This window comes from Musca vetustissima, unplaced genomic scaffold, assembly GCF_032173495.1.
Source record: "Musca vetustissima isolate MV318-11 ecotype Yass unplaced genomic scaffold, APGP_CSIRO_Mvet_v1 utg117377, whole genome shotgun sequence".
NCBI classification, from domain to species: Eukaryota; Metazoa; Arthropoda; class Insecta; order Diptera; family Muscidae; genus Musca; species Musca vetustissima.
Window position 1 is genome coordinate 1 of NW_026884711.1, and position 58,234 is coordinate 58,234.

Genomic DNA, 58,234 nt, shown 5'->3' on the forward strand with positions numbered 1-58,234 from the left:
CAAAACACTGAACACCAACAGACCATCTTTAAATCGTTTTTGAAGATATTTTGCAAAAAGAAACGGGAAAGTAAATAAATAATAAAGAAAGCTGTAGAAATGTTATGTATTTTTTAGACCAGAGGGAAAACACCACCTGTATCGAATAAACAGTTTGGAGCAAAAACCAACGAATATCAAACGATGGCAACAACAACATAATGGCTGTAGCTTAAACTGACATACGGACACTTAGTTCAACCAAGATTATGGCGGATTTATAGAAAATTTTGACATATAGATTCATTAAAAAAAACAGAACGCCTTATTTATTTATAGATGAAAATAAATATATGGCATCACTGTTCTTGCTGATTCACATAAGAAATGCTTTTAAATATGTTATATTATTTTGAACTGTTAATTATTTCTTGCAATTTGCAATAAAGAGGTGCTCCTAAACTTTATATTGTAATCTATAATATATATAAAATTATCTTTGTCACAGTGTTCGTAAAAATACTCCACAGGGACTATGGTAATTACAAACCAAACCAATTCTAAATAATCTCAATAAACTACAATTGTCCAGATTGAAATATCTAATTTTTAACTTATAAGATGACCTTATGTAATATGTTAATATTGACAAGACCATCCGCGCGGTTCATGTTGCCACTTTCCATTTATAAAACACAGGATGTTATTTTTAAACCCTTCACCACACTGTGGTACAGGGTATTATGTATGTATGTAACAGGCAAAAGGAAACGAGATAGACACATGGTTCCTTTTGAGAATATGCATAGAATCACTTTCTGAGTCGATTTATGCATGTCCGTCCGTCCGCCAGTCTGTCCGTCCATGTATTTTTGTGAACAAAGTACAGGTCGCATTTATGATCCGAATTGGATCAAATTTGGCATAGGTCACTTATTTGGCCCAAGGACGAACTCTATTGAAATTGGGGAAAATCGGTTCAGATTTAGATATAGCTCCCATATATATTTTCGTCCAATTTAATGTAATTGGTGCACCAAATCCCAAATTTGGCATAGCGTAATGAATTAGGTCTAGAATGATGTGTGTTAAGTTTCCTGAAAATCGGTTCAGATTTAGATGTAGCTCCCATATATACGTTCGTCCGATTTAATGTAAATGGTCCACCAAAGTCCTTATATATCTTTCGATTTGCATGAAATTTGCACAGCGTAATGATTTAGGTCTTGAACGATGTGTGTTATGATTCCTGAAAATCGGTTCAGATTTAGATATAGCTCCCATATATATGTTCGTCCGATTTAATGTAAATGTTGCACCAAAGTCCCTATATATCTTTCGATTTGCAGGAAATTTGGCACAGCGTAATGAATTAGGTCTAGAATGACGTGTGCTAAGTTTCCTGAAAATCTATTCAGATTTAGATATAGTTCTCATATATATTTTCGCCCGATTTATTGTAAATGGTGTAACAAAGTCCCTTGACATCTTTCCGTTTGCACGAAATTTGGCACAGCGTAATGGATTAGGTCTAGAATGATGTGTGTTAAGTTTCCTGAAAATCGGTTCAGATTTAGATATATCTTCTTTTTCTGACCGGTTGCAGAATGACATGTTTTTGGATTCAATTTCATTTTACTGGTCCTTTAAAAATGCGACGTCTGTTAGGATTCATCTGTTGAATATACCCAAAGTGGTGAAGGCTATTATATAGTCGGCCCCGTCCAACTTTACTTTTTTCCTTACTGTTTTTTTTGTCGTATTTTTATTTTATTGTCAGATTGTGAAAACAAATAATTAAAATATTTCTAAAGAAAAACTAATAATTGTTTGTGGGAGATATACAAATTATATAACTAAAATCGCCATCATGAGAAGAAATTATAGCGAATGGAATTCGAGAAAAGTATGCTTGGATAATCATCGGAAATCTAAATCCTGGCAATGCTGACAAAATTCGATGGTAAATATCTCAAACCCAATATGCTGCTAAAATGGAATCGTTATATCAATGTTGAGAAGGGACTCAGTATAGTCAATATGGGTAAGTCCTTCTGAATAGTTTCAACAATAAAAATCAGTAAATACCAATTTTGTTATGTACTAGTACAAATCAAGTATAACAAATGTCATCACAAACGGTTTTAGTTGTATGTTGACATGAAATCGGACGACATTAATTATGTGATCTTTGCAGATATATAAACCGAATTTAATCAATTCAGATCATGGTATATGTCATTCCGCTGTCTATCTGTTTATTCCTGTCCACCGGACATAATTATATTTTTATACCCTTCACCACACTGTGGTACCGGGTATTATGTCTTTGTGCATATGTTTGTAACAGGCAAAAGGAAACGAGAATATGCATAGAATTAATTTCTGAGTCGATTTATGCATGTTCGTCCGTCCGTCCGTCCGTAGATGTTAAATTGGAAACAAAGTACAGGTCGCATTAATGATCCGATTTGGATGAAATTTGGCACAAGTCACTTATTTGGCCCAAGGCCCATTGAAATTGGGAAAAATCGGTTCAGAGCTAGATATAGCTCCCATATATATTTTCGTGCGATTTAAGGTAAATTAGACACCAAAGTCCCTCTATATCTAAATAAGTTGAAGAATGATGTGTGCCAAGTTTCAAGAAAATAGGTTCAGATTTAGATATAGCTCCCATATATAGTTTCGTCCGACTTAAGGTAAATGATGCACCAAAGTCCCTATATATCATTCGATTTGCACGAAATTTGCATAGAGTATCAAATTAGGTGAAGAATGAAGTGTGCCAAGTTTCGAGAAAATCGGTTCAGATTTAGATATAGCTCCCATATATAGTTTCGTCCGACTTAAGGTAAATGATGCACCAAAGTCCCTATATATCATTCGATTTGCACGAAATTCGGCATAGAGTGCTGAATTAGGTCAAGTATGACATGTGCCAAGTTTCGAGAAAATCGGTTCAGATTTAGATATAGCTCCCGTATATAGTTTCGTCCGATATAAAGTAAATGATGCACCAAAGTCCCTATATATCATTCGATTTGCACGAAATTTGGCATAGAGTACTGAATTAGGTAAAGTATGACGTGTGCCAAGTTTCGAGATAAACGGGTCAGATTTATATATAGCTCCAATATATATTTTGGTCCGATTTAAGGTAAATGGGGCACCAAAGTCCCTCTATATCTTTAGATTTGTACGAAATTTGGCATAGAGTATCGAATTAGGTGAAGAATGATATGTGCCATATGTCGAGAAAATAGATTCAGATTTAGATATAGCTCCCATATATAGTTTCGTCCGACTTAAGGTAAATGATGCACCAAAGTCCCTATATATCATTCGATTTGCACGAAATTCGGCATAGAGTGCTGAATTAGATCAAGTGCGACATGTGCCAAGTTTCGAGAAAATCGGTTCAGATTTAGATATAGCTCCTGTATATAGGTTCGTCCGATTTAAGGTAAGTGTGTCTCCAAAGTCCCTATATATCTTTCGATTTGCACGAAGTTTGGCATAGCGTAATGAATTAGGTCTAAAATGATGTGTGTTGAGTTTCCTGAAAATCGGCCCAGATTTAGATATAGCTCCCATATATATTTCCGTCCGATTTAATGTAAATGGTGCGCCAAAGACCCTATATATCTTTCGATTTGCACGTCATAACGTAATGAATTAGGTCTAGAATGATATATATATATAGTATTTTTTCTTTAAATTGATTTACATAATTTTGTCTCATTGTAAGAAACAACCCTATATGCCCAAAGTGGTGAAGGATATCATATAGTCGGCCCCATCCGACTTTCCTTACTGGTTTATAAAATATCTTTATGAGTATATTAAATAATAAAATATTGCAAATATTTGTCTCATTACGAAAAATCGATTGTTTTCCACAATATATATGAAATAGAGAAGTTTTAGAGTGATGCTGGAATAGTTTGCCAACTCATTAATTTTGTTTTTTCGTTTGTAACTCATCGAAATAATCATTTTCGACCCTATAAAGTATATATTCTTGATCAGCGTAAAATTCTCTTGCAATTTAGCCATGTCTGCTCGTCTGTCTGTTGTAATCACTGTAGCCTCTAAACGAATTGAGATAGATCGCCAAATTTTGCATAGAGTCGTCCTTGGTCTGCAGGCAGGTCAATTTCGAAGATAGGCTATATCGGTCCCTCATTAAGCATAACCCTTCATATACAAACGGCCCGGCCACACTAACGCTTTTCACCTGTTTTTTTTTCAAATGAAATGTGAGTATTGAGAGCAAATCAAATTAAAACCAGTAAGGAAAGTAGTAAAGTCGGACTGGGCCGACTATATGATACCCTTCACCACCTTGAGCATATTATACATATGTATCCTAAAAGACGTCGCCTTTTCGAAGGAAAATTGACATGAAATGGAACGAACTTAAATATGTGATATTTATCTACAAACCAAACCGAACCGACTTCTGTAACCTATGCTAAATCTTGTAAATCGATTATAAGTAAAAAACAAATTTAATCTCAATTAGGAGGTGTATGTAAATCTAAACCGATTTTCACGTAACTTTGCACACATCATTCTATACTTAATACAGTACGCTATACAAAAATCGAATAATATATGGGGACTATCGTGAACCATTTACATAAAATCGGACGAAAATGTATCTAAATCTGTACCGATTTTCACGAAACTTTGCACACATTATTCGAGACTTAATTTAGTAAGCTATGCCATTATATGTGCAAAACAAAAGATTTACAGCGACTTTGGTGTACCATTCACCTAAAATCCGGCGAAACTATATATGGGAGCTATATCTAAATCTGAACCGATTTTCACGAAAGTTAGCACACGTCATTCTAGACTTCATTTAGTACGCTATGCCAAAATTCGTATGGCTGTGGCTAGGACAATGATGGGTTCCACAACAGTATGATCCTCATTTGATGTACACAAAACCATGCCCTCAGACAATATACCACGCATTTTGGAAGGCTTCAAATTGCACAAGACAGCTACCAAACGTTGATCGAATTCTTCAACGGTAACAAATTTAACTAAGCCACTGATGATGGTACGTGGTTGTTCCTCAGCCAAATCAATTTTCAAGACATATAAAGTATCAGCATCAGGATGACGTTCAACTTCAATAACTTTACCCACACGAATGTCCAAACGCATAGGCGGCATTACCACCTTTAGTTTTAGTAGGTGGAGGGTATGCGGCAGCACTCAATTTCTGAAGTTCTGGTGATTCAAATTCCTTGCGAATTAGTTCCAACAATTTGTTGATATATTTTTCAACGGTAGCCTTAAGATCAGCTGGATGCAATTTATTATCGGCAAAGTATTGCTCCAAGTCGGCATAATTATTGAATGTAATATCACCACCATTCTCTTCGGAACGATTGATTTCGAAGCCTTCACCTTCTTTGAACAAAGAGAACAAAACATGTTTCACAAATGATAACAGACCATTGTCGGTGATATTGCCAGGTTCACAGAAAGCCTTCTTCAACTTCTTCTTAACATTAGCGGGTGAATCGAGTAAATCGATTTTAGAAACTTCTTCGGACGATGACATTTTGCCACCAGCCAAACCGAGTACCATAGGATTCATGAAATGTATACGTTTTTTATAACCCAACTGGGGCAAGTATTTTTCTGAGAATGTAAAGATTTTCCGTTGATCGACACCACCGAATTGAGCATCAACCTTAAAGTATTCTTCATCCAAAGCCTGAAGACCGGGATAAAGGAGACCCGACAACAATGGATATTCGATTTGTTTGACAACTACAGCACCGGCTTTTTTAGCATCGTGTTGAGACACCACCGATGATAGTCTGTACACATCAATGGTATATTCTTTCGAAAGTTGATAGTCGGTTCCCTTAACGAACTTTAGTTTTTCCAAAGGCACTCCAATAGAGGACAACATAGCCTTGATAACAGCTTCATAGTACTTTGTACGCAATTCTAACAAAGTCCATGGAGCCTTCATGTTATCCAAGTAGGCATGCAAATCGGCAAAAAGAATTGTGACTTCACATCCTGCTTTTAAGAAGTCGGCAATCTTTGACATCGGCACAAAATACATGGGGTTTACCGGTAGTGGCTGTGCCCCAGTATACCTTCAAGTCGCGTTCCTTCAATATCGTATTGAGTCTATCTTTACCCAAGACTTCTTGAAGATTACGGGTAATCAGATTTTTCTTTTCCTCTGGACTTAGTGTCGTCATTTTGATCAAATCAAAGCAAAAAATGCCAGGAGTCCCAAAACAAAATCTATGGAAACCGAACCGAGGCAACTTTCGAAAACGTGGACAAATATTCGACGAGTGTTATGACAGCAAAAAGAAGGTGTGGGAAAAACTATCTGTGGACTTTAAAAACAACAATGACGGTTTAGCTGTATGGAAGGATAATTTCCTTTTGACTCCCGAGGGAGAAAATTTATCAAGCAAATTAGCCAATTGTTGCATTAACTAATGTGATTTCCCTTTGTTATGATCAACTCCCAATGGCATTGGCATTTACTTTATGTTCTTATTCATTTTGACTTTTGATTTTTTACAATTTTATACAATATCGTTTTAAGCTTAACAGTTACATAAAACCCCCCAGCTTTAGCTCTTTTATCTGGCACATTTCTAACATTTTAAGCAATGTTTAGCATCTTTTTAAACAAAATCTATAATTTTCTTTACTATTATTAGAACTACCGCCACAATGTTTGTACGATTGATACACAATTTTTGAAGAATTATCCTCCCCGTGTTGCCACGAAAAGATAAAATCGGAATATTCCATCACCAAAACGCCAACAAATTTTTAAAATTCCGAAAGCAAATATGGACCTATATAGACAATTTTCTGAGAAAAAAATTTACAAACAGCTGAACATTCAGTTGGAATGGCTAAATTCTTCAAAAAAAAATTAATTGTAACGTTGAATGGGATATTAAAAATCATTTCAGTCCGAAACATCATCTCGGGAGTAATGCCGATGTATGGATAAATCGACATAGATTTTTATTCGGATGTTCTGAATGTTCAACATAATCTTGGTTTAGACACAGTCTACGTTGTCAATATTAACTATACACAATAAATTACGGCTACAATTGTACCCGTCCAAATTGGGGTTATATCACACTTAAGCAAACCTGTTCCATTTAATATTTCAATTTGTTGATTCAACTTAAATACCCATCAAATTAGGCCAATTTTTTTTTTTTAATAAGACCCTTTTAGGCAGATGGCATAATTTCTAACGGCACTTTTCATATTTAAAACCATTTAGCCCTCATAATAATTATCGTCATTCTGACATTCATTCATCCAGAACATTTATTCATTCATTCATTGTCCAAAGTCAAGTCATGGACACATGCTTATGTTGGTTACTGTGTGTGTGTGTCCGATGGTTTCCATACAAAAAACGATTTCAATGCTGGGGATGATGATGAGGAGGTTTGCCTGGCCTTTTAGTTGTCGACTGCCGCCGCTGTTGATGATGTCCATGTCCATGTCGATGATGGAGATGACTGTGACGACAACGATGATAATGATGAAAAATGTTAATTGAAGCAAAATGCACACACAAAGATCAAAATCAACATGCCGCCACTAAAAAGGCAACAGTGCAACAACAAACGACGAAAAACCAACTATCAACAACACAAACAAGCAGCAACAGCATCAGCGCCATGACGCAAAGATATGAGGACGCAAACTACGGCGATTTCTTACTGACAACGTTACTGACATTGCGTTAATTATTTTATCGGCAGTGCTCAGGAGAAAAAAACAAAGGCTTGATGTTTAGGTAGGCAATTTTTTAACGGCGGTTGGTGTAACGTAGCTCAGGGTATTTGGAATTAAAGAAGAGAACAAAAAACGCTATTTAGAAAAATGCAACATGTAATGATGACTTAAATACTTACAACAAACAATGGTAGCAGAGGCTTGCCACAAAGATGATGAAAAGTAAACAATTGGAGGTTGTTCCTTCCACTTAAGGGACGAATGAATAAACGATAATGTTAACAGCTGCATATCACAGCTTTGCAGTAGATTGATGATCATCAATATATTGACCACAATGTGAATATGTGATGTGAATATTGTAATGAGTTGTGGCATGTGATCGATAGGAATGCATCGACTATAGTTTGTAGTAGGTGGACAATCGTATATTAAATAATAAAAAATATAGACAAGGTAATACATCTTGAAAATTCCCTGAAATAACAACAAGTAAAAATGATGTTAAGCTCTGCCAGATCGAACTTCCTATACTATCCATCATGAGTTGGGCATTCAAAATACGGAGAATTTAGCGGGACTTTACAGAAAATGTTCAATATATGTAAATGTTATGACAAAGCTCGCACATAGTTGTCCTGGACCATTTTAAGTACGGTACAAGCCGCATTTTCCAACCTAAGTGTATGTTATTTTAATTTTCAAAGTATAAGATAATTCCGGACTAAATATTTTATTTCCGCCGTTATGAACCTATTGTCACGAAATTTTGCATGTAGGTTATAGCCTAGACAGGCGACAGCCTTAATTTGAATTAACAGCCTTAATTCAAATTAACTTGTACATTATCCTCATTTTTATGTGTTGTTAATGCACGAAATCGAACTGAATTTATATTGAATTAGGCAATTTCAATATGGCAATGCCGTCGAAAATTGTTTCTTGTCAAAATTATTTATATTTATGACAATAAAAATAAGAAATGAAGTCAAATTTCAACCATTTTTTAAATTGGGAGCTGTTTTCTTAAGATTATAGTAGCTATTCCTCCTTTATGTCATGTATATGTTTCCTAAAGATGTAATCCCGAAAATAACGAAACAAATGTAAAAAATTTTCATCCTACACACAGACAAACAATTGTTTTGAAGCAAAAAACTGTTTCGTAAATGCAGAAACTCTCGTCTGTCAGGGGTAAATATTAATTCAAATTAAAAAAATTTTAATGCAAATTAAGGCTGTCGTCTGTCTATGGTATTAGGTTCTGTTGCAAGACGATGATTCCGATTAGGGGATCAATTTAACCTATAATATTATTTTCATTTTGTTGTGTCTTCGTTCACAAAATTATGACGCGATGATTAGGGATTTGTAAACCTGAGTGTCTGTAATTTGGTATTTGATTTTCTAAGAGTATAAACAACATCATCATCGCTGGAGTAATGCCGATGTATGGATAAATCGACATAGATTTTTATTCTGATGTTCTGAATGTTCAACATAATCTTGGTTTAGGCACAGTCTACGTTGTCAATATTAACTATACCAATAAATTACGGCTACAATTGTACCCTTCCAACAACCTACTGAAATAGTCCCAACCTACTGAAATAGTCCCTATGTAAAGGCAGCATCACACTACATATTGACCCGGGCGAACATAAGGAATTTTTCTATACCCTCAACCACAAGAATGGAGTGTATATTAATGGGTCGATTACGAATGGTAACCATAGTTTAGTGGCGCTGCCTGTTGCCAAATTTGAATTATGGATGGCAATTGTTGTCAACTTCAGTTGCTTCAAATATAATTTTTGGGCAACCATTTATTTCTGGTCGCTGTTTAGTCGTTTTTAGCAATAAGAACTGAAATTTGTAGGCTTCCCATAAAGTTTAAAATTACTACAGAATCTTCTTTTGGGCCCATGATATGTACATGTGTGCCATCTATACATCCCACAACACCCGGGAACTTCGTTTTCGAATAAAAAAATGTTTATTCTTCCCTTTTTCCTCCTTTATTAATTTGGAAACAAACCAAATTCTACACAGTTTTTCCTCTATTAGCCGGACAAATTCGGTCAAAACCACTGACATTGTCGGTTAAGCCATGCCAAATTTGGAGTCATTGCTGAATGTATGCCTTAAGGGGACCCCCCATTCTCGGGGTCTTTTTGACTTAATTCGAATGTACACTCATTCAAGAATTTCCCTACAAATTTTCAAGTGAAAATCTCAAGAACTCTTGAAGATATAGCCGATTTATTTTGTCAGCATCAATTGACGGCTGAAGGGTTTCTCAAACTTTAAACGCGTTTTCTCTAAACGAATGGCGGGCACGATAACTCAAAAACTAATAACCCAATCGATTCCAAATTTTTACACGTTTCTTTGTGAGTGTATAGCTATCGTATGAACTAGGATAAAGCCAATCGGCGAAGAACTTCCTTATTTTTTAACTTGCTTTTTGGTCAAAAATCGGTGATTTTCCCAAAAATTTTTTAAAGGTTCATTTTAAGGTTAATTTTAATTTTAGAGCGTAGTCAATAATCCTAGTTCATACGAGAGCCAGACATGTACTCTTTCTAACACCGTTGGAATTTTCGGATTCTGAGGTTCTAGTGAGGAGTTATGATACCCGCCATCAAAAATAAGGACTTTTCTTTAATTACAAAAAACAACAACAAAACAATAATAAACTTTTTTTTGTAAATTATTTTTCTTCTCTTTTACATCTTCAAATATATATATATACACTGCGTATCATAACTATAGACGCACCCTTAATTCAATTGCTATTTTAGTTGACGAGTAAAATGGACCCATTAAGTTATTGTTCACAATAAAACGATCAAAAACACATATTATTCAACAAAAATAATTAATTTATTCTTTATGGTTTCGCCGAATTCTGCACTTTCAAAATTGCTGGTGTTGCATAACTACAGACGCACTTTTACAAAATTAGAAAAATTTATTTTTTAAAACTTAAATAAAATAAAATAACTTCATAAATAATGAATAGGGCCTCCCTTATTTTGAATAAGTTCAAAAATTTTATCCATCACACTGTTGATCAAAATTATTCGCAAGTCTTCATCGATTGACCGCCATTCATCCATAATCACTTCATGGAAATAAAATAATGTTTGGTATTGGGGGTTTTCTGCATAGACACGACGAGTCAAGATTCCACACATGTTCTCGATCGGATTCTGGTCGGAAATTTTAATATTTTTCGATTTTAACCATACTTGAGTATGGCGACTTTTATGAACTGGTGCGTTGTCCCGCTGAAAAACGAGTCCTTGATTGTTGCTGCTTTCCCGAAATGACAATAATTTGTCTTCCAAGACTTGAACGTACTCGATTGAATTCATCCGACAACATGGACATGTCAAATAAAGCATTCCGTGGCTATAAAATGCTCCCAAGGTGGCGGTTACCGAAATATCCTTATTTCTTAATACGATATTTCGTTGGCGGTTCCTTAATGGCCTTGGGAGCATTTTATAGCCACGGAATGCTTTATTTGACATACAATGCAAAAGTGACCACCAACATCACACGATATTGGTAGCCACCATGCATCTCACCCCTCCCAACAATTACTCCACAAGCCTGCTAGTCCGAGAATGGTCCCCCACAGACTAAACTCTGCTCGTTTTCGTAGCCGAAACTACTACCATTTGAACTTATAACTGCAGGCTCTCCACAATGGAATGACCACAAAGAGAGGCTAAAATGAGCAGTTAATAATAATTTATATTTCTCTAATGATAAACATCTAATATTAATATTTAATATTTCTCTAATGATAAACATCTACTCTAGTTCTGGATTGGATTTTTCTCTTAAATGCCTTCTAAGAGATGCCACGCCTTGTACATCATTTTCATCATCAACAAATAGTTCCACTGAGCTTATCACTTAAAATTAGTTTTTCTGAAATATTCTATTCAATTTTTTGTTTGTTTACAATATTTCTAGTTGCAGAAGTGTCTAAACAGTATTATCGACGGCAACTGAGAGAAGTTGATTTTCATAATGTTAAGTTTTATTTCAGTGGCGTTGCCAGTTGAAATCGCAACTCGCAACACGAGTGGCCAAAACTGAAGCAACTAAAGTTCCACAGAAAATTAATGCCGTTCAATTTTTTTTTTTCAAAAATAAATATATCGTGTATTTTTTCAGTTTTAAATCGGGTACTTCATTCACTTAAAACATTTAAAAGCTAATTCAGTACGCTGTGCCAAATTGCATCCTAATTGAAAGAAAACAGAAAATATATATGGGAGCTATATCTAAATCTGAACCAATTTTCACAAAACTTAACAAGCATTATTGTCGACTTAATTCAGTACGCAATACTAAATTTCGTGTAAATCGTACGCCATATAGGGACTTTGGTACACAATTTACATCAAATAAGATGAAGATATATATGGGAGCTATATCTTAATCTGAACCGATTTTTCCCAATTTCAATAGGGTTCATCCTTGGACCAAATAGATGAAGTGTGCCAAATTTTATCAAAATCGGATCATAAATGCGAACTGTACTTTGTTCACAGACAGACGGACGGACATACATAAACCGATTTAGAAAGTGATTCTATCCATAATCTCAAAAGGAACCATGTGTCTATCTCGTTTCCTTTTGCCTGTTACAACATTATTCCCAAAATTTTTATACAAATAGGTGTTAATTAAATTTTCTCCATAGCAGGCCATCTCTAACATAATTTCCAGCAGGTTCATATATTTCCTTTGTAGCATCTCTTTGTTTCATTTCCAAATTTCCTTTGCGCGTACTCACAAGACTTCGTAGTTTTTCACGTATCTTCTGTTTATGAAATACTAACAATTCTCCAATGAATACCAAAACCACAACCACCAACATTATTCCCAGAAATATAAAAATATACAGCAAATCATCGACTTTCATTGCTTCGAATTCTTTCTTTCTGCTCAAATCGGATAACACCAGCTTTTTAGCTTTGATCAGCTCTAAAAATCCATGTTCCATCCATACATTCATTAAACCCGATTGCCAGATTTCCAACATAAGGTTATACATCGCTTCAATGAATAGAGAATTTTCATGAATCGGAAAGACCATTGGAATATTGTTGTAAAAACAAAAACTGGAACTTTGTTTAAACAATGGCGTGGTAAACATTTTCTGCTGCTCAGTGATAATTGTCCATTTTGTCGTGGGTACCACATAACCGTAGTGGGTATTAAACGATTCACGGTACTCTAAATATTTTTGATAATTCGGTTCCACCAAAAACATTGGAGCATATTTTTTGAATTCTGGAGCTCGGGATAAAATCTCATTATATTCCGGTTTCCAGGCGACACATTTAAGACCTGAAGCCATAATATCGTCCAAGGTGTTCAGAGTGGCTGTCTTTGGTGCCTTGGTGACATAAGTGGAGAAGTAGGCGTTATATGTGGTCGTCAACAGTATACCCAACATACAAATTTCCAAATATATGGCTTGAACTATTACCGGTGGATTACGCAACTCGCTAAACGATTGGCCCAGCATTCCGCGCAAACAATCATCGTGACAAATTATATCAAATAAATCCGGCCTATAGCCATGAATGTACAAAGCAGCACTCAATACCATCGAAATAATAATTAAAGTGGCAATAAAGAAGACATAGGTTTCACCTTTAAATACGGATGTGAAAAATTCATACCCTGGAATATCCGCTTCGACTGGTATCATCAAACACCAGTTGATAAACTCATATGGATAGGTGTAACCTAAAATCGGTATCTCTGGAAATGTGACACCAGCAGACCATTCTACAGTTCCATTGCGAACAGCTCTCATTAGCTCTTGACTAGGCAGCGGAACTTTGGGGTTATATGGTAATGGTTCATGCAGGTTACAATTGTATTTTTTGGCAAATGCCCATACAAAATGTCCAACAAATCCTCCTACAAATAGTTTCCCATCTTTTTCGTATGGTATTATACGAGGATCGGAACCACCAATGACAACATTCATATTGTAGCCCATTAAATTGTTGAGACGTTGTGGAAATATCTCCTCTTGTCTCAGTGAGCGATTGAAGGCTAATGGAACAGTTTCAATTTGAAACTCTGGAAATGGATTGAAGCGATAAAGTATTTGAGTTTTCTGAAAAGATAAATAAACACGAAAATAAATATATAATTAAAAAACACATAATAGGCATAGGCAATTATTTCAATATTTGCAAAGAAATAAACTATTTTATTATTATAATTATTATTATTATTTTTTGAGTTAATTCGCCAAAAAGTCGACAGGCATGAAATTTTTTAAATTCTGGAAATTTGTACGACCTCCAAAATAAGATGGTGGGTATGTTATATTTTCCATTCGGTTTGCAATATAATAGAGCTCGTAATATTTAAGAGCGCCTTTAGACAACTAAATCCAATCGATTTCAAATGTCGATTCCATACCGTATACGTCATCTTAATCATGCTCACAAATCCAGTGGATTATATTTGACGTATACGCTATGGATTTGACATTTGAGATCGAGTGTCTCGATCTTTTTTGATATGGTACTCATATATATATATATATATTTATATATCATTCGATTTGCACGAAATATTGCATGGTCTAGCACGAAATTTTGAATTAGGTCTAGAATTGTGAGTGCTAATTTTCGGTTCAGATTGAGATATAGTTCTTATTATATCCTTCACCACACTGTGGTAAAGGGTATTATGTCTTTGTGCATATGTTTGTAACAGGCAAAATGAAACGATATAGACACATGGTTCCTTTTGAGAATATGTATAGAATCACTTTCTGAGTCAATTTATGCATGTCCATCTGTCCGTCCGTCCATGTATTTTTGTTAACAAAGTACAGGTCGCATTTATGATCCGATCTGGATGAAATTTGGCACAGGTCACTTAATTGGCCCAAGGACGAACCCTATTGAAATTGGAGAAAATCGGTCCACGTTTAGGCATAGCTCCCATATAAGAGTACCCCCCAATTTTCGCTATTTTGAGGTTCTTTAGCGTGTTTTTTAACTGAATTCGCTGAAATTTGGTACTTTGAGTTCTTATTGAGTAGCAAATCTCTCCACTAAAAATTATAAATATAGGTAAATTTTTTTCGGCTAGCCCCCATATAAGGGTACCCCCAGTTTTCGGTATTTTGGGGTTCTTGGGCTCGTTTTATATCTGAATTCTCTGAAATTTTGTGCATTGGGTTCTTATTGTGTACCAAATTACTCCACTAAAAATTATAAATATATGTCCAGTTTTTCTGGTATTTTGGGGGTTCTGATCGTATTTTTCGACCGAATTGACTGTAATTTAGTACGTCGAGTTCTTATTGGGTAGCAAATCTCCCTACCAAACATTATAAATAAAGGTCCATTTTTTTCGGTTAGCCCCCATATAAGGGTACCCACAGTTTTCGGTATTTTGGGGTTCTTGGGCTCGTTCTATAACTGAATTCACAGAAATTTTGTACATTAAGTTCTTATTGTGTACCAAATTACTCCACTAAAAATTATAAATATAGGTCCAGTTTTTCTGGTAACGGTACTCCCAAATTTTTGGTATTTTGGGGGTTCTGATCGTATTTGTCGACCGAATTGACTGTAATTTAGTACGTCGGGTTCTTATTAGGTAGCAAATCTCTACACTATAAATAATAAATATTGGTCAATTTTTTCGGTTAGCCTCCATATAAGGGTACCCCCCAATTTTCGGTATTTTGGGTTCTTGAAAGCGTTTTTCAACCAAATTCTTTGTAATTTGGTTTTTTGTAGTCGTATATGGTAACAAACCTCCCTCCCAAAAATTATTAATATTCGCCCCTTTTAGGGGTAGTCCCCTTATAACCCCCTTTTTATACCCTTCACCACACTGTGGTAGAGGGTATTGTGTCGTTGTGCATATGTTTGTAACAGGCAAAAATAATCGAGATAGACCCATGGTTCCTTTTGGGAATCACTTTCTGAGCCGATTTATGCATGTTCGTCTGTCCGTCCGTCCATGTATTTTTGTTAACAAAGTACAGGTCGCATTTATGATCCGATTATTGGTCCAAGGACGAACCCTATTGGAGAAAATCGGTTCAGATTTAGATATAGCTCCCATATATATCTTCGTCCCATTTTAACTTATTGATGCATCGAACTCCCAATTGTGGTCAGATTGAGACAAAATTTTGCACAGAGTACTGAAATAGGTCCCGACTGATGTATGAGAAATTGTGTTGAAATCAGTTCAGATTTAAATATAGCTCCCATATATAGTTTCGTCCGATTTAAAGTAAATTGTGCACCAAACTCCCAATATTGGTCCGATTGAAGCAAAATTTTGCACAGAGTATTGAATTAGGTCAGGATATTTTTCATATAGGATATTTTAGATATTAACATGTCTTGCATGTACCCATAGTGGTGAAGGGTATCATATAGTCGGCCCCGTCCGACTTTTGAACTTTCCTTACTGGTATATATTTTCTTCCGATTTTATATAAATTGTGCGCTAAAGACCCAAAGTTTTTCCGATTGCAACACAATTGCAATACCATGAACTGTAGTTATTATAAGTTAATATCTGGCAAGTCTCGTTGAAATCGTTCGTCCTATTTTACACAAAATTGACATAAAATGTCCTACAACGTACTGAAATTAGTACATCCCAGAAGTAAGATATAAATGTTGTACCGAACTCTCCAGGTGGGTCAGATTGGCACAAAATTTTCCACAATGTTCTGAACTTACTACAACATAACGTGTGGCAAGTTTTGTTGAAATCAGTTCAGATTTATATATATATAGTTTCGCCCGATTTTAAGTAAAAGGTGTACCAAAGACCCAAAGTTAAGCCGTTTTCTACAACATTTTGCACAACGTACTGAAATTAGTATTACCTAACGTTTGCCAAGTTTTGTAGGAATAGGTTCAGATTTAGATATAGCTGTCATATATAGATTCGTCCGATTTTAAGTAAATGGTGCACCAAAGACCCGAAGTTAGGCCGATTGACACAACATTTTGCACAACGTACTGATGTTTATATAACCTAGCGTGTGGAAAGTTTTGTTGAAATCGGTTCAGATTTAGATAGAGCTCTCATATATATTTTCCCCCGATTTTAAGTAAATGATGCACCAAAAACCCAAAATGTGGCCTATATGCACAAAACATACTGAAATTAGTAATACCTAACATGTGACAAGTTTCTATATAATCGATTTAGATTGCGATATAGATCTTATATATATTTTCGTCCGATTTTAAGTAAATGGTGCACCAAACTTTATTTTATTGATTTGTATAATTTTCTCCCATTGTAAGAAGCAACTCTGTATTTGACCAAATGAAAATTTTAGTATGGGTTGAAGAATGGCATGTTTATGGATCCAATTTCATGTTAATGATCCTTCAAAAATGCGACGTCTGTGGTAAAGGGTATTATATAGTCGGCCCCGTCCGACTTTACTTCTTTCATTACTGGTTAATATTGACCCACGTCGGTATTTTAAGAACTTTGAACACTTTCTTCTCTCGAATTGTCTATAATTTGGTATTTTCTATTCTCATTGGCTGTCAAATTTCACTAACAAAAAATATCAATATTGATCTTATTACAGCCATATGTAACGATAGATATTTTGAGAATTTCAATTATCTTCTTCCCGCGTATTTTTCGGTATGTTCAATATCCTATATGCGTTTTCTCGTAGGAGCCCTATTAATTTTAGATATTTTGATTGTCATCCTCATGGCGGAGGGTATAAAAAGTTCCGCCGTGCCGAACTTAACATTGTTCTTCTTGTTATACTGTAACTTTGTGTAATGTGGGTATAGTACAAACCCTTAGGGTACAAAAACGTATTATACCTTCATAATATAAGCATTGTAAGGTGTAATATATAATAATTTTGGTGTTATTTTAGTCTCAAGAAAAATGTATCTTTAAAAACAGTAAGCGGAATGGTAGAGTCAGAAGAGCCCATCATAATCTTAAGTGGGTATATTTAATGCCGAACAGTTCATAAATTGGACTCCTTTGAATTACACTAATATTTTTCCAGACTTTACACAATTGACCGACCAACAATGTTCTCACGATATCTAAACACTTATAATTTATCGCAGCCCAAACCATAGGCAAAGAAAATTGTTAATATTACAGAGATTATGCTAAATTCCCAAATAAATAACAAAAATATTAATATTCCACAATTTCTCAATGCAATTTCCCCATTCAAATTGTTTTGTTGTTGTTGCTGCTGTTGATTAATTTCTTTAACTACTACAAATTCCAGTTATTTCACACTTCCATACCTGATAGTTGGCCATTATAGCAGCCACATTTAGTAATTTTTGCCTCCAACAATGTTGAAATAATTGTTCCACAAAATTGTATCCAACATCTTCATCGTTTGCACTGGCCACCATTTCGGCATTCATCATCGTGGGGGCATTGATCAAGAATAGCACTTTCGCCACCTTCATGCGCCACAAACATTTCGATAATTTCTGCAATAGACCCGAATGCTGGTCCAGGGTGATTTTGATGCCATCATCACCACTACCATCATCTGCGTCACTATTAATATCAATCTGAACAATTGCCAGTAAATTGTCGGACATTTGATGTTTGAGATTAAAGTGTTGCCATTCGTTTAATTGCAGAACTGGCACCTGTAGCCGGTGCATGAGATATGCCACAAATGGCAGCAACGATTTTCCAGCGGCATCTGCATTTAGAATTTTTTCAATAAATGTGAACGTGTTGCCCGCAGCAGTTGTAGATTTGATCGTGTTGTTGTGAGCATCCTCCATAGCGTTGTTGTTGTTCGTGTAGAATATCTTGGCTATGGTCGTATTGCTATTATGCATCACCAGAACACTGTCGTAGTTATGTAAATCTTTCAAGTCCTTGAGGAATTCGATTACGGTATAGGTTGCACCGCCATTAACAGATTGTTCCGTTTTGGTATCGACAATGCTTTTTGCTTCGGCCATGACAATTGTTGTACGATTTGTTGTTTGTAAAATTATTGATAATAAAATTATTAAAATTTTGAAATTGCCCAATAATGTCATTAAATCAAACATCTTATTTAGCGGTGGTGCCATTCTGTTGTTGTGGTTTCCTTTTTTTGTTATTTTTTCATTTATTAGCCGTTTCGTAGGGATTTATTATACTGCAACTCTATTTGCCGACTGACTTTGTAAACGATTCAAAAGTATTCTTGGAAATAATTGTAATTTCACCTTAGGCGTGGATATTTATCTCTATCTATTTTATGTGTTCTTGTTTTTAGAACATTTACCAGCGCAGTAGTGCCCTACAAGCGGAACATAAGGAAACTATGTTTGGTAGTAACGGACAAAAAGGGTTATACATTACACGAGGTTAATTACTATGGGGATTTATTCTATAGTTGGTTTTGGTGGGGAGGGAATGGACACTAATTTCCTGCGTAAGTTAAATTTTGCTCTCGACAACTTTCTAGTGTGACAATGTCAAATGTTTGTTATGGCAGTTGAGAGTGGGTTATATAATATAATATTTGATATACGATGTAATGTGAATAATAGCCTGCCAATCGGTCAGACGTAGCATATTTTGTGGACCTTTGCTATAAAACCGGCCGAAAGTAAGTTTATGATCAATATACAAATACGAAGCGAATTCAATTAATCCATACACATGTTATTCGATATTTCCGATGTTAATTTCGGCCCGTTCGAACTTTTTATATTCTCCATCAAGAGGATGACAATCAAAACATCTACAATTAATGGGAGTTCCTAGGAGAAAACTTGAATATACCGAAAAATACGTGAGAAAAAGATGATTGAAATTCTCAAAATATCTAATAGTGGGGCTACGGTTATATGGGATAGAGTATAGAAAAAATAGAGAATCCAAAATATATTCTCAAAATTCCAAAATATTTTGGTGACCAAAATTCTCAAAATTCCGACTTGGGTCAATATTAATAATTTGTAGTGCGGAGATTAGGTGATACCGCTATGACAATCGAAAATACCAAATTACAGCCAATTTGATATAAACACGTGTCAAAAAATCCCTATATTTGGGTTTACCATATTATGTGGGTTACCCTTAAACGTGGGTCAATATTAGAATAAGAATCCAAAATTGAAAATTACAGCCAAGTTGGATATGTGTAATTCAATGAGAACCCAAAATACCGAATAACAGCAATTTCAGCTGGAAAACGGGACCAAAATCCCCAAAATACCGAATATAGGGGCTACACCAAAACGTGTACCGATATATCCCATTTGCAATACCCAATATCCTAGGAGTACAGGCAATGTATGTGCAAAATTTCAGAGCTCTATTTCAAATATTGTATTCTATGTCGTCATTTTAACAGGCAGACAGACAAAAATGCGTAAATCGACATAGAATTTTATTCTTTTCAAGAATATATACTTTGTGGGATATCCGGTGAATACTTCGATGTGTAGCAAACGGAATGACAAAATTAATATACAATCCACTATTTGGTGGAGGGTATAAAAACCAGTGAGCTGGGCATTATAGTCTGACGGGGCCTACATAACTTCTACTGAACTCTAACTTTCTTCGGATTTATATTTCGAACCTGGGTAATATTTCGTGTAACATTTTTAATGTTACCTCTTAATAGTAACAATAAAGCAACTGGGAAATCAGATAAATATAAAGTTTTCGGTCCATCATCACCTAAACATCATCTTTATCATCACCGAAAATTGTGGGCGTCGTCCTTGACCATAACCGGAACTTCATGCAAAATTTCAAAGACCCGCCATTTGAACCGCTATATATTGACTAATTATCAAGAAAAGGGTCATGCTTGTTTAATGTACAGATCCACTTTTCTGGAACGACAATAAAAAAGAGTAAGGAAAGTAGTAAAGTCGGACGGGGCCCACTATATGATACCCTTCACCACTTTGGGTATATTCAACAGATGAATCCTAACAGACGTGGCATTTTTAAAGTACCAGTAAAATTAAATTGGATCCATAAACATGTCATTCTGCAACCAATACTAAATTTTTCATTTGGTCAGATATAGAAGCTATGTCTAAATCTGAACCGATTTCAGGCAACTTAACAGACAACATTCAAGACCTAATTCATTACCCTGTGCCAAATTTCGTGCAAACCGAAAGATATTAAGGGACTTTGGTGCACCATTTATATTGAATCGGGAGCTAAATCTGAACCGATTTTTCCCAATTTCAATAGGGTTAGTCCTTGGGCCAAATAAGTGGCCTATGCGAAATTTCAAACTGTTGGAGCCAACTAAAGCTATAATACCCTTACAATATAGTGTTGCAGGGTAAAAAATGTTCATGTCGCTTGTAACAGCACGAAATATTCAGCGCATACCCCGAAATCATGATAGAGCTCCAAATATTTATAGTAGGGTTTTTAAATTCGACTCTAATTTAATATTTTGAGTTCTTATAGGTATAGTCCCCAATATAAATGTCCAGCCCCTTTATAGGTATTTTGATGGTTCTACGCACTATATTTTGGCAACTTTTTCACATAACATTTTCAGTTTCCTAGTTTCTGTAGAGCCTCACAACAAAGGTCACGCGGTATTTTCTGTATGCTCGAGGTTCATGGCCAATATTCCAACTTGAGTTCGAATAGTTTGGTATTTCGTTTTCTTCTGACACCACATGGTGGAGGGTATAGATCTTTTAAAAATTAAAACAAAATGTGTGGGGAAAATATTATTTGGGGAAAAAGGTTCTTCAGATATGAAACGTATAAATAATTTTTAAATTCATTATTCCTACGGTGTAGATTTTTGTCTCGAAAAGAGTAGAAAGTAGAGTACAACAAAGTCAACACTTCCCCTTGTTAACAATTATTCTCAGTTTGTTTTCTACTTTTCGCCCAAAAACACCACCAACAACAACAACAAGCAGCAATAATTTCATCTAAATTGGCCTCATGTAAAGTTCTGTTATTTGTTTATTTAAAATCATGGACTCTCGTAACCATTCGAAATGATACCCCATTAAGATTGGACGGTCGTTTGGGGTTTCTGTCTCGTTTCTGCTTCGTGTCCGCTTGTTACACTTGTGCTAAACTTTACTTTAATGGGATCCCTTGGGATGAATGATTCCATTTAGTGGTCATGTTTTGTTGGTTCTTTATTTCCCTGATTTGGTTGTGTTCTTTTTGGTTCGCTCTCAGTATGTTCTTTTTTTATGATTGTCCTCTGCACCGAAAGGAAAGGCTTCATTTACAACTTCAGTCCCAAACAAAACTGCAGCAACATCAAGAACAACAACGACGAAAGCGTTGTTTACATGAAAGTGCGTGTTTGGTAACATATTTACCCCTTTCCTTTCTACGGCCGTTAATGATATTCTCCTCCACCCTGTTTTCCATGGCTAGTACTGATTATCAGCAATTGTTAATATACTGCCTGGGGAAAAGTTAGCTTTAATTGGCCTGCCAAGTTATTGCCAGATTTTACTAATAGTTTAGTTATAAAATATTTAATGCGTTCATTAAAGTTGCCATTAAATTAACACTTTGACAGAGACCACATAAAATGCCAAACCAAAACACAGCCGACATCGATGGGTGTCAGTTAAACGCACTGTTGAGGTGTCAAAGAGACAGCGTGTTTATGTTCCAAAAGCGACATCATCAGCCGGCGCATAGGTGACCATCGAACAACAACGTGATTTGAGGGATATGTTAACTGCGCTAATAAAGATGACGATAATGTTATTTATTGATGCTAAATAGTTTTCTATTTTAAACGCCCAGTAATGTGACGATCAATTGATAGGAGATAAACGTATCTTGGTTTCCCGCGCCATTTAATTTTAAATGTCACATAAAATGGGGGAGCCAATAAAAAAGTTTAATTAATTAAATGAGTTTTTTTTTCCTATCAATAAGTAGCGCGCTGAGAGAAAAAAAGCATTATGTGGATGACACGACTTAACTCTTACCAAATGGTCAGTTCTTTATACCCTTCAGCACACTGTAGTACGGGTCATTATGTAGTTGAGCGTATGTAGTCAAAAGGAAACAAGTACAGGGTATTATGTCTTTGTGCATATGTTTGTAACAGGCAAAAGGCAACGAGTAAGACACATGGTTCCTTTTGAGAATATGCATAGAATCACTTTTTAAATCGATTTATGCATGTCCGTCCGTCCGTCTGTCTGTCCATGTTAAATTGTAAACAAAGTACAGGTCGCATTTATTATCCGAATTGGATGAAATTTGGCATACGTCACTTATTTGACACAAGGACGAACCCTATTGATATTGGGAAAAATCGGTTCAGATTTATATATAGCTCCCATATATTTTTTCGTCCGATTTAAGGTAAATGGTGCACCAAAGTCCCTAAATATCTTTCGATTTGCACGAAATTTAGCACAGCGTACTGAATTAAGCCTAGAATGAAGTCTGTTAAGTTTCGTGAAAATCGGTTCAGATTTAGATATAGCTCCCATATATATTTTCGTCCGATTTAATGTAAATGGTGCACCAAGGTCCACATATATCATTCGTAATGAACTTAGTATAACCTATAAATTAGATATAAATGCTGTTGCACCGAATTCCCCAGGTGGATCCGATTGGCACAAAATTTTGCACAACTTATTGGAGTTATTATAAGATAACGTGTGGCAAGTTTTGTTGAAATTGGTTAAAATTTAGATATAGTTCCTAAATATAGTTTCGTCAAATTTTAAGTTAAATGTGCACCAAAGACCCAAAGTTATATAGTTTATATAACCTTTATAAATGCGACGTCTGTTAAGATTCATATGTTGAATATACCCAAAGTGGTGAAGGGTATCATATAGTCGACCCCGTCCGACTTTACTACTTTCCTTACTGGTTATATTTGAACATGAACATCTTAAACTAAAATTAATGCAATAAAATAACTAATATATATGTGAATTTAATATAAAACCAGTAAGGGGAGTAGTAAAGTCGGACTGGGCCGACTATATGATACCCTTCACTACTTTGGGTATATTGTACATATATATCCTAACAATTTCATCTCAATGTTCCCTGGAAGAAACGTACACATGCGTTTCTGAAACCTATGCTAAATTTAATTTCATTCGGCCAGATTTAAATTCGTACCATAGGTAGTACCATTGGACAAATTTATAGAAAACGATTTATAGCAAAATTGATAAACGCTATTCGGTATGCCTCACTGTTAAAAATTTAACCACAATCTGACACTCGTTCGAAATATATATGGAAGCTAGGTATACATCTGCACCAATTTTATCAAACATTATGAGTTTGGTGCATCATTTAACTATTATTTAAGCATACTCGTATATAAATGGGAACCGATTTTCACGAAACTTAGCAAACGCCATTCTAAACTCAATTCAGTACGCCATGCCGTGCAAATCGAAGGATATATAGAGACTTTGGTACACTATTTTCATAAAATCGGACGAAAATATATATGAGAGCTATATCTAAATATGAAACGATTTTCCGAAACTTATCACACATCATTCTAGACCGAATTCCCTACGCTATGCCAAATTTCATAAAAATTGAAATTGAAAGATATATACTTTGGTACATTTGTACCAAAGTCCCTATAAACGTGTATATCAAATTACAGGCCCATCGGTTGGAAAATGCATGTAAAGTCTTCAAAATAATGGGTATACCATTCTATGGTTTTACCCAAAAACTGCGACAAATATTGATTATTTTCAAATTTCAAATTGTTCCTAAATTTAACAAATTGGTTGAAATATGAGCTAAAGCTCTCCATATTTCCGAACTTTGGAATGTAGCGTTATATGGGAGCTTCCCCTAAAGGTGGACAATATTGATCATTTTTAGTAGGAGGATTTACTACCACACCACAATCCAAAATACCAAATTACAACCAATTAAGTTGAAACATTTTCTCAAAATAGGGACCAATAATGATCATTTTTGGTAGGAGGATGTGTAACCCAATGATAACCTTAAATACCAAATTACAGCCAATTCGTTTGAAATACTTTCCGAGAACCCCCAAAATACCGAATATTTGGGGGTACCATGACCGATATTCCCTTTTTCAATACCAAATATCCTAGTGGTAACAGTAATGTATGTGCAAAATTTCAAAGCTGTATATTGCAAAGGTATATATTTCGAAGTGTTTCAAAAGGAACGATAATTTTAATATACACTCCAACTTGTGGTGAAAAAAGAATTAAGATTTAACGGACAGAAATGGGGCGTTACTACCCAAATGTCAAAAATGAGGAATATGTGAGAAAATGACCAACATTAAACAAGTTTTCCATTCCCAAGAGTTTGTAACGCCGCTAAATGTTGGTCTAGACCCACCTTTTAGTACACCGATCGTCACATCTCGAATTACTGTCCATCTAATTTATGAACACGATACGGGCCACAGTAATGGACGAAGTTTTGCATATAATTTCGGTTCGGGCCAAAGAATCCTCATTGATCCGTTAAGGTTGAAGGGATTAAATGAACCAACAACTTTACTCTTGTCTGTTTTTCTGGTCCCTCTAGAGGCCACAATAATGATTCGAACATCACGAAATTTTCCATAGAAAAACTAATCTGACCAAGAAATTAGCATGATAACGGTCACTGTTTAGATAACACCAGATAATATTTAGGGAATGGACCAAAAACTTTATTTTTGCCTGGTTTCCTAGTCGCTCTATAGGTAATTATACAATTACTAGCAAAATGCCCGCAAATTCGTATGGGGAAAGGGAATACAAAAAAACCTATGGAAGTCGTGAATACTGTATAATTTATTGTACTGAAGTTCTGGTTTCCACCTCTATTCCTACATATAATATCATGTTTATTACCATTTAGTACTCTTCACACACATAAGCACTATTTTCCGAAATCTCTTTCTTATTTTCATTACATATATTAAAAATAGATCAAAATTCCAATAATAAATTTACATACAGGTAACACATTTAGTTCCATTTAGCACTTCTCGAACACATAAGTACACATTTTCAAGACTACCTCCGTACCACCACCACTAAATATAGTACCAAAAACCCTTTGGTACTTCCTTCTAACTATCCGTCAGTGACCCACATTCCAAATGTTAGGTTTCCGGCTCTCTCCGTTACCCAAAGCCAAATTTAGTGCATTTCTATTCTATTTATATTTGTACACATGAATTTGAGTTACTACACTTCAAGAGTAATCTAATTTCCAAATCTCAGGATTCAACCAAATCACAATTGTTCCAAATTTAGTACCATTTAGTAATTTTCATACTCATAAGTAAGAATTTCTAAAACTACATCAATCCTACACTCTAACAGTAATCTTAATTCCACCAAAGTCCAAATTGTACAAAATTTAATATTTTTCGTACTCATAAGTACAAATTTCCAAAGTACCTCAATCGTGCTTTCAAATTTAAGAATTCCAGCTCTGTCTGTTTATTAAAAACTAAATTGTACCAGATTTGGTAACAATCTGTACTTTTCGTATCCATATTCCAAACCTATACCAATCCTACACTCAGACAGTAGACTTAGTTGCAGCTTTCAGGATTCGAGTTCTATCCGTTCACCAAAGTACAATTTGTACCAAATGTTGTGCTTTTCGTACCCATAAGTACTAATTTCTAAAACTACCTCAATCATGCACTCCAATAATAACTTTAAATCCAAATTTAAGGATTCCAGCTCTATCCGTTCACAAAAACATCCAAATTGTCCCAAATTTAGTATATGGTATTACTTTTCGTAGGCGTAAGTACGAGTTTTTTAAAAATTCCACATATTTAGTATTTATAAGTTCGAATTTCCAACACTGTCTCAATCATGTACTCTAACAGTATTTTTTTTTTTCAAATATAAGTTTTCTGTCTCTATCCTTCATTCAAATATAAATTGTAGTATTTTAATTTAAAATTTTAGGATTCCCGATCACACAGAACTAATTGCACCATATTTAGTACCATTTAGTGTTTCTCCTATTCATTATTCCACCTTAATTCTGAATTTTCATTCCAAAAGTAAGTTTGTAATCTCTATCCTTTCACTCAAATCTAAATTGTACCAAATTTAGTACCAGTTAGTACACATAAGGACGAATTTTCAGAACTTCCGACATATCTCAATCCTGCACTCCTACAGCAATTTTAATTTATTTTAGGATTTCAGCCCTATCCGTTCACGCAAAAACAATTTGTAAAATATTTAGTACTTTCTGTATATATATATCATACACTCCAACAGTAATTTTAATTCTAAAATTCTGGAGTCCAGCTCTATCCGTTCACACATAATCAAGCTGTACCAAATATAGTACCATTTAGTACACATAAGTACTATGCTTCCACATCTCAATTCTATTCCAGCTTATCCAAATCCTAATTGTAATAAATCTAGTGCCGTTTAGTACTTTTCGTACACATAAATACGAATTTCCAAAGATGTCTTTATAGCTCAATCCTCAACAGTAATCCTAATTCCAAGTTCCAGGTTTTCAGCTAATGCCATTTAGTATTTTTCGTACCAATAAGTACGAATATCCTAAACTACACCAATCCTACAATCCAACAGTCATTTTAATTCCCAATTTGAAGACTCCAGCTCTAACTGTTCAACTTGCACCAAATTTAGTATCTTTTAGTACTTTTATAATACAAAGGGTGCCATATTTGGTACATTTTAGTACTTTTCGTACCCTTCTAGTTCGAATTTCCAAAAACCCAGCCGTATATCAAGCCTACACAGCAATAGCAACCTTCACTTCAAATTTCAAACTTCTAGCTTTAGCCGTTTCGTCTGGGTCAGTCACTCACTTAACACTAAGCTCTTTTATATATATAGATAAACCAAACATCATAAATTTTATACGGGAAAGGGGATCTGAACAATCGAATAGAACGATCATTTTCATAATGATCGGCCAATATTTAGGTTACAAATCAACCAAGACTTTTGTGTTCATAATGACAAAATTTGCATTTTATGGCATACCAGGGTAAGAAGGTGTGGGACCTATATAGAGGGTGTAAATATCGGGATATATTCCCCAAGCTCGGAATATAAATACTGCGAATTACATTTCCGTGGTTTTTGTGTAGGTTTTCATATAATCGGTCCATCCGACTGTGTGTGTGTATATCAATTCCGCCCGTTTTGAACTTTTCAAAAACATTTAAGCCTTGATTGAAAGTTATATAAATTTAGATTCGACAGTGCTGATTAAATATACATTTGATTGGTTTTTTGCTTTCGTTGGCCTGACTTCTATTTTTAATTTCGTTACCAACCAGTGATTCTGTAATTTCTCAATTCATTAATTTAATCAGATTGTCACCGGTATAAAGTAAATTTGAATTAGTATCAGCTTACAATTTATTCCGATAGTTTTACATATTTCTTTAATTGTCATTAACAACCATCCCCCACAACACCACACAAGCATGCATCATTATGACACACATTTTCTAGAGTTAATCAAAATACATCACCTACGTTCCCATTAAATTCTCTCCCTCCTACATTGTCGTCGTGATCGTCGTCAGCAGCAGCATCATCAAGGCGACAACATAATATCCACTGAATTCCGGAACGTCTCACTTGTCCGCCTTGATGATGAAGATGTTTTATGCGTTCGAAAATTACACGGTGGTACCACAAACCTGAATATTGGTTTGTCGGTTTGTTGTTGGTATTTCGTTGATGGCAAAACAATTGCACCCAGTCATTCCTTCAATCAGACAGAGTTAGTCCTCTGTTAGTGTTTCTATGCAGCCGAGACATTCTGTAACGAACTATAATTTATACAGATTTCACTTTATAACCAAAATTCAATTCTGTGGTTGATGACGACGATGATGGTGCTGCTCCTATGGCTGATGGCGGGCATAAAAGTGGATCAACGAAAAAGGAGGAAACAAAAAAAAAAAACAGAGAAACAACGCCAACACATACGCCAACTAAGTAACATAAAAAATTGTCGGCCAACCCGTCGAAATTCTCCATTAGAGAATGACCAATATATTTGTTTGTTGTTGTTGTTCATTGTAACCCAAAAATAATCCCACCGACCAACCAATCAATGGAACATGAACAATGTTGGTCAGATGGACAAATGCTTGAGCGTAACTACTAACATGGCATACACAATTCGGTAAGTCCGTCCGCCTGTCTGCTCGCCCGGCAAACAAGTGAAATTAAGTATATTCAGCCATGGTGGAATAATGAATAAAAAAATATGATTTCGTATACGAATCATTGTTGCAAAAACGTGTCACAGTGTTGCAAAACCCATTTAATATATTGACGGTTTCTATGGATGGGAATCGGGAATTTTTATTTTATTGAAGAAGTGAGAACCGAAATTTTACTTCGTCTACCAAATCAGAATACGCTTTGAAGCTACGTAGTAGGATACAACAAAAGTGGACCTAGACAATCTTGATCAGGGTTAAATTTTAACTCATTTCACTATGTCCGACTGTCGTTTTCGCACAGGGTTATCATATGTGATCCATTACTCATCTCCAGTGACCATCCGTTTAAGAAATGGGTCTGTAAATTTGATTTATTTAGGGATCAAATGCAAAAAATAATATTTTCCTGATATTCTGGACCCGAAGGCGACCTGGCTAAGGAATAAGGGTCTATCTAAGACAATCTGTCAATATTTAGCCGGTCAAATGGACTCAGACTTTTGTGTGGACAATTAAAACTTTTGCATTCTATGGCGTATATATTTACTGCAGAATGACATAGACCGGAGGAGTTGGCCGTATATCTATCGGATATATACGGTCAACTATATCTATCTCGTATGCGAGAGTTATACTTAAAACTCGACAGTGGTCTACTATCCTGATATTGCTTAGTAGTGTCATTACCACACTAGTGGGCGGATATGCGCTGTTAGCTTTGAAATTTGACATTAAGTTCCGCGCCACTCCTATAATTTGATGCTTAGATAATATTTATGAGATAAAACCTGTATGTTGTCTGGTTTTCTAGTCGCCCAAAAGCCACTATTATAAGCCAAATATAACAAATTCTATACGGGAATAGGGATATGACCAACTGTTGATAATGACTGATCGGTCAATATTTAGCGGTGAAATGAACAACGACTTTTATTCGTAAAAATAAAAAAGAAAATTAATGTTATAGCGTAAATGTTCTCTCCGGGTAAACATGTCAGAAGATCGGTCAGAAGGATGCAAGTATTATATGGTTGGCCTCGTCGGACTATAATGCTTCGTTCACTGTTTTCACACTGGCTGTTTTACAAAAACGTTTTTTATTTGTATTTTTCCTGGAGTTACAAAAATAAAAAAACCCGAACGCACATTTGAAGATCCGATCTATCTTGAATTTTATTTTTATACACTTCATTACATTGTGGTACAAATATATTTATATATAGATAAAATGTAAATGGAGAATTGGCATTCACTTGTTCATAAATTTCAGATTGGTATGTGTATGGGTTGTTTTAATTTAGTTCAAATAAATATGTCAATGGTCTTCCAAAGATGCTATGTCAGTTCTCTCTACAGGATATTGTACATACTAGCATCTCTTCTATGTACCCAAAATGGTGAAGAGTATCATATTGTCGGCCCGTCCAACTTTTGAACTTTCCATACTGGTTCATTTAAAGATGTCGCTTAGATTTAGTATGAAATGACATCGCACAAATTTAACTTGTTTACATGAAAGTCAAATCGAGTGGCCCTTCTCGTCTCTGCACAAAACAAATTTATTCCGGATATAAATCCACAACTATTTTTCTAAATTAAAAATAAATCGCCTAAAAGTATGCAACATAATAATTAATAAATATGTTGTACCCTACACCTTCGTCTGCAATTTTTTCGTCAATATGTTACACTGTAACACCTTTAACCAGTAAGGAAAGTAGTAAAGTCGGACGGGGCCGACTATATGATACCCTTCACCACTTTGGGTATATTCAACAGATGAATCATAACAGACGTAGATTTTTTGAAGGACCATTAAAATGAAAATGGATCCCTAAACATGTCATTCTGCAACCTACACTAAATTTTTCATTTGGTCAGATATAGGGTTGCTTCTTACAATGGGACAAAATTATATAAAGCAATGTAAAGGATAAATATATATAAACGGGTTAAGTTATATGCATTATGTACATGAAATCGGGAGAAAATATATATAGGAGCTCTATCCAAATCTGAACAGATTTTAAAACTTTCCACACGCTAGGTTATATTAACTTCATTACGTTGTGCAAAATTTTGTGTCAATCGGTCTACCTTTGGGTCTTTGGTGAACCATTTACTTAACAATAGATTGGCGAAGGCAGTCATTTTGACCGTTTTTCAATTTCAAGTACAAAAACAATTGTGTATATTATGACCCAGCTTTTTAAAATTTGGTGATTTTTTGTACCACATAGAACTACGTTTATTAATCATAGTAGCTGCTTCCTCCCCTCTTTCATTCCCCGTATTCACATGTGCTATACCTATATTGCCTAAAAGCGGTCATTTTGACCTTTTGTGAAATATTAAATAATCAAACTACTTTTATTATTGTATAAAGTAAATTTCTTATATGACCAGATCAGTACAACAACATCGAACCCCGTTTGCTACTCTAGAAACACAAACGAACATACAAATCGGGAAAAATAAATTTTATATTTGCAGTCGATTTCACTCTTCGAGTAAAGACTTCCTCTTTTTGGAACATTTTGTCCGCGCTCTTATTTTTCAAAAGGGGAAACTCGAGAGCCCTACCACCGAAAACAAATAATAACAACTTTTTATATGATTGTAAATAATGTGAAAAATAATAAAAATTAAGTTTAAAAAAATTTCTTTACATAATAAAAATTCTTTCAGAATGAAGTCATTTTGACCGCTTTTCGACAATATAGGTATATACAGAATTCCAGTCTTTCTAGTGTTAAAATCGGACGAAACTATATATGGGTGCTATATCTAAATCTGAACCGATTCTTATTATACTTAGTACACGTTACGCTATACTAAATTCAGTACATTGTGCAAAAGTTTGTAGCAAACGCCCCAACATTTGGCTCTTTGGTGCGCCTTTTACTTAAAATCTGACGAAATAATATATAGGAGCTATATCTAAATCTAAACCGATTTCAAATAAACTTGCTACAAGTTATGTTATACAACATTTAAATTAAATCGGACGTAATTATATATGGGAGCTATATCTAAATCTGGACCGATTTTCAGGAAACTAGACCTAATTCATTACGATATGCCTAATTTCGTGCAAATCGAAAGATATCTAGGGACTTTGGTAGACCATTTGCATTAAATCGGACGAAAATATATATGGGAGCTATATCTAAATCTGAACCGATTTTCACGAAACTTAACACACATCATTCTAGACCTAATTCAGTATTCTAACCAAATTTCGTACAAATCGAAAGATATATAGGGTATTTGGTGGACCATTTACATTAAATCGGACGAAGATATATATGGGAGCTATATCTAAATCTGCACCGATTTTCAGGAAACTTCACACACGTCATTCTAGACCTAATTCATTACGCTGTGCCAAATGTCGTGCAAATCGAAAGATATATAGGGTATTTGGTGGACCATTTACATTAAATCGGACGAAAATATATATGGGAGCTATATCTAAATCTGAACCGATTTTCAGGAAACTTAACACACATCATTCTAGACTTAATTCATTATGCTATGCCAAATTTCGTGCAAATCGAAATATACATAAGGACTTTGGTACACCATTTTCATTAAATCGGACGAAATTATATAGGGGAGCTATATTTAAATCTGGACCGATTTTCAGAAAACTTAACACACATCTTTCTAGGCCTAATTCAGTACGCTGTGTCAAATTTCGTGCAAATCGAAAGATATGTAGGGACTTTGGAACACCATTTACATTAAATCGGACGAAAATATATATGGGAGCTATATCTAATCGGAACCGATTTTCACGAAACTTAACACACATCATTCTAGACCTAATTCAGTATTCTAACCAAATTTCGTACAAATCGAAAGATATATAGGGTATTTGGTGGACCATTTACATTAAGTCGGACGAAAATATATATGGGAGCTATATCTAAATCTGCACCGATTTTCAGGAAACTTAACACACATCATTCTAGACCTAATTCATTACGCTGTGCCAAATGTCGTGCAAATCGAAAGATATATAGGGTATTTGGTGGACCATTTACATTAAATCGGACGAAAATATATATGGGAGCTATATCTAAATCTGAACCGATTTTCAGGAAACTTAACACACATCATTCTAGACTTAATTCATTATGCTATGCCAAATTTCGTGCAAATCGAAATATACATAAGGACTTTGGTACACCATTTTCCTTAAATCGGACGAAAATATATATGGGAGCTATATTTAAATCTGGACCGATTTTCAGAAAACTTAACACACATCTTTCTAGACCTAATTCAGTACGCTGTGTCAAATTTCGTGCAAATCGAAAGATATGTAGGGACTTTGGAACACCATTTACATTAAATCGGACGAAAATATATATTGGAGCTATATCTAAATATTAACCGATTTTTAGGAAACTTGACACACATCATTCTGGACCTAATTCAGTACTCTATGCCAAATTTCGTGCAAATCGAAATATATATAGGGACTTTGGTGTCCCATTTACCTTAAATCGGACGAAAATGTAAATGGAGCTATATCAAAATCTGAACCGATTTTTCCCAATTTCAATAGGATTCTTCCTTGGGCCAAATAAGTGAGCTGTGCCAAGTTTCATCCAAATCGGATAATACATGCGACCTGTACTTTGTTTACAATTTAACATGGACAGACAGACGGAAGGACGGACGGACATGTAATTTTTATACCCTACACCACACTGTGGTACAGAATCAGTTTCTGAGTAGATTTATGCGTGCACGTGTATTATTGACAACAAACTACAGGTCGCAAATGTATGGCTCGTCCGATCTAATTTAAGGGGACCCCCCCATTCTCGGGGTCAAATTTTTTTTTTGATTTAATTCGATTCTACACTAATACAGGAATGTCTCTACAAAATTTCAAGTGAAAATCTCAAGAACTCTTCAAGATATAACCGATTTATTGTGTCAGCATCAAGTGACGGCTAAAGGGCTTCTCAAACTTTAAACGCGTTTTTCTCTTTTGCGAATGGCGGGCACGATAACTCAAAAACTAATAACCCAATCGATTTCAAATTTTTACACGTTTCTCTGTGAGTGTATAGCTATCGTATGAACTAGGATAAAGCCAATCGGTGAAGATCTTCCTTATTTTTTAACTTGGTTTTTGGTCAAAATTCGGCGATTTTTCAAAAATATTTTTTCAAAGGTCCGCCATTTTGTTAATTTTAGAGCGAAGTCAATAATCCTAGTTCATACGAGAGCCAGACATGTACTCTTTCTAACACCGTTGGAATTTTCGGATTCCGATGATCCAGTGAGGAGTTATCATGCCCGCCATCAAAAATAAGGACTTTTCTTTAATTACAAAAAACAACAATAAAACAATAACAAAATTTTTTTGTAAATTATTTTTCTTCTTTTTTAAATCTTCAAATATATATGTGCAAAGATGCAAACCTTAACAAGCATTGGTATTGATTTACCAGCCCATTGAAAATCTTGAAAAATTAAAATCGAGAATGGGTGGGGTTCCCTTAAATGGTCGAAAGTCTTTCCAATTAAGAGGCAATTTTTCAGATATCGCCCGAGATATAGCTACCATATATTTTCCGTCTGATTTAATGAAACCCGTGCACTAAATATGCAACGTTAGTCCAATTGCAACGAAATTTTGCACAGCTTACAGAATTGTGTATAGAATGACGTGAGCTCTATATAGTTTCGGACGATATTCGAAATTGCTAAAATCGATTCAGATTTAGGTTGACGAAAGATACAATTATCTTGAATGTAAACAACAATTAGAATCTTCAAAGCGATTCTTGTATATAAACAAAGTGGTGTAGGATATCATATAGTCGCTCCTTCCCGATTTTGAACTTTCCCTCACTGATCTTTTGTTTCTAATGTTGACAGATCAAATACACTGTGAATTGAGATATGCCTTAATGGTATGTCTATCTTTGGATTAACTGTGCACACACACAGTGTAACAACATATAAACATACACACATTTGAAGGAACAAAACGAAAATCACAAAAATTACTAAATGTTGCATTGCATACATAATTTCAGCACGTGTATACGGAAACAATCATCAAATTTTGGATGTTGTTGTTGTCGTCGTACAAGAATGTTGCAAATAACATGGCACGGTTTGGCACATGCTACTGCGGCATGGTGGCGTCGCAGGCGCACCATTCAACTGGTAACTGTTGTTATTCCTCCGAAGGAGACAAATATACGCGCAGACACGGTGGCAACATTCCTTTTTGTCTTCACCAAGAAATTTGTGCACGTGGCAGTGGTGCTTTTTGTCGACTAAAAAAAAAAAACAACTGATCATAGAGAGATGATGGAGGGAAATAAGTATCTACTTGAGGAAAGAAAATTCGCAATATAAGGAAGTAGAAAACAAAGAAATGTAGTCAGTTGGTTGACTATCGATTCTTCAATTGCAACGGTAAAATGAAATAAACGAATATTGATGAATAAAATGGAAGATATTTTTCGTAGGGTTGTGTGATGGGTCTGTTACACCTATTCATCTTATGAATACCATTGAAATTAAATAAGTGATCTATATAGATATATGAATCTAATTTTATCAATCTATGTGCATCTTAATCTGTTTAATAAAACTTTGAACTCGTCATTCTAGACTCAATACAATACGCTATGGAAATATTCCTGTAAATCGTGGAAAATATAGAGTCTTTGGTGTATTATTTTCATAAAACGGACGATAATGACAACCATAAAGAGGTGAAGGATGCGATCGACAATAAGATAATGGAGAACCTGCTGCAGTGGGGACCCCATTGATGGGCAGGTGCAGTTTCAAGGTGACTTTTTAATGCTAAAGTCTGAGTCATCAAAGAGCAGAGAAGCCCTGAGAAACCTAGTGGCAGATATTGTCCCAATAAATTGAACAATCAGACTTTACCGGATGAGGAAAATGGACCTTCCTCATTTTGAGGCTGGCGAAGAAATAGGAATAGTCTTCCACGGAGAAGAGAAATAAGATGGAACTCTACATATGGTGGGCCTTTCTCATTCTTGTTTCTGGGTGTGGATAAGATAACAGACTGCCAAGAGGACCGTTTAATGGAGGAAAATTGACAGAGGGCATCCAGGTAAACCTCCATCGGAGTGAGACGGCAAAACTGGTCTGGTGAAAAGAATAATGAAAGGTAATATACACATCTGGTTAATACAGGAACTTTGAACAGATAAAAGCAAAGTCTCGGGATTAACCACAAAACACTGGTTCCCGACCAAGAACATGTTGTCAAAACAATAGACCTTAGATTTCATTAATTCTAACGATCTAATAACACGTAACCTTCGTAATGGAGAATCTCACACTAGTACTACTTTTCTGACCATAAATATGTTAGGTTTAAAATCTTAAGGCCACCGCCGAAGCAAGCCCAAGACTAATTGAGTACAATTTAGGAGACTAATCAAAGATAGGTTAAAAAGCCCAACTACGACAGCCTAAATACTGACGACATAAACAGGAATGTCAATAATTTATCGGGCATAATTGCAAAGTATTTGAAAGAAAGTTGTCCATTTGGAGGGAGCAAAACTGCCTCTGAAAGTAATTGTATGATTGTGGAGATTCGGAATATAGGAAAAGAGGTCGGAAGACTTTACAATAAAGCTTAAATCAGGGACAAAGTAGGATAGGGTACACTACATATTATCTTAAGGACCTTAGCTGATGCGGGATTTGAGCCAGTCTGCAGACGACGTTATAATACTTCTGAGGGGATAAATCCGAAATTGTAATGTGGGAAAGCTGAAACTGTGTTACACATCGCCTATAATTGGGCGAGAAGATAGAGATAAGTCTCTTCACTAAAAAGACAAAAACAGCACTGTATGAAGAACCCATATTTCAAAACCAAGTGATAACCATATCAAAAAATGTCTGGGGGTCATCCTACATACAGGAACGAGTGAACAAAGTCCTCAGATGCTACACCTTCTGCATAAGAGCCGTATGCTTTAAATGAGACTTCAATCCAAAAATTATACACTTGATCTGCAGGAGCGTCATTATCATACGTGTCGGTAGTCTGGTGGACAGTAATGGGTAAGAAAAGTAATGCAAACCCGTTACAGAGAGCACAGAGAACATGCTGCCTAGGTTTATGTGGGGCAAGGCGGACAATACCAACGAGAGCCTTGGAGACTGTATTGTATATGCAACAAATTGACATCCAAATAAAATATAAAGTGAACGAGTGGATTGACATCGTACCCAATAGACCGAATATCTGATATAGAGTATAAGACGAAGCAAATACTAATGCTAAACAAATCAGCAGTATTGTCACAGGACATAACAGTCTGCATGCCCACTTACACAGGATTAGATGCGAGGGAAGTAACTGGAAATGAAATGCCTTTTTCCTTATATGGGTGCAATGTCAAAACATTGCCCTACTTACAAAATATTCTACAAAATATTAAGCTTACGAGAGCACGAAATGTCAAATAACAGGTCGGTGTCAAATCATATTTGTCAAATTTGCATGAGCTTCCGATTTGAGACTAGAGAATTATTCAATATTGTTCATGTCGGCTCATATTTAGATATAGTTCTCATATATATTTCCGTCCGATTTGTAATAAACGGTACACCAAAGACTTCACGTAAATTTGGCATAGACTTCTGAATTAAGCCTAGAATGCGATGTGTCAAATTTGTTTGATGAGCACGAAAGAAATAAGAAAAATATGTTTGAAATATATATTTGAAAGCGCCTAGAAACATAAAGCAGAATTTAGTAAATTCTATAGTTCCCATATAACGGGCGTCAACATCTACCAAACAAATACGGGAGGACTTACCGACTCAACAGCGACAAACTATACACAAATGAATTGCAACAATGCAGCAGGAACAACAACAGAAGCAACAGGTAATATTCAGTACAACAACAGCAATAACCAAGAATGCTTCATAAAAACATGAAATATTGGACAGTTAAGTGCATCTCAAGCACTTGCATTTATGTTTGCTACACATCGCGAACAAAAACCCACTGCTACCATAAGCCTGCTTGCAGCAATGCAATGAAATGAAATTGTTGTTTCATTCAATATGTACCACTATGTATGAAGGAAACTTCTGCTAAAGCCACATGCATAAAATACGTTTTAAACAAACAAAAAAGCAACAAAACCATCTATAAATTCAGTAGTAAAATAGAAAATGTTGTGTTGTTTTTCAAGCTTCCTCATGTTGTGCGTCGTGCTGTGTGTATTTTTGCATGTATATTTGTGTGTGTTTTTAAAGCCACTTGCATTTGAGGCCTATATAGGGGAAATACAAAAAAAAACCATTTGAAACATTTGCATTTTTCATAAAGTTTTTTGTCCTCCGTTTTAAGACTTTTTAAAACAGCGTTTCTAGTGCCACAATAACAACAACAATGCACAAATGGTACTTGGATCACCTTGTAATGTCCTCATAAAAATCTGTAGCAGTTGTAGTATAAGGAAATTACGCACAGTGGTATTAATGTGAAACTATGTCGTCCTTATGGGTCACCGTTTCGGTGAAAAATATATATAAATATTTCGTTAAGATATCGGATTTGTAAGTTTGCAGAAAAGAGATATCAAGGAACCAGTAAGGAAAGTAGTAAAGCCGGACGGGGCCGACTATATGATACCCTTCACCACTATGGGTATATTAAACAGGACTATTAACATGAAATTGGATGAAATAAAATATGTGATATTTATCTAAATGTGAATCTGCCTAGATCTATCCATAAATCATGTAAATCGGCTTCAAACAAATATAAATAGGTCATCCGTTGGGCTATCTGTACTTCTACAAAACGTAACTACGTAATTCTATGCTCAATTTTGTAAGTTGTGCAAAATTTGATGTCAATCTGACTAACATGAGGAGTTTGATGCCCAATTTACTTGAAATCGGGCGAAAATATATATGGAAGCTCTATCCAAATATTAAGCGATTTAAAACAAACTTGTCACAGGTTAAGTTATACTAATTTCAGAACTTTTTGTTCTTATCAGCCTATTGGTTCCTTGGTGCATCAATTACTTAAAATCAATATATAATAAAAGGGAGCTATATCTAAATCTGGACCGATTTTCACGAAACATGGCAGACATCACTCTAGGCTCAATTCCGTACGTTATGCCAAATTTCGTGCAAATCGAAGGAGATATTAGGACTTTGGTGCACCATTTATATGAAATCGGACGAAACTATATAAAGGAGCTATATGTAAATCAGGACCGTTTTGCCAAAGACTTTGGGGCACCATTTACATGAAATCGGACGAAATTATATATGGGAGCTATATCTAAATCTGGACCGATTTTCTCGAAACTTGGCAGGCATCATTCAAGGCTTAATTCAGTACGATATGCCAAATTTCGTGAAAATCTAAAGACATATAGGGACTTTGGGGCACCATTTACATGAAATCTGACGAATTATATATGGGAGCTATATCTAAATCTGGACCGATTTTCTCGAAACTTGGCAGGCATCACTCTAGACATAATTCAGTACGATATGCCAAATTTCGTGCAACTCGAAAGATATATAGGGACTTTGGTGCACCATTTACATGAAATCGGACGAACCTATATATGTGAGCTATATTTAAATCTGGACCGATTTTCACGAAACTTGGCAGATATAATTCTTGGCTCAATTCAGTACGTTATGCCAAATTTGGTGCAAATCGAAAGATATATAGGGACTTTGGTACACCATTTACATGAAATCGGACGAAACTATATATGGGAGCTATATCTAAATCTGGACCGATTTTCACGAAACTCGGCAGACATCATTCTAGACCTAAATGATTAAGATGTACCAAATTTCGTACAAATCGAAAGATATATAGGGACCGCTTACATTAAATCGGTTAAATTTATATATGGGAGCTATATCTAAATCTGAACCGATTTTTCCCAATTTCAATAGGGTTCGTCCTATTCGTTCGGTTCCGACCAAGAATGATGTTTAATATTTAGTCGGTTAATAGGCAAACAAAAAAAATATACCACCATACTAACCAGAAATATGTTATATTCCTTTCCTATATTTTTAACTGTTAAGACTTTTGGGTAAGTGAATTAACTCACAGCTTCACATCGAGGGAAATGTGTAATGTGAAATCGGTATATATGATTTATCTTAGCTAGCATTATTGTCAAGCTTTCCATGCTTCAGGAACTATGTGGACTGATGTTAAATACTCAACTTCCGGTTCATTCTTTTGCTTAAGCATAATCACAGAAATTCTATCCGGGATCCCTTCGTGTTCTTGAGGACAATTACAATATTTTCATTCGTAGAATCATCCATTTTCGCCTTTCCACACTCGAGATGCTTTATAATATGCGATTTAAATAATAGGCGCACCACTTTGGATCTGTCACGATCCTTCCAGGTTTCGAGGTGGCTTAACCCTTTTCCAAATATTTACGCGCACCACTTTGGATCTGTCACGATCAAGTCATTAAATGTAACAACCATTCTTTCGTCTTTCCAGATTTCGAGGTGGTTTAACCATTTTCCAAATATTTGTTTACCTCGTTTCTTATGCTCAATCAAAGTCTGTTGCCTTCAAGAGTAGTTTCCGGTCATAATGTTACGTTGCCCTAGTTTGTTTAGCCCCTTTCTTATGCTCAATCAAAGACTGCTGCCTTCAAGAGTAGATTATCTCATCCTTGGGTCTTCAGAGGTCGGACTTCAGGCATCAGTCGTGGCGATATTCGGTTATCAGAAAATATTGATATTTGTATCGATTCAAATATAATTATACCCTACACAACTATGTTGTCAGGGTATTATAGCTTTGTGCAGCCCCAAAAGTTTGTAACGCCGCGAAATATTGGTCCTAGACCCACCTTTAAGTATACCGATCGTCATATCTCGACTAGCTGAGTCGACCTAGACATGTGTGTCCGTCCGTCCGTCTGTCCATTATAATTTCTAAACACGATACGGGCCACAGTTGTGGACCAATCTTCACGAAATTTTGCATGTAGGATGGGTTCTGGCAAATGAAGGCCCCTATTGTTTTTGGAAAAGATCGGTTAATATTTAGGTGATGATGTGGACCAAAAACTTTATTTTTGTCGGTTTTTCTGGTCGCTCCAGAGGCCATTATTATGGCCCAACCACCGCGAATTTTTGCATGGAGAAGGGGATCGGACCAAAGAATAGGCATGCCTGTATTGATAAAGATCGGTCAATATTTAGCGGGTCAAATGGACCCTGACATTTGTGTGAAAAATGGCAAAATTTGTATTCTATGGCGTATATATTTGCCCTTGAAGGACCTAGACCCGAGATGTTGATAGCATATTCAAGAGGAGTGGTTGACCTTTAAATGGATACCAATTATATTGTCGTATGTACTCAGATGTGGGAGTTACACTTAAATATTTACAGGTGCTTTCGTATTCAGACATCATTTAGTAAAGAGGCCCACACACGTCAAACATGTGCGTTCGATCGGTGTGAATCGAAGCAATGTTTGACGTGTGTTGTACGGTGTTCACACCGATTTGCCGGTGCGCACACCGATCGAAAGAAATTAAAAATTTTTAATTTTTCGTTGTGCGACGCGCACATGTTTGACGTCTGTGGCCTGGTGTGCGGATATTTTCTCATTTGTTGAGAAATTTCGTGGAGTGCGGATCAGCGGACAAATGCAATACATATGTATTTGGAAGATTTTTTACTGTGTGGCAAATAAAAATGTTTTTTCCAGGAATAAAATAAAAGTATTTAATACATTTATATTAAATAAAAATATTTCGTCTTTTTTCCGTCATCACTATCGCGGTCCACCTTCACGCTTCAAAAATAAATATGAAATGAAGTTTAATGGATCCGTTTGAAGTGTGTGGGCTAGGAGCTTCACACCGATCGAACGCACATGTTTGAGGTGTGTGGTCAACTTAACCCATTACCAAACCAGAGGGCGGAAATATAGCGCTGATCGCTTTGCAATTTACATGAGATTCCAATTATGGTCAGGGACAACGCCTATCATTTTACGTGATGATCAGATAATAATTTTGGGATGAAGTGGTCCGAAAACTTAACGTTTTCTGTTTTTACTACAATTGCTACAATTGAAAGCCCAACATCGGTAAAGAGAGTCTGGACAAGTACATCCCTCGCCTACTCAATATTAGTAATATTTGTTGACCTTTAGTCGGGTGTCAAGAGGGTGCAAATAACGCAAAGTAAGATATTCGTGGAAGTTGTGTAGGGTATCATATGGTCGGCCCCGTCCGACTATACTGCTCCGCTCACTGGTTTTTATTTTGGAGATATGCTTTCATCGAGTTTTCCAATATGAAGTGTCATATTGGCATACAAAAAAAAAAAAAATAAATAAATAAATAAAAAATAATCCGTATGTCCATGTTAAATTGTAAACAAAGTGCAGGTCGCATTTATGATCCGATTTGATTGAACAGACCACTTATTCGGCCCGAGGTTGAACCCTTTGAAATAAGAGCAAATTGGTTCAGATTTTGATATAGCTCCCATATATATTTTCGTCCGATTTTTTGTAAATGGTGCACTTAACCCGCAATATATTAGGTTGGGACAAAATAAATCCGTTATTTTTTCGGCAGATAGCTGATTTCAGATTTATGCTCGTAGGATTTGCTGTTTTTGTTTGGTGCATTCAGTTGTGAGTTACAGGTTGTTAAAAATGGAAGTGAACAAAGAGAAAATTCGGTACATTTTACAGTTTTTCTTTTTCTTTCCAATACTGTAACAGCGAATTATGTGCAATTTTGGTTTCGTAGATTCCGTTCAGGAATTTTTGATGTTAAAGATGCTCCTCGCACAGGTCGTCAAATATGTCGATAAAATCGGAGAAATGATCGAAGTTGACCGACATGTTTACGGCTGCTAACATGTCGTCCAGGAGCTAAAAATCGACCACAAAACTATTTTAAACAACAGGAGATGGGTCGTGTTCCACCAGTACAACGTTAGGCCACACACATTTAAAGTGACTCGCCAGAAACTTCGGGAGATTGGTTGGGAAGTTTTAATGCATCCGCCATACAGTCCAGACTTGCCACCAAACGATTATCATTTTTTCTTGCATTGCAAAATTTCTTTAATGATAAAAAATTGGCATCTATGGAGAATTGTGAAAATTGACTAATAGAGTTTTTTGCAAATAGAAAGCAGGACATCTATGCGAGAGGTGTTATGAAGTTACTTTTAAAATGACAACAAAACGGTGCATATTTGCCCCAAATCGGACATTACGAAGCATGTAAAATAAAGTCTTATAGTTCATATAAAAATAATGGATTTTTTCCCCAACCTAATATATTCGATTGGGACTAAATTTTGCATATCGCAATGAATTGGGTCTAGAAAGACATGTGTTAACTTTCGTTTAAATCGGTTCAAATTTAGATATACCTCCCACATATGTTTTCATCCGTTTTTATGTAAATGGTGCACCAAAGCCACTATATTTCTTTCAATTTGCACGAAATTTTTCATAGCTTATTATTGAGGCTTGAATGATGTGTGCCGAGTTTCCTTGAAATCGGTTCCGATTTAGATATAGCTCCCCAAATCGGACTAGCATACTATATCATACTTTCAATGTTTGTCCTATTTATCGTTTTAAAAAATTTAATTTGAACTATCCTAATTGAACCAAACCTTGTACAAACTATAATTATCACCAAGCCTATATCAAGTCAGGACTTCTCCTGGATTCCTAAGTTCCAGTGAGAAGTTATCATGGTCGCCATAGAAATAAGGGCTTAGTTATTCGCAAACAATCTGAAATAATATTTTATTAATATTTGCAATACTTCATCATATAAAGTTTGTATGTCTGGAAATTTTTACATCCCTAGCATTAGTACAACAGAATATGTTATATCTCCTTAGTACAACTTATATAAACACTTTGCTGATCACGCTTAGGAGTTTTTTTTGCCTTTTACGACGCCACAACACTAACCGAGAAGTGTGCCTTTTGCCAACATTTGAACTCTAGTCTCTTTACCTACTTTACATATTTGCCGGTTGGGTTTCCTGGATGCTATGAGTGAGTATGTGTGTGTATGTTTTGTGTCGCACTGAGTAACTTTCCTTGCTACTGCATTTTGCCCATAAACGGTTTCTAATCTGAATTCATACATCTTGAGTTTTTCTTCTCTATGTATGTTTTTGTTTTTTCTTGGTCTCCAATGTGTTTTAAAGTCCGCTTTAGTCAGTCGTCAGCAACCTGCATTTATGCGTTCATTGTTATTTGCATTTTTTTGCTTTGTTGTGTTGTGTTTTTTCTACCACTTTTTTTGCAACCGTTTTTATCAATGCCAGACAAACGGATTTTAACCAAAAGGGCTTTACAGAGGTGCATTGAATAGAAAAGTTTTAGAGAAAATATGCATAAGTTATGATAAATATGGTAATAAATTTGACAGTTATTGTTGTGGATAAACTACCTACTTATTTAATGTCGAAAGGGAGTGGGGGGGGGGGGGGAGTTTTTAAACTTTATGTTTTTTATTTGATGGTTTTAATGAGCGTGAATTAAAGTTGGGAGTGTGAAAAAATAATATTCTGCTACAGCGAATTTAATATAGAAATATACATGGGATGAAAACAATTTTTAATTGGAAAAAGTACAAAATTCTACCAATAATAATTTAAAAAACAAGTGAAAAAAGCGTTAAGTTCGGCCGGGCCGATCTTTGGATACCCTCCACCATAAGTATACTGACAGGTACTTGAAATGAAAATATAGGGAACATACCAAAAAGTGGATCTATACCGACATTTCTACAAACCGATTATGTAAACCATCAAGTACACCAAATACAAATATCAGCAATTTTTAATGGATATTTATACCCTCAGCCTTATGGCTAGTGAGGGTGAATACACTTTGATACGGTGAAAATGTGCCTCATCGAAATATTAGTTTAGACCTCATGTTTCTTTCGATCAAAACCGATTCAGAAAATTTGGATTTCATCTAAAATTATAAACCACGCCCCACTCCTTCTGGTACCTCCCACACAATATGGTAAAAATTATGCGAACGGACTAAACTATTAGAACAAAACTTTGTATAACCTATTATATTAACCAAGCCTAGATCTTGTAGGAAAATGGATACCACCGCGAGGTTGGGTGGAAGCTGGTGTTTCAATATGAAAATTGGTATTGGAGAAAAAAATTTGTATGAGTACGTCCCTGGAGGCTATACCTTAAGCGGGACCAATGTTGATTGCATCGTGTAAGAATTACCGAAAATTTGTAGTTATCATTATATGAGGTGCTATGCCTAATTGAGGACTGATATAGCTCTATTTCGAAACTAACATTTTTGCATCAGAATACATTTCTTTACGTTAATATTACATTTCTTTACGAAAATCGGTAGGTATAATTATATATAGGGGCTAAGCCTAAATGCGGGCTATAGATCATATATAGTTCATTATCGAAGCTTACGTTCTAGTTTTTTATCTCGATATAATCCGCAGGTGACATGATTACAAAACGACTACAAAATACCAAATTACAGCGAATTCGGTTGAAAACCGCACTCAAGAACCCCAAAATACCGAAAATTGGAGAGTACCCTTATATGGGGGCTACCCGAAAAATTGACCTATATTTATAATTTTTTGGTGGAGAGATTTGCTACCCAATAAGAACTCAAAGTACTAAATTACAGTCAATTCGGTCGAAAAATACGAATCAGAACCCCCAAAAACAAAATTTCAGCGAATCCAGTTAAAAAACGCGCCCAAGAACCCCAAAATACCGAAAATTGGGAGTACCCTTATATGGGGGCTATCCGAAAAAATGGACCTATGTTTATAATTTGTAACCCAATAGGAACTCAAAGTACCAAATTTCAGCGAATTCAACCTCAAGAACCTCAAAATACCGAAAATTGGGGCGTACCCTCATATAGGAGTTATGCCTAAACGTTAACCGTTGTAGCCCATCATCGAACTTGACCTGGCTGCAGACAAAACACGACTCTATGCAAAATTTTGACGATCTATCTCGATTCGTTTAGACGCTACAGTAATTACAACAGACAGACGGACATGCTTAAATCGTCATAGAATTTTATCAAGAATTTATATACTTTATAGGGTCGGAAATGATTATTTCGATGCGTTACAAACGGAAAAACAAAAAACTAATATACCCTCCATGGAGGGTATAAAAATACAATATGTCAAACTACGGACAAATCGAAGCTACCATTGTATGCGAATTATGGATTAATTAGTGATAGTCTTTGCTGAAGACTTTTTAAAATTGTGTTAAACACCATATTGGCAGTTCTTTGGACTAATTACGATGACATATATCGAGTTGGTAATTCAAATGCTGAGGGTAAGTCTTTCTGCGATATGGAAATCGGTTAGATGGAGGATGCAAATCAGAATATAAACCATAATGAAACTGAGATCTGCCTATTACGTGGCAGGCCGTTCAAAATTGTATTTTAGTATAGATCATACTTAAAATTGTGAGCTAGCACAGATTTGGATTTAGAAGCATGATATGAGATGGATATGCTCACTTTAAATACATTTTCGCCCAAACAAACTTTTCATATCCTCAACCATGAGGATGACAATCAAAATATTTAAAATTACTGGGGACTCCTGAGAGAAAACATGTTATGATAGGACCTTCAACATAACGAAAAATGCGTGAGAAAAAATTATTGAGATTCCGAAATGTCTGACAGTGGGGCTACCGTTATATGGCGCTATAGTAAAACGGAGATCAATATTGATATCAAAAATCGCGATTTTTCAAAAATATTTTTTCAAAGGCCCGCCATTTTGTTAATTTTAGAGCGAAGTCAATAATCCTAGTTCATACGAGAGCCAAACGTGTACTCTTTCTAACACCGTTGGAATTTTCGGATTCCGATGTTTCAGTGAGGAGTTATCATGCCCGCCATCAAAAATAAGGACTTTTCTTTAATTACCAAAAACAACAACAAAACAATAACAAAAATTTTTGTAAATTATTTTTCTTCTCTTTTAAATGTTCAAATATATATGTGCAAAGTTACAAACATTCACAAGCATTGGTATTGATTTACCAGCCCATTGAAAATCTTGAAAAATTAAAGTCGAGAATGGGTGGGGTTCCCTTAAATTGTGTTTTCGTTATTCTTTGTGCGAATTAAATAATCCCTGCTCATATCAAATCCCAAAATTTAATCTTCCTAACGAATTTTGATTATTTACTAGCACCTTTTGATCAGTTGCCCGGATTTTTATAAGCCATTTTATAAACCATACGTATAACCCCTTATCTGATTGATATTTTTTTTTTTCAGATGATTAATATTTCATCAAAATTTTTCATGACTTGTTCTATCATCCTTAAAAATTTTACTAAAAAATTGCAGAACATTTTTTGTGTTCGCAAAAATTTTCCTTGTTCCATTCTCAACAAATTACATGGCATGCACTTTAAGTTTTATTCACAATCTTCCCGTTTAGAAAAGAAGATTCATACGAAAGAAAAGCATTATGGGAAATTAAATTTTGCTCTTAATGCCTTTAATAATCTTAAGATCGTGTTTGCGAGAAAATACATATTTTTGTATCGAATAAATCAACACTACGAAAGAAAAAAAAAACGCTTTTCACAAATTTTTCTAATGCACCAAGAGAAAAGTCGAAGAAAAAAGTTTCGTTCAGCAACTGATAAGATAAAACATTTACAACTACAATTTACTTGTGTTCAAATGAAATTTAAAACATTGAAATGCTTCTCGAGCAGCAGCAGCAGCAACAAGCGTAGCAACAGTTGTAGCTGTAAAAAAATCGTTTGGCGAAAAAAAAATACAAAAACGTTTGTTAAATGCTACCACAAGAGATAAGAATCGGTTAACTGCTGCGTACCGGTCGCTGCGATAATACAAATCAACCTGTTCCCACACACTCACAGCAGCAATGCGGGTTCTGCTCAACGACGTCACCTCCGCCACCTTCAAGCCAGGGGAGTATTTCAAACTAAAAGGAAACTCTTGGTTATTCTCTTGTCGTCCAGACTCGAAACAACAAAACGAAATTTTAGACGCTTTAGACTGAATTACAAAAGCGCAAAAATGCGTTCAATGAAATTTTAAACCTCGCTCTTGTACTCGGTCTTGCAACAATGCCAACATAGCGCACAAAAAAAAAAAAAAAAAAAAAAAAAAAAAAAAAAAACAACAAAAACAAGCACTTGACTAACCTAAAGGTGCAAAATGTTGCAACAGCGGCTGATGCTCCTTAAAACTAACAACACAAGCAACAACAACACCACCACCAACGTTTGTAGTTTGTGCCTCAGCCAAGCTGTTAAATAGTGGATCAGTGGTACTTCACAATTCATGGAAATTACTCCAACTAGCCACTAACAACAATAACAGCATCCCACCAGCATGCCACCAACAATATGCCACGAAATGGGACATGAAAAAATACTGCAGCAGCAACAACAATGGAATTTATGATAAAATAACAAGAAAAGGAATTATGCGAGGATGCACCGATTCTTCTGGACACTTTACTATATAGGAATACCGTAGGAGAAATTATTTCCTTGGGACCGGACAATAAAATATGTTTCATAGATAGGAGTGAATTTCCAAAATATTATTTCTTATCAAGTTTTTTGATTTTTATAAAAATTTATAATAAAAAAAAGATATTGTTTCTAGTTTACGGTGGCCTTTCTAAATAAATATGTTTTCACATTCTATAAATAGTCCTGGATTTGTTAGAAATAAATTCCAGGATCATCGGGAAAAAGTGTAGTCAGTCTCTGTTGTTATCCTGCGATCATGAGCTAATAAATACAGATGGATGTGGATAAGTTAATATCTGTAGTCGAGGTTATGGAATCACCGGGCCAGCGAAAATTCGACCCAACCTTTCGATAAGCTCTGGGATTCGAACTGAATTGATTTGATGTAAATGGACCACCAAAGTCCCTATATATCTTTCGATTTACACGAAATTTGGCATAGCGTACTGAATTAGGTCTAGAATGATGTGTGTTAAGTTTCCTGAAAATCGGTTCAGAATTAAGATAAATGGTGTACCAAAGTCCCTTAATATCTTTCGGGTTGCACGAAATTTGGCACAATGGTAATGAATTAGGTCTAGAATGATGTGTGTTAAGTTTCCTGAAATCGGTTCAGATTTAGATATAGCTTCTATAACTGACCATATGAAAAAATTAGTATAGTTTGCAGAATGACATGTTTATGGATCCAATTTCATTTTCATGGTCCTTTAAAAATGCGACGTCTGTTAGGATTCATCTGTTGAATATACCCAAAGTGGTGAAGGGTATCATGTAGTCGGCCCCGTCCGACTTTACTACTTTTCTTACTGGGTTTACTCTCTCGGTCATTTCTATTAATCTCTGGTGAAGACCTTGACCTCCGTGTGCCTACTTCATGACGAACTTGTGTCGTTACAATGGAAAATTAATAATATTAACAAAAAGGGCCAGGTCCTTCAAGATTATACAAATACGAACGATCTAATAACTCGTAACATAGACAGTAAGCCTGCCCTTGAAAACTAATACAGAATGTATTCGAAACTAGGGGACTGTAGACATTGCAAAACCATTTAACGGAAAGCCGACACAATATAAAGATCAATAGCCCCAATGATACGCTAAAATTTAAAAAACAAGTGTATATATAGGGGAGATCTGTGGAGACGGCTCTACACCGTATTAAGAACACATTTAATTAGGTGATGCCAAGTAGTCTTAACGTCATCCCGGAAAAAAATTTATCTTAACGGAAATATGTCTCTTTACTAGGAAGAGGCATATCGGTATCTGGAAGTTCCTAGATCATCAAAAAGTTCCTTTGGAGATATTTTCTATTGTCTTCTTTTCTTTGTTACATATCTAATAATAAACTAAAATTATTAAAATAATACTTCCAACATTTAGAAAATATAAGCCTACGAAAAGCATTTATAATAGTCGACCAGCAAAAAATGCAGATGCTGCCGCAAATATAGCAGCGCGAACACATACTTTTATCTTAAATCATCTTGTAATCATTACTTATAAGTGTTGTTACCCACCAAATGGAAGTACGTTTCGTGTTGCACCACCACCAGCAACAGACAACACAACCTCGACAACCACCTTCTCCACCATCACAACAACCCTGTACCATCAACATTAATTCCTACAAATATATTTTACACGGCTAAAGTTTAAAGGAATATTAAAATAAAAGCATTAAAATGCGATATTCTACGAGATTCAAATATTAATTTTGGATAAGGATTATATAAAGAGGTAAATCCCACATTGAAAGTGTATTTCCCTTGTGTCTGATCCATTTCCATTTCCTATGTTTAATCTGCTTTTGCATGGGTTACTGCTGCGCTAAGCTCCACAGCTCTTCGTTAGTTATGGGTCAGAATATTCTACATATAGCAGAATCGAATTTATACATACTTCGAATATTTTAAACTTTGTTTTCCTGGATATATATGAGCTTCTTCTAAATCTGAACCGATTTCATCGAAACTTAACACACCTTAGGCTATACTTACATCAGTGCGTTGTGCAAAACTTTTGTGACAATCAGCCATATTGTGAGTCTTTGCCAATTCGTTAAAATCGCACGAGCCATTTGGTTAAAATCGCACGAAAGAGCTATATCTAAATCTAAACCGATTTCAATTTGTAAACACAATACAGGCCACCAATATGGACCAATCGTTACTAAATTTTGCATGTGGACATGTTCAGTTTTTTAATAATGATTGGATAATACTTTCTTACCTAGCATGCTTGTGACAGACCATTCCTTGTGACAGGACATGTTCCATAATCCGAGCTTAAAACCAGTAAGGAAAGTAGTAAAGTCGGGCTGGGCCGACAATTTACCTTAAATCGGACTAAGATATATATGGGAGCTATATCTTAATCTGAACCGATTTTTATGAAATTTTACACACATCATTCTAAACCTAATTCATTACGCTGTGCCAATCGAAAGATATATAGGGATCGTTTACATGAAATCGGACGAAAATATATATGGGAGCTATATCTAAATCTGAACAGATTTTTCCCAATTTCAATAGGGTTCGTCCTTGGGCCAAACAAATGAGCTGTGCCAAATTTCATCCAATTCGGATCATAAATGCGACCTGTACTTTGTTTACAATTTAACATCTACAGGCGGACAGACGGACGGACGGACGGACATGCATAAATCGACTCAAAAAGTGATTCTATGCATATTTTCAAAAGGAACCATGTGTCCATCTCGATTATTTTTGCCTGTTACAAACATATGCACAAAGACATAATACCCTGTACCACAGTGTGGTGAAGGGTATAAAAAGATTTCCAGGCGGGTCGGTCTAGTGCGAAATTTGACCCATCACTTGGCTCGCTTTTATATGCCTTTTGAGCTTGTGCATCTTCATCCATTCTCACAACATGGCCTAGCCGACGTAGTCTCTGCAGCCTGATACGTCTGACTATGTCGATGTCCGAAAATAAATGGTACAACTCATGGTTCATTCGACGGCGATATTCACCGTCGAAGTAGATCGTCCCATAGATATTTCGGAGAATTTCGTATCAGCGTCTTGTAGAGTGTGAGTTTGGTCTGGTGAGAAGTGGCCTGACTCCTTCTCAATTTGTTCAAAGGGGGATTTTACCGCTCGCAAAGTTCGGCGTAGGCGAGTAGCATGTGTTTTTTTGGGGTACAGAGTGCATTTCTGTTCACTTTTGCCTCTCGTATGGCCTTTTTAGTAGGTTGTTAAAAAGATCACACGACAAACGTTCACATTGTCTGAATCCTCGTTCGGTATTGAAGGGTTCGATGAGGTTCCAATCATTGGACATGCAGTCCTCTAGCTAAATTGTACTAATCAGCAGTTGGCGCATGCCCCTGACCAGCATCTATCCAAGGGTCTTGAATAGTTCGGTTTTATTATTCATCAGCCGATTAATTTCTATTCTGACCTCATCTTGGCTGGGTGGTATACAATATATAACGTCATCTCTTATTGATTCTGGGATATCCTCTTCACCGCCACTATTTGATACAAGAAGCTCCTTCCAGATCCTCAACACGCTATTTGTATCTGACACCAGGTTTCCATCTTCATCTCTACAGGAGGGTGTGCTTGCACCAAAGCCTTCGGTTATGCGTTTTACTCATGGTAAAATTTTCAGACCTCGTTCTGACTCCTGTACATCACTTTTTCTTGTCATTTCTTCTGTTTGGAAATACATTTCTTCTCTTATCCTTTTTCCTGATAATTCTATCTCGCTTTGTGTGTTGCTATTGTCTGTAAGGTTGCCATATACGCTGCGTTTTTGACCTCGATAGCGTCGTAATCTACTCCGTAATCTACTCCGTAATCTACTACGTAATCATACCATGGGCTCCTTCATGCTGATCTTTGATACTCAACTGTTGCTTTTACTGCAGTTTGTAGGGAGTGGCCAATTCATTGCCATTGTATTTCTATATTATCGGTACAAGGAGTACTTTCGACTGGCATGTGGGTAATTGGAGCCGAGTAGCCCTCTGTTACCTGTTGTGTTTGCAATTGTTTTCTCGTTGTTGGGTCCTAAAAAAAGCATTCCACCCTCGTATTTATGTCGGCCTATCTAAACAGATTGGATTAAAGTTATATACGAGACAAGCCTATCTTCATTTTAAACGTTAACATTTCTGTTTGGATAAATAGATATTTTTCACTCTTTTTTAAACCGGGTACTTTTGACTTAGGACGACTACACCAAGATGAGACCGTTATCATAGCACAAATAATATTAGCTTCCCAAATGCTGGCTCCCGTTGCTGCCACCCTTACCGTTTAAAAACAAGCTTCTCTTTGAACGAGATGCAAATTATTAAAACATTTTAAATTGCCTAATAGCTAGAAGTTTCAACGTTACTAAAGTTGAGGTTCTCAGTTGGTTGGCTGGCTTGTAGGTCGGTCTATCGGTCGGAGCATAAACTACAAAATAAAGACAAGTCATTTTTGCCGACACCTCACATTTAAGTGATGTTCAAGGAAATTCTAAACCAAAGAAAATGTCTTAAGGGTGTTCAGGGTTAAGAAGCCGAAAAAGAAGCAGCATATAATGGCATGGCTTGAATACAGTCATTTGCATTGGTTCTGATCTCCATTAAATTGCCCCGTCTACTGTTCGGAGGAAAATAATATTTCCCCATGGCTATGTTGTGTGGCAGTAGCAACACTATACCATATTGCAGATCCTGACATTGTTGTTGTAACAGTTGCATCTTTGTTGTGGGTAATGTTAAGAATTTATGTTAAGACATTTTTTAAGTATTGGTTTCATTTGTTTACTCTGAGCCACACACGTAAAAAGGTGATCTCAAAAGTTTGCCTAGATGGCCACTGAAATTGGACTTGGCCACAACAGTAGCATTTCCTTGATGTCAGAAGCACAGTGAAATGTCAGCCATTTGTCTGGATGTTTTTATTTTTTGGAATGTAGTTTGTAAATGAAACGTTGATAGTTGCCGTTTTCTGTTCGTTGGCCCAGAATGAGTATGGATTTCATTTAGATTTTATTATAAATAACAGTTATTTGCCTTTTCAATTGGAGGTGATAGCAAACACGTGTCCTCTGTATTATTTTGTTTGCGTAGATTTATGCAAAGCATCTGTTCGAGGTTTCTGTGCATCAAATTTTATAGTTCTCATAAAAGTTTTTATGAGTTTTCATTTGATATATTCTATGGAATGTGACACCAGAGTGGTAGGAAGTTCATGAACATGTTAGTTACATGAAGATATTACAACTACAACAAATTTATTTGAAATCTATAAATGTACATATGTACTTGAAGCAATCCTTTTTGTTTCTATGATGATTAGGATTTCGTACCATATAAAAAGTATATACTACATACAGCTGGATGCCAAATTTCATCGAATTCGGATCATAAATGCGACCTGTTCTTTTTCACAACATCGTGCGTGCCACAGTATGGTAAGCCCTTAAGCAGACACTCAGTCCCAGTTCTAAGGTCGGCATTTTGATAGGTTTGAATACGATATACCGAAATATTGACATATTCCTCAGATAGAAGAACTTTTCTAAATCATCTTTATAGTCATTTAACCGAATATCATCGATATTATCATACAATTGTAGACATTAGAGCTTGACTTCAGTACCGGGATCATCCTACTTTAGAAACAATGTGAGTGGCTCATCCAGTTTCTTAAGTGCTTAAACTCAGATTCCATACTTACCTAACGCACTTCGAATGGCCAAACACAATCCTTTTCGTCTTGTAATTCTCGAGTTGCCAGTCAGCTTCCTCTCTGGCGACAGTCAGCTTCCTCCTACAATAATTTCACCGATTTTATTACAGGGTCCACTACGGCTTTATACTGAAAAACGTTGTTGTATCACCAAAATACATGCAGTGGGTCATTCATTGACAGGTTTTGCTTCTTCTACCTCCAAATTAAAAAGTGTTGCAACATGAACGGTTTGCGTCCATAGCGAATTCAACGAGAGATGAGTCGGCTTAGCTGGGCAGTTGAAGAGGTGCAACGTGTTGTGTGGTCCTAGTCCACATACAGGACAAGTTATATGAATTGAGGTGGTTGCACCATTATGATCTTAGTTGAGCTAAGACTACTCTTGTTTATCTGGGCAGCTGCTTCTCCTCTGCTGCGATGGATGGGGAGTGGTCTCCGATTATGGTTCTCACACGACATTGCTCTACTGTCTGAGCGACTGCGGATACCATTCAGACCTGCTTGATAGAGTTCTTGATCTAGGGGTTCACGCTTATATCTTTGGAACACTCTCTAGATCATGAAGATATTTCCTGACATGCCTGCACGGGGGATTCCTGTCCATAATACTATAGCAGGCGTGTTCCTAACGATAGCACCCAAGCAAGTACAGTATCGACAACATGTAATTGTGTCGATGGACGGGTAAGATCTTCGTCTCCTCATAAAGATGGTCCACAGGAGTCAGTATCACTTACATACGCAAACCACATTGGCGCCGCATAGCTTACCACTGACTGACCGGTCTATTGCTTTATGAGAGGTCATTAAAGTTTCATCAATAATACAATCACCCGCATACAGTACGATCTCTATGCCGTCCGGTGGTTGTGGAATATTAGAAAGCTAGAGGTTTCTTTCTAAGGGGTTTAGACTTCCTGTTTCTGAATTCCACATACGACTGGGGTCCAACGATACAAACACGGTCGGAGAATTGTCTTCTCTATATCTTCGAACAGATTGGCATGGTTGACTGTATCGAAGGCCTTCCATAGGTCAAGTGCCACCATAACTGTTCGGTTGCAAGGCATGTTCTTGTTAATTCATCTGCTAATATGTGTGGAAATGGGATGTAATGCTGTTGTTGTGCTGTGCAGCTTACGGAATCCATGTTAGTATAGGACAACATGAAAACTGTTTCTCAATGATGCGAGGAGTAGCGCCTCAAGTGTCTTTGCTACCGGCGACAGGAGTGAAATCGGACTGTCCGATTCACTGCTACATGTGGTAGTAGGTGTTGCGTTTGCTGTAGATAAGTCTGTGAGGATGTCAAATATTCCAAAGTCAATCCGGTGCATTGTCTTTTTTGGAGATAGACAATTATGTGCACGCTCCACACTCTCCGTAGTACTCGTCTGAGTGCATTGATATTTTGCGTTAGTATCAAGGAACCTAAAGATTTTCAATAGGAGCATGGCGAATTTTAAATAGGTCACTGCCGAATTAGGTGACTCATCTCCATATGAATAGATCCCACCATTGTATTTATACCCTTCACCACACTGTGGTACAGGGTATTATGTCGTTGTGCATATGTTTGTAACAGCAAAAATAATCGAAATAGACCCATAGTTCCTTTTGAGAATATGCATAGAATCACTTTCTGAGTCTATTAATGCATGTCCGTCCGTCCATGTATTTTTGTTAACAAAATACAGGTCGCATTTATGATCCGATTTGGATGAAATTTGGCACAGGTCACTTAATTGGCCCAAGGACGAACCCTATTGAAATTGGGAAAATCGGTTCAGATTTAGATATAGCTCCCATATATATTTTCGTCCGATTTAAGGTGAATGGTGTACCAAAGTACCTATATATCTTTCGATTTGCACGAAATTTGGCATATCGTAATGAATTAGGTCTAGAATGATGTTTGTAAGGTTTCCTGAAAATCGGTTCAGATTTAGATATAGCTCCCATATATATTTTCGTCCGATTTAATGCAAATGGTGCACCAAAGTCCATATATATCATTCGATTTGCACGAAATTTGGCATAACGTAGTGATGTGTGCCAAGTTTCTTGAAAACCGGTTCAGATTTAGATATAGCTCTCATATATATTTTCCTCCGATTTAATGTAAATGGTGCCCCTAAGTCTCTATATATTATTAGATTTGCACGAAATTTGGCATAGCGTGCTGAATTGAGCCTATAGTGATGTGTGCCAAGTTTTGTGGAAATCGATTCAGATTTAGATATAGCTCCCATATATATTTTCGTCCGATTTATTGTAAATGGTGCATCAAAGACCCAATTTATGGCTGATAGGAACAAAACGTGCTGAAATTAGTATAACCTAACCGGTGACAAGTTTCGTTGAAATCTGCTCATATTTGTATATAGCTTTCGTATATATTTTCGTCCAATTTGAAGTAAATGGTGCATTAAACTTCTCATGTTTATCCAATTTCATATTAATGGTCCTTCAAAAATGCCACGTCTGTTGGAATGCATCTGTTTAATATACCTATAGTGGTAAAGGGTATCATATAGTCGGCCCCGTCCGAATTTACTACTTTCGTTACTGGTTTTTGTTTGTTTTTTTTTTTTTGTTTTTTAGAATATTGGTCCTCAGCTGGGGCTGCCATCTATAGTTACCAGGAAACAACGCTATCTACACTTTTGTTTAGTGGTTGGGGTCCATGATTATTTAATGTTGCATTTTCTCCTGGGTGACGTTAACTATTTAGTGTTATTTTCAAGTGTTGATGCCGATGTTAATCTTTAAAGTGACATGGAGTTACATTGTAGTACCTTATACATATTTCTACTCCCCAAACATAACTCCCAGTAGCACTATCACTTAATATTCTGCGAATCTCTCTTAGCTTAATTATTCTCTTTCTTTCTCATTATTCAATATTCTCATAATAAATATTCTCTTGCTTTTCAAAGTTCCCTCACCCACTCTCACTTTGATTCCATTGTTTTTACTTTAATATAAGAAGATGTATTTTAACAAAAGAGAGTTGTTGTATTCTAGATCTAGAAAAGTAAATATCGTTTAATACATTCCGCTGAAATTATAAATTTGTGAAATAGTTATTAATAAATGAAAAATTTAAAATAATCAAATTTAAATATTATTAACTATAGTGTTTTATTTAAAAATAAAATATAAATGTTTTATTAACAAAATATAAAACATAACTGGCGCAGTCGGAACTTCGGATAAAAATATTAAGAAATTATCAAAGCATTTCTTAAAGATTTTTCCACTACTGCTAAAATCCAAAAAGAACATTTAAAAGTATTATTGATAAAAATATTGTGAAAATAAAAAGTCTTTTCAAATATTACAAACAATAATCTAGTGTTTAATAATAATATCTAATAGATAAAAAATAAACTAACAAGTGGAAAAAATAAAAAAATGTGAACAGAAAATTTTCTAAAACAAATATTGAACAAATAATTAACAAAACAAATTACAACTAATAATTTATACGAAACTGTACCTTCAATGAACTCCAGTTTTGATACACTTTGAGTACAACAAATAACACCACATCATCAACGAATTAACAAATAAAAAAAACAACAATTTTGAAGACATAACAAAACTTTAAAATTAGACAAAATTTCATGCGTACGTGACCGAAGACCACCATCATCACATCAAAACAGTTTACCCACTCCACGAATTTAAACATCAATGTAGAATCACAAAAATTGCAATCATAATAACAACAACAATTAGCCAACAACAATACAAACAAAATCAACAACCAGAATATTAGACCAAACCACTATTCTCCCTCCCCAATTTGAAGAAAATAAATTAAAGGAAGAACACAACATTCAACATGGCA

General features: G+C 35.6%; 1 protein-coding gene and 1 pseudogene across 1 annotated transcript; both read right to left on the reverse strand.

The window, feature by feature from the left end:
* Positions 1–4,860: 4,860 nt before the first annotated feature.
* On the reverse strand, positions 4,861–6,224 carry LOC133331711 (tyrosine--tRNA ligase, cytoplasmic-like; annotated as a pseudogene).
* Positions 6,225–12,457: 6,233 nt separating this feature from the next.
* Positions 12,458–18,776, reverse strand: LOC133331712 (uncharacterized). Its single transcript, XM_061540088.1, has 2 exons — positions 18,093–18,776; positions 12,458–13,912 (listed from the first exon to the last, which is right to left on the reverse strand). Exons 1-2 carry the CDS (start codon positions 18,774–18,776, stop codon positions 12,458–12,460), a joined length of 2,139 nt encoding a protein of 712 aa, XP_061396072.1.
* Positions 18,777–58,234: the final 39,458 nt, after the last annotated feature.

What these genes read in the sequence shown, in the direction of transcription:
- LOC133331712 (XM_061540088.1), bottom strand. Translation starts at nt 18,776, where the DNA reads ATGGCCGAAGCAAAAAGCATTGTCGATACCAAAACGGAACAATCTGTT. An exon ending in CTATAATGGCCAACTATCAG is followed by an intron (nt 13,913 to 18,092) that starts GTATGGAAGTGT and finishes TTATCTTTTCAG; the next exon opens with AAAACTCAAATACTTTATCG.